This window comes from Mirounga leonina, unplaced genomic scaffold, assembly GCF_011800145.1.
Source record: "Mirounga leonina isolate KUSES-001 unplaced genomic scaffold, KU_Mleo_1.0 Mir_152, whole genome shotgun sequence".
NCBI lineage: Eukaryota > Metazoa > Chordata > Mammalia > Carnivora > Phocidae > Mirounga > Mirounga leonina.
This window is the reverse complement of record NW_023270380.1, coordinates 6,103,725-6,175,603: the sequence shown is the minus strand read 5'-3', so window position 1 is coordinate 6,175,603 and position 71,879 is coordinate 6,103,725. Positions and strand designations below refer to the sequence as shown.

At 45.5% G+C, this 71,879-nt stretch overlaps 1 protein-coding gene and 1 pseudogene across 2 annotated transcripts; one reads left to right on the top strand and one right to left on the bottom strand.

The window, feature by feature from the left end:
* Positions 1 to 17,460: 17,460 nt before the first annotated feature.
* Positions 17,461 to 17,715, bottom strand: LOC118012830 (annotated as a pseudogene).
* A 9,627-nt stretch (positions 17,716 to 27,342) lies between these two features.
* On the top strand, positions 27,343 to 56,825 carry GNG4 (G protein subunit gamma 4). 2 transcript variants are annotated; one of them, XM_035008506.1, is made up of 3 exons: positions 27,343 to 28,378; positions 33,358 to 33,466; positions 55,731 to 56,825. In XM_035008506.1, the coding sequence occupies exons 2-3, from the start codon at positions 33,368 to 33,370 to the stop codon at positions 55,857 to 55,859; spliced, it is 228 nt and encodes a 75-aa protein (XP_034864397.1). In that variant the 5' UTR covers positions 27,343 to 28,378; positions 33,358 to 33,367; the 3' UTR covers positions 55,860 to 56,825. The 2 variants fall into 2 exon arrangements, with proteins under 2 accessions (XP_034864397.1, XP_034864398.1); XM_035008507.1 differs by lacking the exon at positions 27,343 to 28,378 and having other exon boundaries at positions 32,822 to 33,466.
* The last annotated feature ends 15,054 nt before the right edge of the window (positions 56,826 to 71,879 follow it).

Genomic DNA, 71,879 nt, shown 5'->3' with positions numbered 1-71,879 from the left:
TCCTGGCCGGCCTCCTCCTTGGACCTCTGTTAGCTGTGAAATGTGCCCCTTGGTGGGGTTCTCAGTCTTTTTCCTCACTCCCTGTGTACTGCTGGCTTTTCCCTCTGGGACTCACGTGCTGGGGGACAAGGAGCAGCCAATGGAAGGGGGGACAAATTCCTGCCCTCACAGAATTTACGTTCTAGTAGAGGGAGCAGGCCAGTAAGAATAAGCTGGGAAATCAAAAGCGATTTCAGTAAGGAAATTAATAAATGAGCATCTTAGAATGTGACGAGTGCTTGGGAGAAAAATAAAAGGGGGAAGGAAGGAAGATAACAGAATTCCAGGGAAAGGCTATTGCAGATTTTAAACAAGCTGCTTCTGGAAGGACTCTGTGTAGATCCAAGACGAAGGAAGGAAACAGACTTGTCACATAGGTGCAGAGACAGCGAAAATGGAATGAGATGAAAATGTGCCGGGCCCGCAGATGATTCATGCCCAGCTGCCTTCCTCGACAGCCTCCACCACACCCCAGCATCCGAGGAAGCCACGTCTCCCAAAGGAGCATTTGGTGGTCTGACTCGAGGCAAACGGAGAGACTCGTAGCAAAATAACACCCAGCACCACGATCTCCCTGTTTTGTGGATGCCCCACCAGTCCAGCTGCTAGATCAAGGGGCCGCGTGGCCCCGGAGGCACCAAGGGGAGGCAATAGGGCGGGAGCCCTAATCCAAAGGCATTTGAGTCACCCAGAGCTCTCCAGAGGGCGCCCCTGAGAGGCCAGATCAAAGACCACACGTCTGAAAGATCTGGGGGCTAACTGGAAGAGGGAGCCACCACCCTCAGGCCGCTCCACTGTGGACGCAGATAGGCTGGAAGACGGCTCTGTGAGAACTGCTTCGTGGACTCTTGCTGTGTGGCCTGGCGCATGAACAGTAAGCTTGCTTAATGATGGGCAGCATCGGCTATACCTTCCATTTTTACCCACCTGTGTTAGGAATCCTATCTTAGTAGCACAGACTGTCTGGAAAATTCCAGGCAGGTCCCGTCAGTGGTTCCCAAACCTGGCTGCATAGCAGAATGACTGGGCGTTTTCCAAAATCCCACCTCACTCCTAGACGTTCTGACTCAGTGGTTCTGAGCTGGGGCCAGGGAATCTGTGTTTTTTGAGTTTTGTGAACCACTGAAACAGATGATTTCTGCAGGTCGTCCTTAGGTGTGACTGAAAACCCCAAGCCACCCAAGCGGTCCCAGACTGTTCCCTATGCCAGGCCCCCCGCCCCGAGCTGTGAGACAGTGACTCCCCACAGATACCACGAGGCCAAAGTACCTGCAAGAGCAAGAGCCCCTTTCTGGGCTGAGCTCGGGGCTCTGTCTTCCCCTGCTTTTCCTGACAGCTTCACTGATGGGAAACCAGCTATTCACCCTGAAGATCTGCGTCTGTGCAGAGCATGATGACCCCAAAATACAGACCCCTCCCCACCCCCGCCCCACAGCTCCCCTCCGGCGGGTCACAGCAGCCCTATGGTTCCGGGACCCCGCAGGTGCGTGAACCGACATTCACCCTTGTTTGCCGAGGACCCAGGGAGGACCATTAGTCATTGAGGAGACTTGCGAAAACTAGTGGGCCAGTGGGCAGGAACACAGAGGTGAGTAAAGGGAGGTCCCGGGTCTTGAGGAATTTACGTGCTAGTGAGGGAGACGGATGATTATAACACAACACAGAATTAAGAACCTAGACAGCAGGACACCACACCCAGTCTAGGTCAGGAAAGGCTTCCGGAAGGAAGTCTCGGGACTTGGCCAGATGAAAGGGTTGGGTCACAGCTAATGAACGGTGAAGACTTTGGAGGCTAAGAGTTTTTGTTTCAGCAAATAATGATAATAGCAGCTAACATTTGTTGAGTGCTCACTACAAGCCAGGCTCTAAGTGTCTTATATGGTATGAAGTGTGTATTTCCTTGAGGGGCACCTGGGTGGCTCAGTCACTTAAGCAGCGGCCAACTCTTGGTCTCAGCTCAGGTCTTTTGATCTCAGGGTCGTGAGTTCAAGCCCTGCGTTGGGCTCCACGCTGGGTATGGAGCCTACTTAAAAAACAAATATATTCGGGGCGCCTGGGTGGCTCAGTTGGTTAAGCAACTGCTTTTGGCTCAGGTCATGATCCTGGAGTCCTGGGATCGAGTCCCGCATCGGGCTCCCTGCTCAGTGGAGAGTCTGCTTCTCCCTCCGACCTCTCCCCTCTCATGCCCTCTCTCAATCTCTCAAATAAATAAATAAAATGTCTAAAAATATATATATATTCATACGTATTTATTCCTTGGCAACTATGGTTGTAGGAAACCTAATGGCCCCGACCCCAAAGATGGCCACATTGGAACTGTGATTATGTTACCTTACAGAGCAAAAGGGATTTTGCAGATGTGATTAAGTTAAGACTCTTGAGGGCGCCTGGGTGGCTCAGTCGGTTAAGCGACTGCCTTCGGCTCAGGTCATGATCCTGGAGTCCCGGGATCGAGTCCCGCATCAAGCTCCCTGCTCGGCAGGGAGTCTGCTTCTCCCTCTGACCCTCCCCCCTCTCATGTACTCGCTCTCTCTCATTCTCTCTCTCCAAATAAATAAAATAAAATCTTTAAAAAAAAAAAAAGTTAAGACTCTTGAGATGGGGAAAGTATCCTGGATTATTTAGTGGGCCCGATGTAATCACAAGTGTCCTTATAAAAGGAGGACAGCAGTGTCACAGGGATTGGACGATGTTAGGCTGCTGGCCTGGAAGACGGAGGAGGGGCTGAGAGCGAGGGGTGCATGCCCCACCAGAAGCCGGAAAAGGCAAAGAAACAGATTCCCCCCCAAATCCCCCAGCAGCCCTACAGACGCTGTGTGCTTTCTAACACTGGAACTCTCAAATCACAAATCTGTGTTGTTTAAGCTGTAAGTTTGTTGTGATACCTTGCAGCAAGCCTAGGAAGCTCATATGGACTCTTCCTATTTCACCACTGGAAAAAACAAGGGGCTAAGTAATTTGCCCAAAGGTTGCATTGTGAGCAAGGAGCAGACCCAGCATTCCAAATTCAGCCTTTTGGCTCCAGATCCTGCTGTGGCTCACTCTTGCGTGTGTCTTGCCTGAGGGATGGTCGGGAGACCCGGGAGCATCAGAACATGAACCCAACAAGGCAGGCAGACAGGAGCTGGATCCTAGGGCCTTCTTGGTTGAGGGGAGGGGTGGCCTGCGCTGCTTCTTTGCCTGAGCTCCTTTCCAGAGGTCTGCTCACATCCACGCCGACCGTGGGTGCCCTGCACTCTGGAGGCGAGGCTGGCTCCCCATCCCTGCTCACCCCGTTCCACCTGACGCCAGGTGCAGACCGAGCCGTGAGCTGATGCACACCTCTGCCTTCCTCCATCATCACGTGGTTTTAAAGCGCCTTTCTGGCCCGGTTGTTAGGGAGAGACTCTGGTTAAGCACGGCGTCCTTATGTGTATTGGATTCTCCTATTCCCAAACATCTGTTTCTGTTTCAGGTTTCTTTCATCCGTTCTCATTCTTTAATATAAACAATTCTTTATATTAGGAGTTCTTTAATATAAAGCATACTCATCCCTCAGACTTGGACTGAAATTAAGTGGTGGGAAGAATTTTAAGACCGTGTTTCAAGGTTAAGCACAGTAAACACTACCTGATACTACTACTCCAGCTACGTCTGTCAAATTTCTATTTCAAATATTTCACAGGTACTGCTTAGATTCTCGAAGGAGCAATAGCTAACACTTGATTAGCGTCTTGTGCTTTACCAAAAGCATTCACTGTAACCTGTCCACTTGATCTTTTCAGCAGCCCTGGGAGGCCTGAATTTTTAGCCCCATTCTTGACTGAGAAATGAAGTCTCAAGGATAATTTGGCTGAGGCGCGCAGCAGAGCCAGGATGGGAAGTCGGGGCTTCTACATGTTGTCGATTGCATTCTGTTGCCTCCTAGGGGGAAAAGTGGCCCCAAATGCCCTTACAAGGCATAGGGTTCCAGATGCCAGGTCAGATGTGCCCCTCCCAAGTACAGAAATAAGATGCGAGGGCATCCACGCACCAGCACCACCTGTCCGGGGCCCCACCTGCTGGATGTTAGGGAGCGCGGGAGACCCCCCGGGCCTTGGACATGAGCACGTGCTAGGGCGTAGTTTGGATGAGGCTCACCGGTACCTGCCGAGGACCCACAATGATATGCAAGCCTACTGGCAGGAGGCCCGAGGAGAACACGGCCTCAGCATGGGTGACGTGACCCTGAGTGGCCACGAGGTTCCAGCAAGCCTGGGCTCCCCATGTGATAAAGACAAAGAGAGGACAGGCCTGCTTCCCAGTGCGAACTGCTCTCCTTACACGTGGGTCCCCCAGGCTCCTGGGTTATTCTGTGCTGCTCACCGCGCCTTTCCCAGCACAGGTGTCCAAGGGACAAGTGAATCCTTGGCCTTTCTTTTCTTTCTAGGTGTCTCTGGGGTCCTCCCTTTCTGCAAGCCTTCTTCACATAAATCAAAAGCTCTGGCAATCCAAAACATGTTCCCGAAGAGGGTTTTCAGAACTTGCTTTGAAAGCAAAAAGCAAAACACCTCTTTGTCTTTCTATTCCCGCTTTAATAATCCTAGTTCCCCCTGAGGCAACGTGGATGCCTGGCTGGGGAAGGGCAGGAAACAAAGCACAGACCAGTACATCAGGACGTAGTCTCGCTGCATAGACCCCGGTTGTGACCCAGGAGTCCCCTGGCAGTGTGGGGCTACCAGTTGTCCACCACTAGCTGGCTGGTTAAAGGGGGTTACTTTACCTCCCTTCTTCTAGCCTTTAGTTTCTGCCAGGGGGTACCCAGAACGACTGCAAGAGGTCTCTGAATCCAGGTCCAGCCCAGGAGCCCTGTGGAATATTCATATTCAGCCCAGGACTGAATATGCGATGTCACATGCTTGTCTACCGCTAACCTGCAAGTGTGCTTAGGCATCCTTGGGATCAGGAAGAGAAGATGAATTTAAGTGTATTACTGAATCCTTTATATCACTCTGTATCTTCTGAGTCAATAGATACCAAGTACTGCTACAGGGAGGCTGCATTTTTTTTTTTTTTTAATTTTAGAAGGGACCTTTATGCTTTAAAACCATTAGAGCCCTAGTCTGTGAAATCCTTTCCATTTCGAGTACTCTGTGGTTCATTAACAAATGTTATGGTAGATTTTCTAAATACCATACACTTATTTGCCCTCTCCCTTTTTCCGAGTTGCCTTCCTATATCAGCTGCTGGCTTCAGAGCAGGAAGAATTGCTAAGCAGCCTTGCTCCTTCTGCAGGGACCTGGGTGGAGAATTTCCAGAGGGCGGGTCTTCCCCAGGTAGAGATAGAAGACAATTCTAACACTGGCTGTTGGTCCCTCAACCTCCCTGGCTAAGTGGCGATGAGTTGGTGACCAGTGGGACTGGTAGGACCTCTGCCTCCATCCCCCGATGTTTCATTTTATCTGCATCTCAGATTTGGATACTTATCATTGCATCTCATGGAGGCTTTGTAGGTGAGCTGGACCACGTGTACATTTTTCTTGCTTCTTAAAGCCTTATTATCTTGGTTAGACTTTTCCCTTCTCAGGTGCCTCTGCCCAACAACGAGTTGACTTCTGGTTCAAAAGAGAAATAGCCAGAGCCATCCTCCCTGGCAGACTGCCTTGCTCAGAGATGGCTCAGAGATTTCCCACCCCGGTCCAGCCTGATGGTGTAGGTGCTGCACTTAGGGGTGGGGCATGGCTGGCATTGGTCAGATCAGCTAAACAGATCCTATGGTCCGTGGCTTCCTTGGCTACTGGGAAAGTAGAACTTCTCTCCACTTGCCTCCAGCCTCAGCCCAGCCCCTTGCCACCCCCACCTGTACCACTCAGGGACAGTTCACCCCGGACAACTACTTTGCAGGGGTCATCAGCGGGCTGTCAACACGATAAAGAAAAACTCACATCAGACTCTGTATCTTTTTTCCTGGAAAATACTCAGATCACTTTCAGGCTTATTTAATGTGTCCTTTTTTTTTTACCCCCCTGCTGCTTAAACATTCTCCTCCATGCATAGCTCATTTGAGCAACACAAATCAGTGTGTCTGCAAAGTATGAATAAACACCTTGGAGAGATCCCGTTAATGTCTGTAACATACAATCAACAGTGTTCGTGGGTGATGGCCTGCGAGGTCAGGCTTCCTTCCTCGTTTGAAGACAACTGTCTGAGCAGTCATTTGGTCTAGTTCTCCTGAACTAGAATGAAAACCCTATTACTAATTTTCTTTGGTTTATTTTTGTTTTCATCATGATCAAGCCATTAGGCTGTTATCTGATCTCAGAAAGTCAAGTGACAGTGTCTCAGCTTTTATGAATCTGCTAAGTTGTCTTACTGGTTTTGTTCCCACCTGGGGCATCGTACTTGACTCTGATCTTTTTGGCACAAGACGATGACAGACTGTTACAAAGGGGAACCCCGAAATGCAGAGACGGAAACTTGCCCGCAGTCAGACAAGTCATCAAAAATAGAAATGGGATTAGAAGCAAATCTCCTGGCTTCTCATCCACTCTTCCTATCTGAAAAACAAAACAAAACAAACAAACAAAACCCCCTTTTTCCAAACGTTTCATCTCCCGAACGAGCATCGGAGCATTCTAACTGCTCCTCCTTGACTTGAAGGAGGATTCTTGAATTCAGTTCTGGTAGCTGGTTTGCAGAGGAGGTGCTCAGTCTTTGCACAATGATGAGAAGTATGAAAACTGAGTCCTGCCCTGTAGGAGGCGTTCTCCAGCTGGGAAACAGCAAACCTCTCTGCACAGCCTGCTGACCCTCTGCTTGTGGTCTACCGCATCCTCTCAGGATGTCCAGGGGTTCTTTAAAACTCATGTGACATAGTCCCGGAGTGAAGTTTTCCAGTCCGTCTGTGCCATCATGTGCTCAGCTGAGGATTAATCCCTGCATCACCACTTTTAGAAGAATTAAAAGAAAGTAATTATGCTGGAGGTGTAGGCAGCGTGAAGTCGGAAGTCTCTTGAGAGTCCTGCGGTGCCTCCCCCGGGGAGGGGGCGCTGTAAGCGTCAGGCTCAGGACTGCTGCGTCCAGGAGGGTTGGTGCCAGAGGCTTCCAGTCCACAGAGCAGTGGACGACTGGCTGTGACAGCAATCAGAGCTCCTTTCCTGTACGACGGGAGGACCAGGCTTCCTAAGGGGTGCTGAGCTGCACCCACACCACTCAGGGTGGCCTTCATGTATGACGGGTGGACCCCCGGGGCCTCGCACTGGCATCTTGGGCCATCAGAATTCCCTGTGCTCTCCCCAGAATTCCCAGGATGAACAAAACACCTGGCTTTGTTGGCTCTGCCTTGATGGGGCCTCTGCTGTGCAGACACCACTCTGCCGGTCTTGACTGACTGCAGCCTCTGCGCTCAACAGCAAAGTCAGGTACTTAGCCTGCTCTGAAGGTGTGTATCTGACCGCCTTCAGGTGCTAGTGATCCAGGGACCATTTTGAAACAGTCTCACAAGAGAATTCTTAAATTTCTTGAATAAAGAGTGGCGGTGTCTTTCATGAGCTTGTGCTTGATTTATGTGAAGTGATGATGAAGGAACGGGGGCCTCAAATATTTTACTGTTGTCGTCCTGTTTGTTTGTTTGTTTATTTATTTATTTATTTATTTTTCAGTTAGACTAACAAACTTTATTTTTATTATGTTATGTTAGTCACCGTACAGTACATCATTAGTTTTTGATGTAGTGTTCCATGATTCATTGTTTGCATATAACACCCAGTTTTCATTATAATATGTGCCCTCCTTAATACCCACCCCCCGGCTACCCCATCCTCCCACCTGCCTCCCCTCAGTTTGTTTCCCGGAGTCCATAGTCTCTCATGGTTTGTCTCCCTCTCTGATTTCCCCCCCCTTCAGTTTTCCCTTCCTTCTCCTAATGTCCTCCATGCTATTCCTTATGTTCCACCTACGAGTGAAACCATATAATTGTCTTTCTCTGCTTGACTTATTTCACTTAGCATAATCTCCTCCAGTCCCATCCATGTTGATGTAAAAGTTGGGTGTTCATCCTTTCTGATGGCTGAGTAGTATTCCATTGTATATATGGACCACATCTTCTTTATCCATTCATCTGTTGAAGGGCATCTCGGCTCTTTCCACAGTTTGGCTATTGCGGACATTGCTGCTGTGAACATTGGGGTGCATATGGCCCTTCTTTTCGCTACATCTGTGTCTTTGGGGTAAATACCCAGGAGTGCAATTGCTGGGTCATAGGGTAGCTCTATTTTTAAATCTTTGAGGAACCTCCACACTGTTTTCCAAAGTGGCTGTACCAACTTGCATTCCCACCAACAGTGTAAGAGGGTTCCCCTTTCTCCACATCTTCTCCAACTCTTTTGTTTCTTGCCTTGTCAATTTTTGCCATTCTCACTGGTGTAAAGTGGTATCTCAGTGTGGTTTTGATTTGAATTTCCCTGATGGCTAATGATGTTGAACATTTTTTCATGTGTCTTTTAGCCATTTGTATGTCTTCTTTGGAGAAGTGTCTGTTCATGTCTTCTGCCCATTTTTTGACTTGATTGTTTTTTGGGTGTTGAATTTGAGAAGTTCTTTATAGATCTTGGATACCAGCCCTTTATCTGCAGTGTCATTTGCAAGTATCTTCTCCCATTCCATGGATTGCCTCTTAGTTTTCTTAACTGTTTCCCTTGCTGTGCAGAAGCTTTTTATCTTGATGAGGTCCCAAAAGTTCATTTTGCTTTTGTTTCCCTTGCCTTTGGAGACGTGTCCTGAAAGAAGTTGCTGTGTCTGAGGTCGAAGAGGTTACTGCCTGTGTTCTCCTCTAGGATTTTGATGGATTCCTGTCTCACATTGAGGCCTTTCATCCCCTTTGAGTTTATCTTTGTGAATGGTGTAAGAGAATGGTTGAGTTTCATTCTTCTGCATGTAGCTGTCCAATTTTCCCAGCACCATTTATTGAAGAGACTGTCTTTTTTCCATTGGATATTTTTTCCTGATTTGTCAAAGATTAGTTGACCATAGAGTTGAGGGTCCATTTCTGGACACTCTATTCTGTTCCATTGGTCTATGTGTCTGTTTTTGTGCCAGTACCATGCTGTCTTGGTGATCACAGCTTTGTAATACAGCATGAAGTCAGGCAACTTGATGCCCCCAGCTTTGTTTTTCTTTTTCAACATTCCCTTGGTGATTCGGGGTCTTTTCTGGTTCCATACAAAGTTTAGGATTGTTTGTTCCAGCACTTTGAAAAATGCCAATGGTATTGTAAGAGGGATGGCATCGAAAGTGTAGATTGCTCTGGGCAGCATAGACATTTTGACAGTGTTTATTCTTCCAGTCCATGAACATGGAATGTTTTTACTGTTGTCATCCTATTTAAAAGAAAGGGAAAGGGTGCCTGGGTGGCTCAGTCGGTGAAGCGTCTGTCTTCAGCTCAGGTCATGATCCTGGGGTCCTAGGATCGAGTCCCGCATCGGGCTCCGTGCTCCGTGGGGAGCCTGCTTCTCCCTCTCCATCTGTCCCTCCCCCTGCTTGTGCTGTCTCTGTCTCTGATTAAATAAATAAAAATCTTTAAAAAAATAAAAGTAAAAATCTTAAAATAAAATAAAAATGAACCTAACATATTTTCTGTTCTCAAAAGAGCCAGCAGTCTAGAAAGGAAGAAAACACACCTTCACTGCTATTTGAATACAAGAGTACAAGGTCTAAGGCAGTGAGGGCAACAAAAAGCCTATAAGCATCACAGTGATGGACCATGGCGCTCAGCTCCAGGGACCACGGGGGCAAGCCAGCACAAGAAAGTTTTGTTTGAGAAGGTGATAGCGTCTGAATGAGACCCTGAAAATGAGCAGAAGCAGCTTTTATCGGGAAGAGTTGGGGTGGCAAATAAACAAAATAGCGAAAGGCACCTAAGAGTCAACTCAGGCAGCCGACTCGAAGCTGGGATTGGAATTATTTCATTTTGAATATTATACGGAGGAAGTTTGGTACCAATTTTTTAAAAGCCTCTCACATATTTGACATTTGAGAAGAATTCATGCACCATTACATTAACTGTGGTTTCAGAAATAAAATAATGGCTTTATCCGACCCTTTGCTTTTTCTTGCCTTATATAAACATCAGTTTTACTCATTAGCTCCTGCATGAAAAATCAAGCAGGTGTTAAACTTCATCTCTTCCAAGTAGAGCAAATGCCAGTTCCGTACAGAGAGGGACTGCACGGCTGTCTCCTGGTCCTGCTCCGTGCTGTGGGGGGCCCAGTGGAGTAATTACCTAGAGAGCCCTCTGGCTGCCGCACGATCAGTCACAAAGATTCCAACGAAACAAGCCTTCAAAGAGGTGGTCTGGTAATAAATGACTAGTGAGCTACAGAGAGCCAGATGAGATGCTGAGACCAGGCACCCTTGACCCGGGACTTACATGGAGGCCGCAGAATCAAAGGAGGCTGAGGACTCGGATCACAAACGTGGAGGCAAGCAGCTGAATGAAGCAGGCAGGGCGGGAAGCTGGGCTTGCTGCTGGCAAGCCGTCATTAACCCGGGCCACCCTCCAGTGCTGGTGTGAATCCCCGTCCACAGACTCAGGTGTGGGGGAGGAAGGCGATTCTTCTAATTTTCCTGTAACTCATCTTTCACTGAAGCATGCATCCCTCTGGCCGGCAGGGGACTTTAGTCTCGGTCTTGACCAGGTGTCCCCCGCCTCCCTGCGATCCCCCAGAACGAATGTAGGTCCAGGGCGTGGGAGAGGTGCCCCCTTGGTCCTCAAGACCCATGAGACCCCATCAGCTGGGTATGGGCCCTTGAGGCTGGTGGCTCTTGGTAGTCTCAGGTCCTGCCTGGGGGCACAACACTCTTCTCCATGACCCCCTCTGCCTCAGAGCAACATTTTCTTATGGGGTCTTGCCACCCGCCCCCCCACCATGCCCCACCCAAGGAGGTTTTGCAGTCCCCCGCCCCCACCCCCAGCCACCCCAGCTATTGCAGAGGGTCACCCTCTGGTCCTGGGGCAACTCCACCCTTCCTCCTGCTCCGGCCAAGGCACTTTTTCCCCTAAACCCTGAATTCTTTCCCACGTGAGGCTTAGGCCTTGGAATCAAAAGCCACAGACTCTTGGGCGTGTCTGCTGCTTAACCTTCCACACCTGTCTCTCCTTGAATGTGAACGAGAACGGGGCAGGTCGCTTGGGACCCGGGACCCCTTTCTTCTTTCTGATCTCTCCCTTTCGGCATGGAAAAGTCTATCGTAGGCCACCACTGTGTTTTGGAAACAGATAACTTGTCTGATTTCACAGGTTCGATGCTGGAGTGGAGTTTTTGCTTCAGGTGTAGGTCAACAGCTATAAGCGCCGTCCCATCACACGTGTTTGAAGGTTTGGATTTGGGGTTTCTTCCAGGCCTCACTCTACTCCAGGCGGCCTAGCTTTCTCCCTTACATGTTTGTTGTTGGTGTTGTTGTCTTTAAGATTCCATCCATTTATTAGAGAGAGAGCTTGAGAGAGTGAGCGAGAGAGAGAGAAAGAACATGAACCGGGCGGGGAGGGGCAGAGGGAGAAGAAGGCTTCCTGCCAAGCAGGGAGCCCGATGCGGGGCTCGATCCCAGGACCCCAGGATCATGACCTGAGCCGAAGGCAGATGCTTCGCCAACTGAGCCCCGCAGGCGCCCCTATCCCTTACATGTTAGCACACCCGGAAGGCTTGCGGTTCCCGGCAAAGTCCTGGGGAGAGCAGACGGTCCATATCACAAGACCCCTGGCACAGCCCGCTCCCGTGTGCCTCCATCGTATTGATAATTGGCACTTACTGCCGGCCCCCACACTGTGCTGGGCAGTTTTCTAGACCCTTCACTCACATTACCTCCTTTAATCTTCAAAACTGTGCCATGAGGCAGGTATAATCATGCCTGCTCCTCAGAGGACTTTTAGGGCAGTGAATCTATTCTGTAGGACACTATAATGATGGCTCGACCTGTCCTTATACATTTGTCCAAACCCACAGAATGCACCGCACCAAGAATGAACTACAACGTAATCTATGGGCTCTGGGTGATAACGGTGCATCAGTGCCTGGTGGGGGGTGCCGATAGCGGGCATGCCTCGCCTGGGGGCGGGAGGAATAGGGGAAATCTATTTCCTGCTCAGTTTTGCTGTGAAACTAAAACTGCTCTGAAAAATAAAGTATTTTTTTTTAAGAGGTTGAGAAGGTTGCAAGAGAAGGTTGGGAAGGTGGGAAAGAGAAGTAATGTCCCGAGCAAGAGAGAAAGGGAAGTGAAGGCTTGTCTGTAGCTTTGTGGAGGTCACAGGATCATCCCGCAGAAGTATCATGCCTCATTCCTTTCGCCAAGATCCCTGGATACCTTTGCCACATGGGGCCCTCACCTGCCTTCTGGTAATTCCTTCCTCAGCAGCCTGGCAGCTCCACCCACGCTGGGTCCTCAGCAGGCTCCGGGGTCCTCCTGGGAGCTACTTTCAAAGTCAGCTCTTGCCCAGGTTCAGGAAAGTCAGCAGTGTGTGACCGATTTTCCAAGAGCTGCAACTTACTAACAATCTTCCTCTGATGTTTAGGAGCTTGTTTGCAAATAGCCATCTTGACCAAGACGAATAACAGGTGGCTGGAGGTGAGAGGGAATCGGGATGGAGCCAAAGAGAGCAGAGAAGGCTTATGTGATCTGTCTTACTACTAAAAACACAGTAGGAAGCAAATTAGATGGGAAAGAAATTCACACATACACACACACACACACAGACGCACACATGATGTAATGTCAAACCATGATTCTTTGGAACAAAATTATGTTATTTCTTAAAAAGATTAATTCTCCAAGAATGTGCAAATGAGTGGCTTGCCGAGGAATGTTTATAGAAAATTCATTATTCTTGAGTAATGCTAGGCACTGAAATATGACAACAGTTATCCTTTTCTCAAAAGTTACATGGAAAATTCAAATGTGTCATTTTGCTTGACAGTCAGATACTTCCCGCTTTGTAAAAACAGCTTTTCTGTTGAAATAATGTTACATCAAAATGGGATTTGACATAGTCTGAAGTACTACACTGTCAAAGGATTCGCTTGGGACCCAGGACCCCTTTCTTCTTTCTGATCTCTCCCTTTTGGCATGAAAAAGTCTATCGTAGGCCACCATTGTGTTTTGGAAAAAGATAACTTGTCTGATTTCACGGGTCACTGCTGGAGTGGAGTTTTTGCCTCAGGATAAATCATACCTCACCTCTCACCCACACTTGGCTTAGATGAGATTTTGGATTTAGAGATGGCGCTGGAATAAGATTAAGACTTGGGGCTGTTGGGATGCGGGTGAATTTACTTTTCATGTAAGAAAGACATGAACTGGGGTGCCTGGGTGGCTCAGTCGTTAAGCGTCTGCCTTAGGCTCAGGTCATGGTCCCAGGGTCCTGGGATCGAGACCCACATCAGGCTCCCTGCTCCGTGGGAAGCCTGCTTCTCCCTCTCCCACTCCCCCTGCTTCTCCCTCTCCTGCTCCCCCTGCTTGTGTTCCCTCTCTCGCTGTGTATCTGTCAAATAAATAAATAAATAAATAAATAAATAAATAAATAAATAAATAAATAAAAGATGGACATGAACTTTGGGGGTCCAGAGGGCTGAGTGTTATGGGCTGAATTATGTCACCCACCAAATCCAGAGTGTCACAGAATGTGACCCTATTTGGAGACTGGGCCTTGAAAGAGGTAATTAATGGGGTCAGGTGGATGAGCCCTAATCCAACAGGACTGATGTCCTTATAAGAAGAGATTAGGACACAGACACACAGAGAGGGAAGACCACGTGAGAACACAGCAGGAAGGCGACCATCTGTAAGCCAAGGAGAGGCACCTCAGAAGAAACCAACCCCCCAACACTTGTTAACCTCCTGGCTCTGTTACCATGCATTGCAGCTGTAACTTAATTACCACAAAATCAGTGGCCTCAAACAACACATTTATTGCATTAGAGTTCTAGAAGTCCGAAATCTGAAAAGGGTCTCACTGGGCTAAAATTAAGGTGTTGGCAGAAGCAAGTTTCTCTCTGTTTTCTTGCCTTTTCCAGCCTCCAGAGGCTCCACATTCCTTGAGACATGGACCTCGTCCATCTTCAAAGCCCACAGTGTAGCATCTTAAAATCTCAGACTCTGACACTGACTCTCCTGCCTCCCTCTTTCTCTTATAAGAACCCTTGTGATTACATTGGGCCCACCCAGATAATCCAGGTTAACCTCCCTATTTTATTTTATTCTTAAAGATCGTATTTATTTATTTGCGGGGGGCGGGGAGCACGAGCAGAGGGAGGAGCAGAGAAGAAGCAGACTCCCTGCTGAGCAGGGAGCCCGACGTGGGGCTTGATTCCAGGACTCGGAGATCATGACCTGCGCCAAAAGCAGACACTTAATGACTGAGCCACCCAGGCACCACTAACCTCCCTATTTTAAAGTCAGCTGATTAGCAACCTTAATTCCATCTGCTATCTTATCTCCTCCTTGTCATGTTACATAACCTATTTACAGGTTCTGGGAATTAGGACATGAGCATCTTTGGGAAGCCAATTTTCTGCCTACCTACGACACCTTGGAAACCAGATAAGACAGTGTAAACTGTATTGTCATGTGACATTGCTTATAGTCAGAATGTCCCCCGATTGGTAAATTACTTATGGACTGCAAGCAGCTATGAATGAACTTCAAATACCTAATGTAGACACTACACTTTGGACTTTCCCGAGTTCTGGTGACTTTTCTAAGTGGCATGTCCCTGTGGGGCCCTCGAAGCTATTTTGAAGAGATACTGCTTCTGTGGGCAGGGGTCTTTTGCACCAAGGTGGACTCCACACTTACCCACGTAGATCTCATCTCCTTGCACCACTTGGGGATAAGATAACTCCTGGACGTTATATAAACCGCAGTAAGAACTTCTGAAGGCCTCTTCATGAGATGTCCTGACACTGTCCTGCTGACCAGCCGGGCCTTCTGTCCTCATCTTTCTGAATAGATGAGTCTGTGTTCTATTGTAGTCGTGCGAGTCTGAGTGTTTGGTCAGTCCGTGGCATTGCACTGAACGAATGTGGTTGGCTTTCCTCTTACAACCAACGAGGAGCTGTATTAGTCTGCTTTGGCTACCAAAACAGAGGACCACAGGGGAGGGCATCTTAAACAACAGAAATTTATTTTCTCACAGTTCTGGAGGCAGACGTCCAAGACCAAAGTGCTGGCAGGGTTGGTTTCCTTTTGCTATAAAGGACATTATTGGTACTTTTTATGAAACTTGAATGGAGTCTGAGGATCAGATGATAGGGATATACACTGTCCTGACTTTAACGGTCGTATTGTGGTTGCATAGGAGAATGTCCTTGTTTTCAGGAGATCCGTGGTATTGAGGAGTAATAGACTCAGGTTGGCAACTCATGCTCAAGTGGTTCAGAGAAAAATCCTTTGTGCTGTACTTGGAACCTTTCTGTGAACTTGAAATTGTTAGAAAATTTTAAGTTTAACGTTAAGGCCATTCTTTATTTTTTAAGATGTTATTTATTTATTTTAGAGAGAGTGAGTGAGCACGAGTGGGAGGGGAGGGGTAGAGAGAGAAAGGGGGAGACAGAGAATCCCAAGCAGACTCCACAATGAGCATGGAGCCCAATGCAGGGCCTGATCTCATGACCCTGAGATCATGACCTGAGGCGAAATCAAGAGGCAGGTGCCCCACATTAAGACCATTCTTGAAAAGTAAATGATGCCAATAAGCACATGAGAAGACTTTCAAAAAGATCAGTAGTCATGAGGCAAATGCAAATGAACACCACAATGAGGTCCCGCTTCATACCTACTGGGACGACGATAATCCCCCCAAATGGAAAATAACAATGTTGGTGAGGATGTGAAAAAATTAGAACCCTCCTACATTGCTGGAGGGAATGTAAAATGGTTCGAAACAAGTGCATGTCAAAGCAGCAGTAATCCCAATAGTCAAAAGGTAGAGATGGCTCAAATGTCCATCAAAAGAAGTATACACAAAAAATTGTGGTATATCCTTACAGTGGAGTATTATTCAGTCATAGAAAGGAATGAAGCACTGATGCATGCTGCAAGGTGGATATAACCCCAAAACATTATGCTAGTGAAATAAGCTAGACACAAAAGAGCAGCTATTGAATTATTCCATTTATACAAAATGTCCAAATAAGCAAATCCATAGAGACAGAGAACAGGTTGGTTGTTGCTAGGGACTCTGGGGAGAACCGCTTACTGAGTACAGAGTTTTATTTTGGAGTGATGGAAATGTACTGAAATTAGATAGAGGTGGTGTTTGCACAACATCGTGAATGTACTAAATGTTCACTTCAAAATAGTTCGTTATGTCAGGTGAATGTCACCTCAACAAATTTATTTAGAAATTCAAGCATTTCATTGTAAATTTGCCTTACAAAATGGTAAGAGATAAAATGCAGTTGCCAGCAGGGGTGTCTTTTGAAACAGGGTTTCCTGAAACTGGTCCCAGAGAATGGAACCATCTTGTCTTCATTGGTTAGCTTGGTCCATTTGTCTGCCAAGACTGTGGTTTCCCAACAGGGCTCAGGCCATGGCATCTGAAGCCCACGTTTAAGTGAGCGACCGGAGTGAGGGGAGAGGGCTGCCCTGGGGGACAGGAGGAACCCTCCTGGAGAGAGACAGTGCATCCAGACTCGTGACAGCCACTGGTTTTACTCTGCTCTCATACTGGAAGCTGCACCTGAATCCGAGCAAGATGGCTGAAAACTGCCGCGGGGTGAAAGGGATCTGGCTGGGAGAGGCAGACAGACAAACTGGCATGAACCGCTTCTCCCCAATCAAAGGACATGACCCACTGAATGTGTGCTGGCATTTTTTGACTACATAGTTTCTGACATACAGTGTCCAGTTGACCCTTGAACTACACAGGTTTGAACTGTGAGGGTCCACTGACGTGGGCATTTTTCCCCATAAATACAGAACAGTACTGTGAATGTATTTTCTCTTCCTTATGATTTCCTCAATCACAGTTTCTTTTCTCCAGCTTAGTTTATTGTAAGGATACAGTATAAAATACCTTTAAGATACAACATGAGGGTTAATCGACTATTTATGTTACTGATAAGACTGCCGGTGGGTAGTAGGTTATGAGTAGTTAAGTTTTGGGGGAGTCAGAAGTTATATGCAGATCTTTGGTTGCATGGAGGGTTGGCACCTCTAACTCCCACGTTGTTCAAGGGTCAACTGTATATAGTTCAGAGTCTGCATGGTTACCTCTGCAGGCAGGTGTCTCCCCGAGAGCAAGCTCCACACCATTGGCAATGGCGATGGCCAACAGCTCAGACATAGTCCTAGCAAGTTTGTGCCATTTGGTCCATAAAGAATAATTTATGTTTTGGAGGGGATTTTTTTCACTTTTCACATTTTATTGGCCTCAGGAGAGGGTCCCTCCTCCCTGTCACCAGAGGTGTTCACTCACAGTTTCTTCAGCCCCTGCAAGCTTGGACTCTGGGGGGGGTCTTCAGGCTGGCTGGGCACACAGGGCATGTTCCCATCATCTTAGGGGCACTGGATATGTGTAGGGGCTGGCCTGGTTGATCGTGGTGGCTTATTTGGTAAAGGGGCTGGGGGGGGCAGAATTATATCAAGACCCCCAGTGGTGAAGGACATGACCAGCACCGCCTCCTTGGCCCAGGCATTCTCGAGGAAGGCAGCATGTCTCCCTGCCATCTTGGTCTCGACCCTAGCCAATAATTTATTGGCTTTATCGGTATTGAATCTTTTACTTCTACAATTCTGAAAATGCAGACTGAAGAGCAAGGAAATGGAGCAGGGATGAGCATGGGGTCTCCTTCCTCTTTCCCTTTCGCTTGGCCCTGCCCTGTGGTTCATGCTCCCTCCTCCTCTGAGCCCTTCCTCGAGTGGACTTCTGGTGCCCCTAAGTCATGAGTTACAATTCTGCCATCTTCAGCTCTAACTCACTTCTAAGCTGCTTCCCTGTCAGTCCGCCTGTCTGCTGGGCATGTTCTCTTCAGTGTCCTAAGGTCACTGTAAGTGCAGCCTGCCCCACATGGACTCATTACACACTCCTGCAAACCCCACTTTCTCTTCTTGAGCCTGGTGAGTGGCACGGCACTGTCTCCCTGACAATGGGCCAGGAGCCTTCCTTCCCCACCTTCCCCAACATTCAGATCCTAACTGTGCTTCCATCCCCATACCAGCTTCCCATCACCCTCCACCTCATCTCCCTGCCAGAGCTCCCATTGCACATAGGGAGTCTCTCATCTAGACTCGTGGAGCTTCTGAACTGGTCTGCTTGCTTATCTCCTTCACCTCTGGTACATTCTGCACACTAGATTGAAGTGATTTCTAAAATGTAGAAGCAATCTTATTACCTCTCTGTTTAGATACCCTTCAATTGATTATAACTGCCTGCCTGATACAAGTCTCACCCCTTCAGAGTGGCATTCGAGACCCTCTGTGATCTGACCTCTGCATTCCCAGGCTCTAGGAACAAAGAAGTATGCAGTTTTTAGAGCATGCCAGGCTTGTGTGCAGTTTGTCTACCTTCACACATGCTGTTTCCTCTGCCTGGTGGGCTCCTAATCACCTTCCAGGCTCAACTTGAGTATGAAGCCCTCCCACTCTTCTCCTTACCACCCTGCCCACCCCAAGAAGAATCCATCCTCTCCTCTTTGGCCCCTCTGCCCTTCACAGACTTCCATGATGGCACCTGGGATCTCTGATTGCATATACTGCTGTGAGACTTGTCTCCCACATGAAATAGAGGGGGACAATCGTGTTTGTGTCACTCCCTCATTTCTTCAGCACTATGCCTGACGCGGTAAGGGTCAAATAAATGAATGATGGGTGATTGATGTGGGGTTCTCGTCGTATTTTCTCCACTAATTAGCTATTTAATTACTTTGGGGGGAGATAACATGCTAGACTTCAGTTATTTCATTTGTAAAGTGGCGAAATTAAGATGGGTATAGGTTATGAATTCTTTTGTGTAGACTGTTTCTCAGCCCATGTTCCCGTCACCCTAAGATGAATTTCTTTCACTCAGCTATGAAACACCATGCCATTCTCAGAGAGGTGTTTTCTTACAGGTCTTACAAAGAGCAAAACATATGTGAGGCTTTGTAGAAACAATCACAGACCTATAGCCACAATCTTGGGTTCATGGTGATATTGGGTTGAATAGTGCCCCCCCATTTCTACCCACCTGGAACTTCACAATGTGATTTTATCTGGAAATAAGGTCTTCGCAAATGTAATTAGTTAAGATGAGGTCATACTGGATTAGGAAAGGCCTCATATCCAGTACATGGTTGGTGCCCTTGTAAGAAAAGAAGGAGACACAGAAACGTGGAGAAGAGGGGGCTGTGTAGATAGGAGTGATGTGTCTACAGGCAAGGAATGCCAAGGATTGCTGGGAGCCCCCAGACCAGGAAAAGGAGAGGAAAGATCCTTTCCCTACCTTCAGAAAGAACATGGTCCTGCATGGTCTTAGTGGTCTTAACTTCAAACTTCTAGCCTCCAGAACTATGAGAATACATAATACCAGGTTTCAAGTCACCAAGTTTGTGGTAATTTGTTATGGTAGTCCTAGGAAGCCAGTAAACAGGCCCAGCCACATCACTTCTCAACTGTCTTTTCTTCCTTGGTGCAGTGACCTATCCACTGAGTGACCTGCCCTGAGAAAAAATGAAAAGTATCTCTTTATACACTATAAGGTACCACACACAGGACATGAGTCTTTCTTCTTCACTGTATTCACCTTGGTCAACGGCATGGTCCAGTTTGCATAATGAACATTTAATCCAGCAGGCAGAAAAAGAATTAACTTCATACTCTGTGAATGCTGATATAAAAACAGCAATCTTTATATGATTATATGATATAAAAAAAAGATTTTTTAATGCTTATTCCTGCCGCATAAAATTTTTGGACTCTTATCTGCAAAGCCAAAGAAATAATTAGAGGATGTCTGGGGGTGGCCATATAGGTGAGAGAGTGGGAAGTGTTAAGGGTCCCACAGAAGATGTACCTGGATTCTCTTTCTCTTGTTTATTCTGCATTAACTTGTCCAGTGCCCTCAAATATAACAGCTGGTCTGCCAACCTTCTCTAATTTTCTTGACCTTAATTGGGGCCAGAAAAGGAGGGTGGTCACCTGGTGACTGGTGACCAGCAGGCTCCAGCTCCGATCAGACCCAGAGCGCTCTCCTAAGAATCCCCTTGTCCCTCAGGTCCATTACAATCCTTGCCACATGGAAAGCTCCTTATCCCTGTGCTGGTTTTGAGCTGTTATCACATCGGGCAGATGCTATCAGGCAATAAAGATGTAAATTGAGTAACGGAGGCTCAGATCGTAAAATGCGTCAAGCTCAACTATTACTGTGTTTACATTGTAAAGTGGTTCAAGCCAGAGCAGGGATGGCCATGGCCTTGTCCTAACCGAGGGGACCATGTTCCCACCGCAGCCTGGTGTGACAGCATCTGATTCTCTGCTCAGGGGTCAGGATATTCAGCTCTACCCTGGCATGACTGTGAGAAAAAAAGCAAGATTCCTCTTGGGAGGCTAAAGTACCACTTTTTGCTTCTACATGTACAGAAAGTCTGTGCCTTTGCTACTACATGGTTATGACTTTTCTGGTGAAATATCCCTCCCCCTTGTTTGGAAGCTCCATTATTGGGGGGCACTCCCAACATGTTGACTCGATGCATAAAATCTTTGTGGCAATTCAAAACCAATGTATCTTAAATAAATGATTGCTATGAATGCTAGGAGAACCTCTCCACAGTTTTTATGCCCAAAGCAGTGCCACTTTGAGGCCCTAGTATCTAACAGGATTTTAGGGTGAAAAGAGCAACATCCTTACATTTCTACTCGTAGCCCCCTTAACCTGTGGGAATTGGACCAAAGAGCAAAGCTGCATGATAGGTACCCTGCGGTATTAGAAATAGTGACTCAAGACCAAGGTATGGTTAATAACTCAGGGCTATGTGTCAGGCTCTGCAGTGCACTTTTTCCTGGGGGCATGTGGGATCTGGCAGGTGTAGCCCACCAGTCTGTGCCCAGAACTATTAAACCCCTAGAAGTGAACATGGCTTCATAAGGTGGAATCCTCGCTATAATTAATGCTTCATATTTGGTTTTCCAAATAGAATTTCTTAAATTACTGCCTTTTTGTCAAGATTTGAAAGTATTTTCAAGCTTTAATCATGAATGGCTATTGAATTTTGTCAAATTCTTTTTCTGCATCTGTTAAGATGATCATATGATTTTTATCCTTCATGTTGGTAATGTGGTGTATCACACTGATTTACAAATATTGAACCATCCTTGCATGCCTGAAATAAATCCCACTTGATCTTGGTGAATGATCTTTTTTTTTTAAAGATTTTATTTATTTATTTGACAGAGAGACACAGCGAGAGAGGGAACACAAGCAGGGGGAGTAGGAGAGGGAGAAGCAGGCTTCCCACAGAGCAGGGAGCCCAATGTGGGGCTCGATCCTAGGACCCTGGGATCATGATCTGAGCCGAAAGCAGACGCTTAATGACTGAGCCACCCAGTCGCCCCTTGGTGAATGATCTTTTTAATGTATTTTTGAATTCAGTTTGCTAATATTTTGTTGAGGAATTTTGCATCTATGTTCATCAGAGATATTGGCTTGTAATTCTCTCTCTCTCTGTTTTTCGGGGTTTTTTTTCGTAGTCTTTGGTTTTGGTATCAGGTTAATGCTGCCCTCATAGAATGAATTTGGAAGTTTTCCTTCCTCTTCTGTTTTTTCGAATACTTTGAGAAGAATAGGTCTTAACTCTTCTTTGAACGTTTGGTAGAATTCACCTGTGAGGCCATCGGGTCCTGGACTTTTGTTTGTTGGGAGTTTTGATTACCAATTCAATTTCATTGCTAGTAATTACAATTACTAGTAATCGGTCAGTTCAGATTTTCTGTTTCTTCCTGATTCAGTCCTGGAAGATTGTATGTTTCTAGGAATTTATCCATTTCTTCTAGGTTTTTGGTGTATAATTTTGTGTAAAAATTAGACACAAAAAATCATAATCCTCTGCATTTCCGTGATGCCAGTTGTAACTTCTCTTTCTGATTTTATTTATTTGAGTCCTCACTTTTCTTCTTGATGGATCTGGCTAAAGGTTTATCAATTGTGGTTATCTTTTCAAAGAACCAGCTCTTAGTTTTGTTGATCTTTTCTATTGGTTTTTGTTTGTTTGTTTTAGTCTCTTTCATTTATTTCTGCTCTGATTTCCATTTCCTTTCTTCTGCTAATGTGAACTTTGGGGTTTTTTTTCTAGTTTTCTGTAGTTCCTTAAGGTATAAGTTAGATTGTTTATTTCAGATTTTTCTTGTTTTTCTATAAACTTCCTCTTAGGACTGCTTTTCTGCATCCCAAAGTTTTTGGAATATTGTGTTCTCATTTTCACTTATCTCAAGGTATTTTTTTTAATTTCCTCCTTGATTTCTTCATTGACCCATTGCTTGTTTCCTAGCATGTTGTTTAGCCTCCATGTGTCTGTGTTTTTCCAGGTTTTTTTTTTCTTGTAATGAAACTTGTCATTTCAGTTTCTTAGCATGGTGGCCAGAAAAGATGCTTGAAATGATTTCAATCTTCTTAAATTCTTTTTGAGACTTGTTTTGTTGCCTAACGTGATCTAACCTGGAGAATGTTCCATGTGCACTTGAAGAGAATGTATATTCTGCTTTTTGGAGATGGAATGTTCTGTATATATCTGTTAAGTTCATATGGTCTAATGTGTCATTCAAAGCCACTGGTTTCTGTATTGATTTTCTGTGTGGACGATCTATCCATTGATGTAAGTGGGTGTTAAAATCCCCTACCATCATTGTATTACTGTCAGTTTCTCCCTTTGTGTCTGTTAGTATTTGCTTTATGTATTTAGGTGCTTCCATGTTGGGTGTGTAGACATTTACAATTGTTATATCCTCTTGTTGGACTGATACCTTTATCATTACCTAATGCCCTTCTTTGTCTCTTGTTACAGTCTTTGTTTTGAAGTCCATTTTGTGTGATATAAGTATTGCTACTCCAGCCTTTTTTTTTTTCATTTCCAGTGCATGAAATATCTTTTTATATTCTCACTTTCAGGCTGCATGTGTCTTTAGGTATGAAGTGAGTCTCTTGTAGGTAGCATATAGATGAGACTTGGGGTTTTTTCATCCATTCATTTGCTCTGTGTCTTTTAATTGGAGCATTTAGTCTATTTACATTTAAAGTAATTATTGATTCTTATGTTCTTATTGCCATTTTGTTCTTTGTTTTCTGGTTGTTTTTGTAGTTCTTCTCTGTTCCTCTCTTTTTCTCTTGCTCTCTTCCCTAGTGATTTGATGACTTTCTTTAGTCTTACGCTCAGATTCCTTTCTCTTCATATTTTGTGTATCTATTATAGGTTTTTGATTTGTAGTTACCATGAGGTTCATATGTTCACCCTATGGAGATATAGCAGTCTGTTTTAAGTTGATGATTGCTTAAGTTCAAACACATTCTAAAAGCACTACATGTTTACTCCCCACTCCATGTCTTATATATTTGATAACATATTTTACATCTTTTTATTTTTCATTTTTTCCTTCATAATTTTTTTACTTCTAGTTATAGCCTTTTCTTTTCTGCTTAAGGAAATCCTTTTTAACATTTCTTATAAGGCCAGTTTAGTGGTGATGAACTCTTTAACTTTTGTTTGTCTGGGACACTCTCTCTCCTTCAGTTCTGAATAATAATCAGAATAATCAGGTAGAGTATTTTTGGTTGCAGGTTTTTTTCCCTTCAGCACTTTGAGGATATCATGCCATTCTCTCTGGCCTGCAACGTTTCTGCTGGAAAATCACCTGATAGCCTTATGAGGTTTCCTTCGTACATACTGTTTTCTTTTCTCATGCTGCCATTTAGGCTGAAGGAGGGCAAGAAATATGCCACCTTCCAGCACATCCATTCCCAGAGAAAGTTCCTACAGATTCCTGTCCCGTTGGCACATGCCCTAAAATTAATAAACAAGTCTCCTTCACATATAACCTAGGCACTTTTCAGAGTCCTGGTTCTCAGAGTGAGAAAGATTTAACGGCAGAGTCTTGGTTTCCTGTAGCACTCCAGCTCCCCCAGCTGAATTTTAAGGCCAGATGTACTGGGGGCTTGTCTTCTTGGAGGTGCAGATTTCCAGGGCAGGGAATGACCAATGTGGGGCTTGAACTCCTCGCTCCTCAGGGAGGACCTCTGCGCCTGTGATATTCCTCCTGCTTGTGGGTTACCAGGCCTGGGGTGTGGTTCTTGATCAGACCCCATCCCTGCCCCTCCTGCCCTTCTCAATACGACTTTTTCTTTATGTCTTTAGCTGTGGAAGATCTGTTCTATCAGTCTTTAGGTCATCCTCAGAGAGAGTTGCTCTATATGTAGTTGCAGCCTTGATGTGTCCATGGGAGGAGGTAACCTCATGATCTTCCTGCTCCGCCATCTTCCCCTCATGATGGGCCATAGTTACGTTATTATGAGAAAAGGAGAGAATGGGTTCAGCCCCACATACACCTATCACACCATGACCATTACTTATTTACCTTCTCCCCCTCAGACACTGAGCTCTGTGAGGGCAGGCAAGTCTCATTCCTCCTCACAGCTTCAGAATCTCTCATAGAAACCAACATAGACCTTCAGGCCAGGTCAGGTTCTTTGGTTAGAGACCCACTAAGAATTGCGTGCCTCCATCATTCATCACACGATTGCTTGAACAATATGTGGCACCCCCCACCAGACTGTAAGCTCTGTGAGAATAGAGACCGTGATTTTGGTTCCTCAAGGCCCAGCACCACACCATCAGCAAATATGAAAGGACTTGAGGGCATTACACTTCACAACTGGAAGCTGAATTAGCTCCATTCAAGAACTGAAATAACAGCAGTCATGGAGAATTAACGCCATTGCTATGAAGCCCCAGTTAGTTCTTTCATGCCTATGTGAGTCACATCTATATGAACATGGACATGGGCCTGTGCTGGGTTGGTCCTGGTGACACAGACATTAGTAAAACCAGCTTCTACCCTTGAGAGCCTCCCAGCCAGCTGGTGGTCCCATGGTGGATCTTTCTAGGCCTTCACAACAGGACCACAGCATTTTGTGTGTAGAGGAGTATTTTTTTTTCTGTTTGGTGGCTTTTGAAAACATCATGGCAGCATATTGGGTGCTATTAAAAAGCAGTGTTTTTTAGCAACAGATCAAGGAGGCCAATCAGAAGCTAAGCTCCTGTCAGGGCCAACAATTTGTCTCACTTTGAGAAATAGTAGTGGTCCTGGGAAGGTGTCTAAAGCTCTTCCTGGGGCCCAAGGCAGGTTGGTGGGTTGATTTCTGAAATATGCCCCAAGCATTGGATGGAAAATGCTATGCAGATGCCAAGTGGACGAGGAGAAATTGAGTCTTTTCCTAATGTATGGTCTCTCCAAGAACTACCAGAAGCAACTAAATCATGTGCAAAAGCTGGGTGGGAGTGTGAATAACATGAGGGTCGGGAGAACAGCGACTCTACCATCCCCCACCTACTGACTCCTGTGTCTTCAATAAAGCCTCTTCACCTTGGGCTCAGAGTCTCCAATAAAGCGGCACTGGGCCCCCCTGCTCCAGCATGGAACCCCTCCAACTCTAATTTACAGATGAATCACTCAGGTTAAAATGCAGATTAAGTTCCAAAGGTCTGGGTGGGACCCGATTATGTATCTGTAACAACCTCCGGGCTGTAGAGGCAGGTGCATCCCAGGCCCACCTGGATCTGTTGAATGAGAGCCTGAGATCCATGTGAATCACATGCACATCTGAGTTTGACAAGCACCAGTGTAGACACAGACTAGAGCTGTGTCTTTTCAGATGTGGCTTGCACACTGACTTCCGTGGTCTGGGGTGTGACCCGCGCGTCTCACCTTTAAATGCCCCAGGTGATTCAGACGCACAGCAGAGTCTCAGACCGACAGACCTGGGCAGTCGTTTGAGAACTTGAGGTGTCAGAGTCCCTGGAGAGCCCAGAACACAGAGGCCCAGGGTCATTGAAGTGGGATAGGGCCAGGCCTCGGTGGTACTGAGCTCCCAGGTGATTCTGATAGCAGCCAGTTCAGGGACCGCTGGTAGAGGGAGACCTGCCCACGATGGGTCTGGGCAGGGGTCTGGAGAATGGTGCACAGGTGCCCTGCTGTCCTCCATCCCATCAGCCCTCTGGGCAGCCAGAGCTGCCGTAGCCACTTGTCTCCGTGGGTCACACACCCCAGTGTGTGATGAAAACGTATGAGATGCATCGTTCCATGAAAAAAACAAAACCTGGGGTGTTCCCGAATCAATCATCTGAGGAGTGGCGGGTTGAGTAAACAGGTTTCTTCATCGAAGGACTCGTCACAAGTCTTCACTGTGCTGGTGTGCGGTGTGGTCCTCCAAAGGAAGGAGCAAAAGAATGACCAACTTCTAGGACCAGGCAACCTTTTCATGGAGCCAGGCAAGAGCATTTGCTGCATGAATCCTCAGACCTCTAAGAGAGGATGTGTCCAGGGACAAAATGCCTAATCTACTTCATAAAGCAAATGTTGACATCCTCTGTGTATTGTTCTGGTTCTCACCTGGCTTTTCTCATCCTGTTTGTAGCATTTCTTATAGGACATTTGCGGGGAACTGTGATGTGACACCCACTCAGAGGAACGTCTGTCTGCCTTCCTTTTAAGGATGAAGACACTGAGAGTAGAGAGCATTCCTCTGGGCACATCTGACTTTAGAACAAAGATTAGAGGGGCGCCTGGGAGACTCAGTCAGTGAATCATCTGCCTTCAGCTTAGGTCATGACCTCAGGATCCTGGGATCGAGCCCCACATCGGGCTCCCTGCTCAGCGGGGAGTCTGCTTCTCCCTCTCCCTCTCCCTCTGCTTGTGCTCTCCCTCTCGCTCGCTCACTCTCTCTCTCAAATAGATAAATAAGTAAAATCTTTAAAAAAGAAAGAAAAGGGGCGCCTGGGTGGCTCAGTTGGTTGGGCGACTGCCTTCGGCTCAGGTCATGATCCTGGAGTCCCGGGATCGAGTCCCGCATCGGGCTCCCTGCTCGGCAGGGAGTCTGCTTCTCCCGCTGACCCTCCCCCCTCTCATGTGCTCTCTCTCATTCTCTCTCTCTCAAATAAATAAATAAAATCTTAAAAAATAAATAAATAAATAATAAAAAAGAAAGAAAAGAATAAAGATTAGATAACCGAAGGAAGCAGAAGTCAGGGAGCGGAGGGGGACTTGGGTTGGTCTGGAGGCTTATTCCCCAGCCCCCCACCCATACCCCCTCCACCAGGGGTCATGTCTGTCCAGAGGATGGGCAGGGAAGACTCCTGGAGCCCGGCTGTAAAGTCATCTGGCTAGGAGGCGGGGTTTAGGCTCTGCCCCTGCAGGACAGTAGGCCTCCTCTTGAGGACTTGTCTGTCTGTCTATCTCACTTTGGAAGATGGTGGGGTTGAGGGAAACTCACAGTGGGGAAGTGCTATATCCTCCACAATGGGCTGGGGAAAATGCACTGAGCACGACTGCTTGCATCCTTCCCCAAAGTCCAGCCCATTCCTGGCCTGCATTTATTTTTGCTGCAAGGTCCCTGGGATCCCCGGGACATGGATGCTATAGGGTGGGGTGTTCACGACACCCCTGGGGGACGCGCCCATTGTCCCAGAGTCAGCCTCTCCAGAGGAGGGAAGCAACAAGCTATTTGTCTGCAGAGAGTTCCTGACTTTAAAGAAGTCTTTAAAGCCACCCGATCGAGTCATCTCTTCTGTGCTAAATGTCCTTCAGTTGGAATCAGCTTATTTCTAATAGGTGTAGGAATAACCGTGGTCATCTCTGGGAAAAGGCATTATGCTCGGTTTTCATTTTCTTTGCTGTCATTTTCTCTCTATTCCCATTTTTCTACAATTGGCCTAGCTTTGTATAATAAGAAAAGACCTCTAAACTGTTTCTGTTTGGCAGAAGTTGGCTGGAAGTGGGATGGCGCAGGGGGCTGGGGGCAGCGTCCAGGCATCCAGGCCGGGAAGGGAGAGACAGGGCAGCCTGTGGCCTCGAGATGCTCCTACTCTGCGGTGTCAGACTGGGGCTCCTCTTTCTGCCTGGAGCTCCCCATCTCCCGTGTGGTCTGCCACGACACTCCGCGGGCTCACCAAGGCGGCCGCAGAGCAGGACGAGAGGCCTCTGGGAGGTGGGCGGTTCAGGGGACACCCAGCTTCTGTTGCACCTGCCGACCCAACTCTGGTTGTGTTTTCAGGTGAGCCTCAAAGCAGGAGCCCCGAATCAGCCTCTCATCTGACAACTGTCAGCTGCTACCGCTTGGCCACCAGCCTGTCACTGCACTGTCTCTCAACAGGTGAGGAAGTGATGTGTCCTGTCCGAAGGTGGGTTATCCATGGAGAGCAGCTCTTTGCCAGCGGTGCGCGTGTGGGCCCGCGGGGAGGCTGGGCTGTCAGGGTCCTTGATGTGGGGCCGGGTGCTCACACTATCACTTTCTTCTAGCAGTTGTCCCCATCCTGTCCCCCTCTGCTCCTTCCACAGTGGATGCAGGGCCCTTATGAAGGCTGTCTTACAAATTGCCCACCACCTCACATCATCCCCCGTGTGAGTGGATGTTCCCCACCCCCCATTGGGGGACACGGGGGAGGGGAATCGAACCATCTCCATGGGCTGCTGGACCTCGAGTGGGAAACCAAGCTGTGTGAGCCTTACAATGCCCACCCCCTCCCACCTGACTCTGAGTTACGCACTGCAGGACGCAGCCCGAAAGTCTCTCCCTGTGAAACCTGTCTGAGGGTGAGAGGGTTCCTGTGCACCCAGGAAGAAAGGACTGCCTGACCAGGGCAGTGACAGAGCCCGTTCTCCGAACAGTTGGCTCATTTTCCCATCTGCCTCGTCTTCTCAAAAGCCGAGAGTCGAGTTAGTGGTCCTCCAACAGCCAGCGTGCACCATTAGCTTTGTTCCATATCCACTTTGTCTCTACTCCCGTTTTTCTTTTTGGGTCGAGGTGGGGTGCGCATACACACTTAGGCATGTGGAGAGACATCCATTGGTTCACATGCAAGAACAGTGCCTGGATAGACTTGAAAGGGCAGAGATGTTATTCTGATGGAACCTAAGAGCTACCTGGCCAGTGGGGGAGGGAGGGCCTCACGAACCTTCCTGTGGGTCGTCTTTAAGAGACTCAGTTGCTATTAGCTCCAGTTGGCAAAAGCACCAGCTGGTCTCCTTGGGTTGTGTTGCCTCCCACAGGGGAAGCCCCCTGCCATCTCAGTCCCAAATTAGGCAAAGTTCAAGTTCACTTGAGTGGTGAGTCTGTCCTGGGAGAGCAGGATAGACCAGGTGGCGGGGGGGACCCTAATTCTGTCCCAAATGACTTACGAGGTCCAGGAGGGGCGACAGGCTGGGAGCCACACTAGGGAAAAGCTTCCTTCCACTTCCATGAAGGAGCTCAACAAAATCAAGTTATTTAACCTCCCTGAATATGTTTCCTCATGTGAAAAGTAGGGGGATTGGACCTGGACCTCTAAGTTCCCTTTCAATATTAACATTCAGTGATTCATTCAGAGCCTCACTACTCAATGTGTGGTCCTCAGACCAGCAGCAACTGGGAGCTGGGTAGAAATGCACACTCTTGGACCAAACCCCAAACTGCCCCATCAAAATCTGTTTTATCAAGATCCCCAGGGATTCATACCCCCATTAAATGTTTTAAAGGATTGATTTAGGTCCTGAAGATGCTTAGAACTCCTCTCACTCCTCTGGTGAACACAAAGGAACAATGGAGTACAAGTGATTTATAGCCAGCCACGGTTCTCCACCTGTGGTCCATGCCAGAATCACCTCAGGAGGTTGTGAACTTCAGACATCCAGGTCTGGGGGCTCACAGTCTAGGTCCTGGGTACATGTGTGATGAGTAACCTTACCAGCCACTTGGAGGGAGAGCATGAACATACAGACATGAAACCATACGGGTCATGGATGATAAGACGAGTAACATCCTGTAAGAGGGTCTGACAGGACCGAGGGGCAGCAGAGCAGACAGAAGAGGTGGAGTGGAGCAGGCTTGTCATCCTGTGTCCCAGGAAGAGTGCCCTCTGTCCTTATATTTTGCATCTCCACCACGAGTTATGTAGGGGGTCCTTCTAAGGGCATCTGTAGTTATCCCTTCTTTCTTTCTTTTTCTTTTTTTAAAGATTTTATTTATTTGACAGAGAGAGACACAGCGAGAGAGGGAACCCAAGCAGGGGGGAGTGGGAGAGGGAGAAGCAGACTCGCCGCTGAGCAGGGAGCCCAATGCAGGGCTCAATCCCAGGACCCCGGGACCATGACCTGAGCCAAAGGCAGATGCTTAACAACTGAGCCACCCAGGCGCCTTTATCCCTTCTTTCTTAAGTAAGAGTGGAAACTAGAGGGAGCGTGGCTTTTCTGTTGTATTGTTGTCTATGTGTTTGAAGATGATGAAAAAGACATAAATATATTTGTATATGCTGAGGAGAGGGCACCCAGGGACACCAACATTACAGGAGAAAGAGAGCTGAGTGATAGGGCAGAGCCTGAGGGGGGACAGGTCCACCACACGTGAAGTATCAGCCTTGGATGAAGAGGTGCTTCCAGCCATAAGTGCCAGAGGCCCCAACAGATGTGGCCCAAACCATGAAGAATAGGTTCTCTCAGTGTCAAGGATCAGAGGTGGACTGTCCAGGGTACATCCGGCTTGGGGCTCTGGGTGGGTTGCCCCATGCATCTCCTGACTTTGCCCTGGGTCAGTCCCCAGTGGCCAGTATGGCAAGACCCAGTCAGTGAAGCCAAAGATGGGGTTTCTCCTCTTGTGCCCTGACAAGGAAGGAAAACAAGGGGGTGACTGGGGCTGGGGGTGGGATGGCAGGCAGCCTTGAGGACCCACAAAGGCTGCCTGTGCATCATGGCACCAGTGGCAGGAAAGACACAGGTCTTGGGAGGGAGTGACCATGGGGTTGTCTGCTAGGCAACTGTGACACTAGGTGACACTAGGGATGTGGCACTTTGCGGCTGAGGAGGAGTAAGGGGGTGAGTGAGGAGGGCTCAGAGGTGACACTGGAGATGTGGACAGTGGTCCCCATCTGGAGGGGACACAGAGAGGACAAGGCAGGGGTAAAAGTCCATGCATCTCAGGGGCTGGAGCCCCCAACCTGCCGGCTTATTCTATCTCTGGGACACAAGAAGCCAAACACAGCTCAGTGGGATCTTTTCCAGATATTAAGCCATCAGCCAGAGTTCTGTGCTGCAGAGTGGAGTATGTTGAAAATGTGTGCCTCTCTACAAACAGGGGAAGAATGAGAAACTAGTTGAGTGGGATCGAGGTGCTCTCAGTGCAGCCGGTCAGGGGCTGGAGGGAGGGAGAAGGCCGCTTCTGGTCTGCCAAGGCTCTTCCGCTGGTAACACTTCCTGTGCAGATGCACCTACTCCCACTTACCCCCTCCTCACCCCCACACCCACACATTCACGGTGCAGAGCCCTGCCCCCAGGCCCTTCCCCTATGTCTTCCTTCTTCACTCCTGCTGACGTTGGCCTCAGCTACCTTCTCCTCAGCCATCCCTGTGCCCCTCCTTCAGTGACCTCCCCAACTCCTAAAAGCCCAAAGTCAGTGATGAGGAAAGAGGATAAGCTCAGGAATGGGAAGGGAGGATCAGGATCTGAGGGAAATGATTTTTGGGTCCTTTTTGACTTGCATCAGCCTGGGGAGGGTTGGAAACCCTGTGTGTGTCTGTGTGTGTCTCCTCCTTCCTTTTGTGGGGATACACAGGCACGTGGATACACATAAACACACACATCCATAGGGGAACATCCACTCACGCACGGACGGGCACGGGGCAGGCACCTCAGGCATGTGGACACACACGGGGACACACATGGACCTGAACACACGTGCAGAAATGCAAGCACGTCTCTACGTGGCTGGGTGTAGGTGTCTGTTCCCCTGGGGTTTCTAAACCCCAACTATTCCTGATTCTCCTTCTCTTCTGGTTGAGTAGAAGTTCCCAACCAAGACAGGAACACACACCTGTCAAACTGTGTTTTAGGCGGCTGATCTGTATCTTACGAGAGACTTTTATTTTTTGAAAAGTTGCCTGTGGACAAATGAAGCTGCTGGCACACCTCACCTGGACCACAGAACATGTGTGTGAAAAACTCAGAGAGTGGCCTGTGTGCCAACATCTGGCCAAGCCTCCTCATTCCTCCCTGTGTGCCCTTGGAAGCCATCGCTCCCTATGTGGCCCACCTTCAGCTCTCAGGCTGAATGATTAGGCCCATTCCAAGTAGTTTGTCATTAGCTGGGGCAACTGAAACCTACAGCATCTATGTGGAAATCTATGCTTGCTTGTGGAAGAGTTAGCATTATAGTGGTTTCTTCCTAGTCCTGTGGCAGCATTCCATGTCAGATCAGGGAGAATTTCTTCCTTCTTCTAGAAAAAAAAAATCAATGCTTGGGATAGGGTGTATATGTGTGTGTGTGTTATTGTTTAAAAACCAACTGCCAGGGCGCCTGGGTGGCTCAGTCGTTAAGCGTCTACCTTAGGCTCAGGTCATGGTCCCAGGGTGCTGGGATCGAGCCCCGCCTCGGCCTCCCTGCTCAGCGGGAAGCCTCCTTCTCCCTCTGCCACTCGCCCTGCTTGTGTTCCCTCTCTCGCTGTGTCTCTCTCTGTCAAATAAATAAAATCTTTAAATAAAATAAAAATAAAAACAAACTGCCAGCACAGAGTCTGTAAGATTTTTGGAATGAGAGCAAATTAAAATTAATAATAAAACAGTTGTTTCCAGGGGAGATGTGTACTTAAAGCAGTAGATTGCCAGAGGGCCACGTGAAAACATGGAAAGAACCCTTCACTAGGCTTCAAAGCTTTGAGTTTGGATTCTGGATCCACAAAGTTTGGCTGTGAGACCTTTAGCTGTTGGCTTAATTTCTGAGTTTTATACTTTCTTTACTTACTAAACAGAACTTAATATGTTTTGCCAAACTTCAGGGCTGCTAGAAGAATGAATGAACAAATGTGTAGGAAAATGATTTATTACTAACAAAGTGCTACACAAAAGTCAAGGCATTACTATGGTCATGGGGGTAGTAAAGTAATGCTGGCTGGGACCATCTGGTATACCCATGGCTGAGAAGGTCTTGCCGAACAAAAGCAGAAGGTCTCGCTCCCATCACTCTAGTGAAGCATTTCCTTCTCTTGTCCCAGGAGGGTTTACTCACAAATGCTCCCTGGCTCGGACAGAGAAGCTGTAGGTGGCAGGAGAGGGGAGAACGGTGAGGAGGGTAAGCCTTTTCCAACCCTTCAACTTCGCTTGTTTCAGGGACAGCAGAATGAAAGAAGTCATGTCCAACAACAGCACCACTAGCATCTCGCAAGCCAGGAAGGCTGTAGAGCAGCTGAAGATGGAAGCCTGTATGGACAGGGTCAAGGTAAGCACACACCAGCCAAAACCCAGCTCCAAGCATTCCCCCTATTTCCTTGTGAGAGTTAACACGTCACCCAGCGGAGCTGCCAGCCAACCTTGGCAGCTGTAACATTTACAAATGAGTGTTTGCCTCCGAGTTCCAAGTGTGCTCAAGGATTCAAATGATGCAAAATACACAGTGTGCATGAATTCCGTAAGGAGCTGCCAAAAATAGACTCGTATTCATCTCACCTCTATTTTGCTCTGTTGTCATGCCAATAAGGGAGAGGGTTTAACAGTGAGATCCATCATCGTTTTCCTGCCTGATGCAGTGACTTTGAGGTTAGACCACATTGGGTATTTTGACAGGGGTGCTGTTGGGAGGGAAGCATTGAACCGTGCACCGTGTTTTCAAATGTTCCTTTGGGGAATGTGAAGAGAGGCACCAGTCACCTCCCACCATGTTCATTCCTCTGATGATGTAGCTCTCTTCACGCTGGGAGGGCTGAGGCAGGATGAAGCCACCTCATCTCCAGATGCTCTCAGATGCCAGCAGGGGGCCAGGCAAAGTATGGGGCTCTCCGATACCATTTGGGTTCATCAGCTGTCATAGAGCTGGAACGCTGTCAGGAGTCTGACACCAGGAAACTCAAGTCCAGTGGCCTTTGGGCACACAGAACCAGGGGTCTCACCCAGGCATCTGGGATTCAAAAAGGACGGATTGCAGGGGGTAATGGGTGAACCCTAAAGCCTTCTGCTGGCAGAGCGGACAGTCTCTCCCCGAGGTTCCCAGCACCGAGCCCTCCCCTCCTGCTGGAGTTACTGCCAGAGAGCAGCAGCTCCTGCCTCCATCGGGACAGTTGTGGGAACACTGGGGCTTTGGGGTTTGAGCTATCCAAGGAGGCAGTAAACGAGCACAGAAAGTGACATAATGATATATGAAGCAAGGAGGGAATACAGCGTGATAGAAATTGCCATAAGTGCACCAGTATTATTCAGGTGTCTCTATCTTGCAAGTACTGATACCAGCTACAAATTAGACATCACTCCTTGATCTCTAGGCTAGAGCAAAGAGCAAGGAACTAAACAATTCTAAAGGAGGGAGAGGGGCACCTGGGTGGCCAGTCAGTTAAGCATCCGTCTGCCTTCAGCTCAGGTCAGGATCCCGGAGTTCCAGGATTGAGCCCCTATTCAGCAGGGAGTGTGCTTCTCCCCCTCTCTCGGCCCCTCCCCACACTCGTGCACGTGTGCATGCTCTCTCTCTCTCTCTCAAATGAATAAATGAAATCTTTAAAAAAAAGATAAAGGAGGGAGATCCCCAACAGTATAGGCATGGATCTCAGAATGAGATCCAGAGGACAGACATTTGCTGAGAGGATGAGGATGGTGGGGAGACTCGCTCTTTTGATAAACACGCCTGTGGACCTGCTCTGTACTAGTGGTGCTGGGATGCAAACATGCGTGGGCTGCCCCATCGTCTTGCTCAGAGAAGGCTTAGTGGAGCTGGGAGCTGGTAGTGGTTCTGAGGTGGTATCGGAGGGTAGGGAAGGCTACGCGAGCTGAGCATGGCTCATTTGGAGCAGGTGGGCTTGACAGAAGAGCTGCGGGTTTGCCAGGAAGTCCACTTTGGGCAGCCTGGGGGTGCCGGGTACACAGGCGCAGAGCATCCAGATGACGAAGTGTGAAGCCAGGACTGTGAGACGCACTGACCTGCCGGCAAGAGTGAAGTTGTCAGAGGCCAGGAGGCAGCCAAAGCCGCAGAGACAGGCGTAGAGAGAAGCAGAGCCCGGAGCTGGGATCAGAGAGGCAGACACACCAAGACATGGGTGCAGACTCAGAGAGTCTGTGTGGGAGACACTAGGGAGAAAGATTTAGAGCCCAGCTCTCCAGCTCCGTGGCCAGAGACTGGAAAGACAGTGGGCACCAGCCTTGGCGGTGGGACAGACGCTGTGCCAGGAGTCTAACAAGGAAGATAAATTCTGTAATTTATTTAAATTATACCCGCGACAGTCACCACCACCCTCACCCATGACAGTCACCACCACCCTGCACCCGTAACAGTCACCACCACCACCCACAACAGTCACCACCACCCCTCACCCATGACAGTCACCACCACCCTCACCCACAACAGCCACCACCACCCTCACCTGCGACATTCACCACCACCCTCACCCACGACAGTCACCACCACCCCTCACCCGTGACAGTCACCAGATGTCCCCACAATGAAGGACTCTTCAAGAGTCACTAAAGTCCCATGCAATGTCTCTAGAAGAACAAGGAGAAATCATAAACCAACTCAAAGTCAAGTTCGTTAGATGGTATTCAGAAGGGTAGTTCGTCCTGTTCCTGCAGCGACCGGGTGATGGAAATGCAGCTCCTGGACCCCAGGAGAGGGCTTCCTACAGGCATCTTCAGACTCTGTGGTGATTCCGGGGAGGAGGCCGCTGGCGGCCACATCAGGTGTGGTTCAGAGTAGGCAGAGTTTGGTCCTTGAAGAGGTGACCCAGGTCCTGAGGAGAGAGGTGGCCCCAAGGGACCACATCCCCGCTGGAGCTGTGCAATCACATGTGGGGTTTTTCCCCCTTGCTCCCAAAACCTTGAACATTTCTTAATTTTTTTTAAAAAATGTGCTAAGATACACATAACATGCAGTTTGCCATTGTAACCATTTTTAAGCGTACAGTAGCATGAGGTTCATTCACAGTATTGTGCAGTCATCGTCCCCACCACCCATCTCTGGAACTTGTCCTGATCGCCAACAGACATACAACCCCCCCATTCCTAGCTCCCCCAGCTCCCTGGCAACCTCTAGTCTACTTTCTGTTGCTATGCATGTGACTATTCTGGGAACCTCATTCCAACAAGAGGAATCGTGCAGTGTTTGTCCTTTCGCATGTGACTTAGTTCACTTGGTGCACATCTTCCCCAAGATTTGTCCACACTGTAGCGTATGTCAGCACTCCCTTCCTTTTTATGGTTGAAGAATATTCCATCAAATGTACCACCTCTTACCTACCCATTCACATGGTGATAGTGTTCATCATCTTGGGCTGCTTCCGCCTTTGGGCTCTTGTGAACAGTCCTGCTATGAACATGGGTGTGCGAGTGTTTGGAGTCCCCAGTTTCAGTTCTCTTGGGTATATACCCAGACTTGGGATTGGTGGATCATATGGCAATTTTATGCTCAACTTTTTGAGGAACCACCACGTTTCCATAGCAGCCATACCATTTTACATATCCCCCAACAAGACACAAAGTTTCCATTTTCTCCACATCCTCACCAACACTTATTTTTTTGTATAATAGCCATCCTCCTGGTTGCGAAGCTCACGTGTGCGTTTAAGCGCTCGACACCTCTTGCTTTGGGCACAGCAGGGCTTTGGGGAAGAAAATCTATTTGATGCAGCTTTTGGCAAAATGAGGTGTGTATTGTTATCATTTAGCCAGACAATAAAAACAGAAGCTGGAGAGAGAGAGAAACCATCAAGAACACTCCAAACTGACCTTAATAAGGACCTTGAGGAGGGAGGAAAGAGGAAGAGAGTCACCAGGGAGAAGTGGCCTTTCTAGAATGGGTGAGAGGTCACTGCAGGAGAGGAGGAGGGAAAAGAGGAGCCTGGAGGGTCAATGACAGAGGGCAGGCACATGGAAGGAGGTGAGGAGCAGTTCCTAGAATTCACTGAACTCAAACGAAAAGTGATGGGAATGAGGGGGAAAAGGACAGGCTGTTGCATGGGAAAGATGAGTGCGTCCTGCCTTTCCCTGGGCCCTGGAGAGACGGGGGAGCATGCTTTGGGGGAAACATCTGGAGGCTCTGTGGAAGAAATAAGTGCAAGTACGAGTCCCACAGAGCTGGCTCCCAGGTGGGAGCACAGCAGGCGGGGGCTGGAGGACGGCACTGGCAGGACAGGTGTCGGGCACGGAACCAGAAGGGACTGTGGTTGGCAAGGTACGTAGCCAGCTGCAGAGCCCACCTCTAGGCTTCACAGTTTACCATGACTAGAAGAGTGTCCAACATGGAAAGAGGGAAGGGAAGGATGCAGCTTGCAGTTCATGAGAATAAAGGGGATGACTCTTAAGGGGATGAGAAGAGGAAAAAAAGGAACTGCATGAAGCAGTTGTTCAGGTTGCCAAGGTAGGAAAAAGGAATAGGGTCAACTCAGAGAGGTCTGGACAGTTCATGGAGGGAAGCTGGAGCCAAAATGTCCACTATGGTCTTGAAGTCCTGTTTGTCCCCCCAGAACATCATCTGCACACAACTACCAGCGCCAACATCGGCTTTGTCCCAGATTTTGCAAGGGACGTAGGAGGGAGGCTTTATACATAGCCCACAGCCAGGCCTCAGGCCCACACACAGTTGGGTTTCTGAGACCCTCTCCCCACCACCTCAGCATCCTCCCTATATGCATTTAATGTTTGTTGGGTACCTCCCCCAGCTCACACCTGCTTCCCAACATCCATGGGATTCTTCTCTGTCCGGCCTAGAAGCTTCTCAGGATATTTCCCAGCCAAGATGGGGGCTCTCTTTGAGAACCTAGATCAGCTGCTAAAAAAAAAAAAAAAAAAAAAAAGTAAATATTTGCCATGTATCATAAGAACAAAGAAGATTCCACATAGAACCCATATGGCCTCCCAAAAAGCAAAAAGCTGGGAAAATAATACTCAGGATCCTAAAAAAGAAACAAAGAACACATAGAGATGACTATTGTGGAAACTATTTTGGTGCACAGGAAAAGAATACCCAGTGCCTTATTCTTTTTCTCACCCATGAGAGGCTTGAGCTATATAAAATTCTACTGGGAAAGTACATAAATGACATTGATCACCGAACAGGGAAAATTTGTCAAACAGTTACGGCAGATATGAGCTGAGCAAAGCATAAGAGGTTTAAGTGGAGAAAATGGTCTGCGGAGCTGGCTTGTCCCCACCCGCCTTCACCAACCCCCCCCCCCCGCCCCAGAGGAGAACAGCTGTGGAGAAGGTGTTGTCCCGTGGCGAAGGTACAGATGTCCCGAGTGGGCCAGGTCACAGGCTCCCAGGAAGGCTTATGGAACCTACCTCTACCTCTATTGGGCACTGCTGAGTGTGCTTTGATTCTCCTGCCCCAGGGAAAGAGGAATTGTTGACGTTGGGCCAGTCCCAGGGGCTGTGACTTGGTGGGCTCTGCAGGGGGACCACGCCTTTTAGCAAACCTAACTCTCAGCTGGGACCAGGAAACCGCTGACAGACTTGCCAAGCGACTATGCTCAGTCTCTCTCTCTCTCTGTCTCTCTCTCTCTCTCTCATTTGCTCTAAGGCCTGTGGCAGATGACTCAAACAGCTGTGGGATGTGCTAACAATCCCTAATAGGGCTGTCATTCGGCTGAGACTAATTTTGTCAACACGGGCTTGATATGCTGATTGCTGACAGATAGATCAACCCAGTTTTATATCAACTTGCATTCGATAGACTACTAAAAAATGAGGGCAGAAAGAACAATGTCAGTTGATGAATGCTCTAAAAGCTAAAGCCCAAGAGACAGCAGCAGAAGTAGGCTAGTGTGGGAAGTTATTGACGTAGAAGAAAAGAAATCATATCATAACAAATAATGACAGTCACTCGCAATCCTTCTCCATAACAGTTAAGAACAATTTGGAGAAAAGGGTTTTAAAAGGGACAGAATAGCCTTAGAAAAAAAAGGAATTACTCCCATTTTCTCTTGGACATTGAGGTTTTGTGATTTGGTGTTTAAAAGAAAAGAGAATACATGATCAGGGCCACCTGGGTGGCTCAGTCAGTTGAGCTTCTGACTCCTGATTTTGGCTCCGGTTGTGGGATCGAGCCCTGAATCAGGCTCTGCGCTCAGCACGGAGTCTGCTTGTCCCTCTCCCTCTGTTCCTCCCCCCTCCTCAAATAAATAAATAAAATATTTTAATAAATAATAAAAGAAAAGGGAATACGTGATCAAGAAATATTGTATAGACAACGCAAGGACACAAGAGTTGAATTTGCAAGTGTTGAAGATATATTTTACGTATACTTTGTTTATTCTGTTTCGAATTTTTTTCAAGCCATAAAGATACGAGAGTAAGTTGGATTTATCTACAAGCATGTAGTGTGAGTAAGGCTTGTAAAGAGAGAGAGAGAACATCCAGAAGCTTCGAGTGAGACTAAGAAAGTAGGTACCCTATTCTGAGGGCTTTAATTCCTGTTTTAAAAATAACATTATTTCTCTGTTCATAAAAATGGTACTCACTTACTTTAGAGAATGTTGGAAAATAAAAGTATAAGGAAGAAAATTTAAATAATTTATAACTACTACATTTCCATGTTTTGGTTTTTTTTTTAAGATTTTATTTTTATTTATTTGACAGAGAGATAGAGAGAGAGAACAAGTAGAGGCAGGCAGAGGGAGAGGGAGAAGCAGGCTCCCCGCTGAGCAGGGAGCCCGATGCGGGGCTCGATCCCAGGACCCTGGGATCATGACCCGAGCCGAAGGCAGCCGCTTAACTGACTGAGCCACCCAGGCGCCCCTACATTTCCATGTTTTTTCCATCTAGCTATTTGCCTATTTTTCTTTTTATAAAATTGTGGTGATTATGTTTTGCAACCTGACTTATCACCAAATAATATATTGTGATGACATATCCAGATCAGTAAATACTCTCCTGAAATGTCATTTTTACTATCTTTTTGCTCCATCACCTGATGTACAATAATTTATTTAACTATCTCCTATCCTTGGGGCATTTCCCTTATTTCCAATTTTGCAGTATTACTTTTTAAAAGCAGTACAGCAGGGACACCTGGGTGGGTCAGTCGGTTAGGCATCCGACTCTTGATTTCGGTTCGGGTCATGATCTCAGGGTCATGAGATCAAGCCCCACATCAAGCTCTGTACTTAGCATGAGTCTGCTTGGGATTCTCTCTCCCCCTCTCTCTGCCCCTTCCCCTGCTTTCTCGAAATCTCTTGCTCTCTCTCTCTCTCAAATAAATAAGTAAATCCTTTAAACAAAACCAAACCAAAGAGTGCATACATATTTTCAAATTAGTGTTTCTGTTTCCTTTGGGTAAACAGTAGTGAAATTACTGGATCATATAGTAATTCTATTTTTAATTTTTTGAGGAAACTTCATACTGTTTTCCACAGTGGCTGCACCAGTTTGCATTCCCACCAACAGTGCACAACGGTTCCCTTTTTCTCCATATCCTCGCCAACACCTGTTGTTTCTTGTCTTTTTGATTCTAGCCATTCTGACAGGTGTGAGGTGATACCTCATTGTGGTTTTAATTTGCATTTCCCTGATGATGAGTGATGTTGAGCATCTTTTCATGTGTCTGTTGGCCATTGGTATGTCTTCTTTGGGAAAATGCCTATTTAGGTCCTCTGCCCATTTTTTAATTGGATTATTGGGGGGTTTTTTGTGTTGAGTTGTATAAGTTCTTTATATATTTTGGATACTAACCCCTTATCAGATATATCATTTGCAAATATCTTCTTCCACTCAGTAGGTTGCCTTTTAGTTTTATTGATTGTTTCCTTCGCTGTGCAAAAGGTTTTTATTTTGGTGTAGTTCCAACAGCTTATTTTTGCTTTTTGCTTCCCTTGCTTCAGGAGACATATCTAGAACAATGTTTCTATGGCTGATGCCAAAGAAATTACTGCCTATGTTTTCTTCTAATAGTTTAATGGTTAGGAGTCTCACAGTTAGGTCTTTAATCCATTTTGAGTTTATTTTTGTGTATGGTGTAAGAAAGTGGTCCAGTTTCATTCTTTTGCATGTAACTGTCCAGTTTTCCCAGCGCTGTTTGATGAAGAGACTGTGTTTTCTCCATTGTATAATCTTGCCTCCTTTATCACAGATTAATTAATAATTTAAGTGTGGGTTAATTTCTGGGCTCTCTATTCCGTTCCATTGTTCTCTGTGTCTATTTTTGTGCCCATACCATACTGTTTTGATCACCAAAGCTTTGTAGTATTGAAAGTATCTTGAAATCTAGGATTGTGATGCCTCCAGCTTTGTTCTTCTTTCTCAAGATTGCTGTGGCTATTCGGGGTCTTTTGTGGTTCCATACAAATTTTATGGACCTATGTAAACATACTGCCAAAAAAAATCAAGAATCGGACTATAGCATATAAAAGACCAATAAGCCAAAAAGCTTAGAAAAAAGGGAATTAGAATAGTTTATCCATTCATCTGCCAATGGACACATAAGTTTATCCATTCATCTGCCGATGGACACATTCATTTAGGAAAAAATTGTCTTCCAGAAAATCAAAGAAAAGCATTCATTTAGGAAAAAGTTGTCTTCCAGAAAACCAAAGAAAACTTTAGGTAACTGCTTTAGAGTCTCCAGAAATGTAAAGCAAACAGAATCTATGAAACACTAGCTCAAAGAGGAGATAAAACAATGAGTTACAAAGGGAGGTGGAAAACTAAGGAAAGAAGTTGAGGGAGGATGGGGAATATCATTAGAAGGAGCAAAGAGTGTAACATATGCTCTAGAAAACCAAATTAATGACATGGGGCACAGGCTTCAGAAACTCATACATAATGCAAAAGAAAAGATGAACAGTCAGATCAAAGCAGTTAGAGAGAGGGTGATAGAAATAAAGACTGGCAGCAACATTCCAACATTTGGATGCTGATGTTCCTGGCAGAGAGAACAAATGGAATAAAAAATACTCTTAAGGGGAGAATATAAAAAAGGTTTCATTAAATAAAGGAAGACTTAAATCTGCAGATCCAAAGAGCTCATCATGTTCCAGGAAGGACTATAATAGAAAATAATAAGCCCTGAGACACATATACCTGCTGAGGTTCCTTACTCTCAAAAGTAAAGGAAAAGCCCATTAAATATGCAGGCAGAGAAAGTAATCATTTGGGACACATGCCCCTAACAATATGTGTTAAGTGCTTGAATCCTCACCCCAGCCCTAAGATATTGGTGCTGCTCATACCACAATTCACAGACAAGGAAACTTAGGCCCACATGTGGGCCTAAGCAATCTTGAGAAAGATAGCCACAGCAATCTTGAGAAAGAAGAACAAAATATGTGATTAAGTGGGGATACCAACCCCGAACCTCGAGTCTAATCATTAAACCACAGTGCCCTACCTACAAAGGGCAGAAATATCAGTCTGGACAACAATGCATCACACAGTTCAGAAGTGGCCAGCCTAAGATTATGTAAAAATTCTAAAGTTCTGCAAAGAATTCTCTACTAGCCAGGGGGTCATTTCTGTGCTAGGCAACAGAAATACTACTCCCAATTATGCAGAAAGTCAAATATAATGTAAAATGTGTGCTTCTTTAGCAATATTATTTCATTTCCAATAATTGGATTTCAGTAAAGGAGATACAAATCAATATCATAGAAACAGGGTCATGTGAGGCAGACCATGCATCACAGGCCTTGTTCCTCCTAAAAGGGCATAGGAAACCTACAGCTATAAACACTGGCTCATACATCACAAATAAGCAACACCTGCAGGAGCACCTTTTTTGATCAGGGCTATGAAACAAAGGCCCTGCTTTTTGGCGGATGTCCAAACTCTTGCCTTGTGAGGTCCCTAACTTTGTACTGAGCTGCTAGGGCCACTTCAGTGGACTTCATCCAGCTGTCTCTTTGGGCTCTCTCTTGCGTTCTAAGGGTCCCAGCAGTAGCAACGAGCTCTACCACAGAAGAGAGGGGACTAGAATAACAACATTTAGTGTTAAAAACCGTTTTCATTACCTCCCATCCATCAGGATAGCTACTATCAAAACAAAACAGAACAGAAAATAACAAGTGTTGGTGAAGATGTGAAGAAATTGGAACTATTGTGCACTGTTGGTGGGAATGTAAAATGGTGCAGCCGTGATAGAAAGCTATAGTATAGTAGTTCCTCAAAAAATTAAAAATACAATTACCATATGATCCAGCAATTCTACTTCTGGGTATATATCCCAAAGAACTGAAATCGGGGTCTCTAAGAGATTTGTACATTCAGTTCATAGCATTACTTAGAATAGCCAACAGGTAGAAGCAACTTATGTGTCCATCGGCAGATGAATGGATAAACAAATTGTGGTATATCCATACAATAAAATATTTTTCAGCCTTAAAAAGGAAGGACATTCTGACACAGGGCTACAACACGGATGAACCATGAGGGCATTATGTTAAGTGAATTAAGCCAGTCACAAAAGAACAAAAACTGTATGATTCCACTTATATGAAATACCCAGAATAGTCAAATTCATAGGGACAGAAAGTGGAGTGGTGGTTGCCAGGGGCTGGGGGAGAGGGAATGGGGAGTTGTTTTTTAATGGGTACAGAGTTTCTGTTTTGCAAGATGAAAGAGTTCTGTTGTGTAGGCTGCACAACAATGTGAATATACTTAATACCAAACTGTACACTTAAAAGTGGTTAGGATGGTAAATTTTATGTGTTTTACCAAAATTTAAATATTTTTTAACAAATTTTTTTTCAATACAAAGTTTGCTTCCAATCCAGCTTCAATCACCATAGAATCTTCAGAGCCAACAAGCTTTAGTACAGTTGAGTCTGCTATGCTAGAGGAGTTCATATCCATCAGGAATAAATATTGGCATGCCCTCTAATATCTGCACAAGATTGGACTTGATGCATTCTTCGTAGGCACTGTCAAAGCACCACTCACCCCCAGATCTTCAACATTACTAGGATAGTGCCATTTGCCCAGTCTCTCTTTCCCATCTTTTAGAAACTAGTGAGAGCCAGGCACTTCACTCACCACAGAAAGTCTCTCTGAGCCATCACTCCAAAGGTCATCTGCCTCAGGAAGCTATCACTGGTATCCAAAGTCTTTACCAGGTTATGGTTTCTAGATCAATTCAGTCTTGGAATTCTTCTGGATTCTTTATCTGTTAGTACAATAGGGTCGTCAGTCTTTTCAATTTTTACTCTTTATAGACTTCAGATTTGGGCATCAGACATTTTTACTCCATTAGGTACCAAATGGTTAAAGAGATCTCTGCCCATCTGTGTCCATTTATGGAATGTATAAACATCAACAGCTGCAGCAAAAAGAATATTAGGTGTCTTGTAGAGTGAATGTCACCAGTGAGGCAGAGGGTGAACTCTTCCATAGGAATGATCTGAGAGTCTACTTCCTTCAACATGACCTTTTATTCCAAAAGTTAGACCCTAACATGGGTTGAATATAAGCAAGCATAATCTGACAAAGAATTTACACCAGCCCATTGTGGTGTTCTTTTCTCTACTCCCAAAGTTTGGGGTTATTCTAGCCATTGCTGTGTATTTTTCATTAGATTGGTGCTTTGGGCATTCTAGTGTTTAAGAAAAACTTAATCTTAGTTTGATCATACAATTCTACCTAGAAAGAAAACCATCTTCTCAAGTGCAGGTTACCAATGGGCTTTGGTTTGCAAGATTGTATTATATTAATATCACTTGGGACAAGTGTTATTTGAGACTAAGCTGCTTCAACTGAATAGTCCACTTTCCTGGCCCAAATTTCTCCAGAGCTACTATGCTGTGCGTTAACTTGCAACTATCACAGGTCCAACTCTAACAGAAATAGGACCCACCCTCTTTCCTGTATCATAAGCCACATTGATCACAACTTTTCTCCCCATCAAATTCAACACAGTTGATTTCAGGGTCTACAACTATTGCTTCAGATTCAATCCACTCACCTTCACCATTTCCTATCAATTGTTTTTTAACCACTGGGTACAATATGTACAAGATCTATATGAGAAAAAATACAAAACTCATGAAAGAGATCAAAGAAAATCTAAATAAAGACATTCCATGTTCATGGATAGGAGGACTCAATATTCTTAAGATGTCAGTTCTTCCCAACTTGATCTACAGATTCAGGACACTACCAATAAAAAAGCTTGTTGATACTGACAAACTGATTCTGAAGTTTATATGGAGAAGGGAAAAAAAGAAAAAAAAAAAGGAATAGCCAACACAATATTGAAGAAGAAGAAGTTGGAAGACTGACACTACCCAACTTCAAGACTTACTATAAAGCTACACTGATGAAGACAATGTGATATTGACAAAAGAATAGACAAAGAGATCAGTAAAACAGAATAGAGAGCTCAGACATAGACCCACATAAATATAGTCAACTGACCTTTGACAAAAAAGCAAAGGCAATACAATGGAGAAAAGATAGTCTCTTCAACAGATGTTGTGAGAACAACTAGATGGCCACATGCAAAACAATAAACCTAGACACAGACCTTATACTTTTCACAAAAAAGAGCTCAAAATGGATCACATAAAAGGCAGAACTATAAAACTTCTAGAGGAAAGCCACAGGAGAAAATCTAGGTGACCTTGGGGTTTGGCAATTAGTTTTTAGCTATAACACCAAAAGCACAATCCACAAAAGAAAAACTGATGAGCTGGACTTCATTCAAATTAAGAACTTTTCTGTGAAAGACACTGTTAAGAGGATGAGAAGACAAGCCAGAGACTGGGAGAAAGCCTTTGCAAAACACATATCTGATAAAGGACTGGTATCCAAAATATGCAAAGAACTCTTAAAACTCAACAATGTGAAAACAAACCACCCCATTAAAAAAAATAGACCAAAGGGGATGCCTGGGTGGCTCAGTTGGTTGAGCGTCTGCCTTCGGCTCAGGTCATGATCCCAGGATTCTGGGATTGAGTACCGTGTGGGGCTCCTTGCTCAGCAGGGAGCCTGCTTCGCCCTCTGCCTTTGCTCCCCCTGCTTGTGTGCTCTCTCTCTCTCTGATAAATAAATAAAATCTTAAAAAAATAAATAAACCAAAGGTCTGAACAGACATCTCACCAAAGAAGATATACAGATGGCAAAGAAGCATATGAAAAGATGCTCCACATCATATTCCCCTAGAGCATTACAAATTAAAAGAACTATGAGATATCACTACACAACTATTAGAATGACTAAAATCCAAAAAACTGACAAAAGTAAATGCTGACAAGGATGTGGAGGGATAGGAACTCTCATTTGTTGCTGGTGGAAATGCAAAATAGTACGGCCATTTTGGAAGGCAGATTCTTATAAAGCTAAACATAGTCTTACCATTCAATTTAATTGTAACAAAAATAGACAAAGAAAAATCTCACAAAATGTCAAGATGGACAAGTTGTGTAAGAGTATAGCATGTCTTTCCTAGTCTTCGGTGGATCAACTAGATAAAAGAGAGGTAAGCATATACTAATAATAAAATTAATTAGGTTGATCTGATTGATTGATTGATAGGTAGATGGATGATGGGACATATATCTTTTTCCAGAAAATAATAAGAACACTTTTCTGTAAGTACCAATCAGGGAACATTTTAATATATTCTAAAAAGTAGAAATGGTTCATACCACATTCCTTGACTATAGTGCAGTAAAATGGTGGTAATAGTATGAGTAAATGTCAGCCTCAGTATCCTTTTTAAACCATCTCTTAAACAATGAAATTGACTTTGAGAATGCCATATGTAAATGTGCAAGACGTGTATTTTTTAACAAACACTCAAAACCTAAAAGGGCATAAAAGACTTGAAAGAAGGAAGGTGGAGACAATTTGGATAAAGGAAAGTGGACACCTTCTTCTTGAATAGGCAGAGTCAATATTATAAAAATGTCTATTCTCTGTAAATTAATATATAAATTCAACACAGATCTAATCAAAATTCTATTTCTGTTTTTGGAGAAAGCAAACTTCAAACTATTCTAAAGTTCAATTGGATGAATAAATGTGTGAGCATATCCAGGAATTTTTTTAAATATCTGTGTTCAAAGAAGAAGATGTGTAGAAATTTCCTGCGAGGTATTAAAGTTTATTATAAAATCAGAGTATTTAAAGCTTTATAATTAGATCAATAGAACAGAATAGGAAGTCCTAAATAGATCCAAATGTACTGGGAATTTGGAATATGATCCAGATGGTATCTCAAATCAGTGGAGAACACATTATTTATAAATGTGGCTGGAAATTGCTAGCCCTTTGGAAAATAAATAAAGCTGCATACATCACTAATTTTATACAGAGAACTTCAGATGGATTGTATGTGTCTGCTTGGGCTACCATAACAACACAGACTCTGTGGCTTAAACAACAGAAATTTAATTTCTCACAGTTCTTGAGCCTGGAAGTCCAAGATCAAGGTGTTAGTCGGGTTGATGTCTGGTGAGGCCTCTGTCTTTCTCACCATGTCTTCACATGGCCTTCCCTCTGTGCTCAGGGGAAGAGAGAGCTTTCTGGTGTTTGTTCTTCTTTTAAACATACCCAATTCTATCAGATTAGGGAATCCCACCCCCCCCCTTTTTTTTTTACCTCATTTAACCTTAATTATTACCTCCCTGAAGGCCATATCTCCAAATAGTCACATTAGGGTTTATGGCTTCAACATACGAGTTTGGGGGACATGGTTCAGTCCCTAACTTTGATCAAAGATTTATTTTTTTAAAAGATTTTATTTATTTATTTATTTGGAGGGGAGGGGTGGAGTGAGAGGGAGAATCAGGCTCCCAGCTGAGCACGGAGCCCAACGCAGGACTCCATCTCAGGACCCCGAGATCATGACCTGAGCTAAAGGCAGACATTTAACAGACTGAGTCACCCAGGCGCCCCTGATCGAAGATTTAAATATAACAAATAAAACCATAAAAGTACTAGGAAAATAGGAACAACTGTTTTTATAAATATTCAGGAAGGCCAAATATACCACAAAATCCACAGTACATAACATAAAAGTTTTGACTGTATTTTAAAAAATTCAATATGGTGAAAATTTCCAATCAACAAAATAAATACATTTGCGCTTGTGTAACAAAGGGTTAATTTCTCTAAACCTCTCTGAAATTTCTCTGAAAAGTCAATAAGAAAAGATCCTCTTTTTTTTAACTGTACAAATGACTAGGCAGTTTAAAATGGAGAAATATAAATGGTTAAATATATGAAGGGACATTTACCTCCATAAATAATAAAAGAATTATGCTCAACATTATGATCTGCTTAAAAACACACACACACACACATCGAGACCCATACAGTTGTTTTTGTCTTAGTATAGTTGACACACAATGTGACATTAGTTTCAGGTGTACAACATAGTGATTCAACTTCTCTATATGTAATGTTGTGCTCACCACAAGTGTAGCTACCATCTGTCACCATACAAGACTATTACAGTACCATTAACTATGTTTCCTATGCTCTGCCGTTTATTCCCTTGACTTATTCAATCCATAACTGGAAGCCTGAATCTCCCACTCCCCTTCATCCATTTTGCCCAATCCCCTCTGGTAACCATCAGTTTGTTCTCATTGACTCTGCTGCTTTTTGTTATTCCACATATGAGTGAAATCATGTGGTATTTGTCTTTTTCAGTCTGACTTATTTCATTTAGCATAATACCCTCTAGGTCCAAACACCTTGTCACAAATGGCATGATCCCCATCCTTTTATTTGGCTGAGGAATATGCCATTGTGTAGGTATATATATATATATATATATATATATACCACATCTTCCTTATCCATTCATCTATTGATGGACACTCAGATCGCTTCCATATCTTGGCTACTGTAAGACTGTTGATGTTTTTAATCTTTGATGAAATCCACTGTCATTCATCGGCCATGAAGTGAGAGGTTTTTGATGGTTGGAGTGGACACTGATATAGTCTTCCAGAAGGATAGTTTGGGGTATGTATCAAAATGTTTATTGTGCATACTCTTGACCCCAGTATTCTCACTTCTAGAAATTTATCCAGAGACTATCTCACAAATAATGAAGGGAAGTAAGAATTTCATCAGAGCCCTATTATAATGTCGACAAATTGTAATTTTCGACTGTCCATCAATAGGTATTGGTTAAGTAAGTTAGGTAGAGACAGTGTTACACTTCATTATCATCCTAAACAATGACATACAGCTGTGGGTACTGAGTTAACAAAAAAGCATGTTACAGAACAGTATATGAAATTGTATGTAGAAAGATGAATAGTAAGATATCGGAAAAGATGTTCACCAAAGCACTGTCTCCAAGTGGCAGTTGATTTTTGCTTCCAGCTTTGAACTTCTTTGGCAATTTTACAAATAAATAAGGATTATTATTGTAAAGACAATAAAGCTGTTTCAAAATTAAAGTTCTTCATTGGAATCACCTCTTCCACAGAGATGCCACCATCCCCTGAGGACCCAATTACTCACTCCCTCCTCTGATTTTATTATCATTTATATGGTATGATGATATGTGAAGGGGGAAGAGGGTGCCATGCGAGGTGACCATGTGGTATAGTAAGCAGAAAAAGAGACCCTTTCTGTCCTTCCCACATAGGATCTCACCCCCACATTATCTGCATGTACACTGTCCATTTTGTATACAATCTATATCTTCCTCCTCATTCCCTTAGGGACCAGTAGCCAAACGCAAAATATGACCATATTTTCATGGAAACACACTGCATAAAAATCATAAATTATATTCCAAATTTAAGTGTAAATGAGGTCAGGTTTATCTTCTCTACTGGTTCTGCCCATCAGCATGGATAACACAGAGCTGTTGAGTGGAACCGAATAGTAAGTGTGCAGAAGTTTGCTGGGACAGACCTTTGGGTGTCAGCCTTTTGGCTCTTGCTTCACATTTATATTTGAACCAGTTTTCCTCATATTCTTCTCACAGATAAGTCTTTCACGTGTCTTACCCTTATTTTTTTTCTAGCCCTTCTAAGAGTCATGACAGTGCTGCCAGTTTGTGAGTTCTTTTAAAAGAACAACATGTGTTCTTTATGGTTTCATTTCTCTACAAGATAAAACACGCTGTGTTTTCCGAAGCCAAATGAGAAGATTCTAAAGTGAAAGCTACTTGTTGTTAAAACAGAAGATGAGTGAGGCTCAAATACCATGGTGTTTCCTGTGGAAAATTGAAAAAGAACAAAATCAGGGAGTCCATCGTGTTCTGATAGGTCACTCACAGCCAATTAAAAGCGTCCGGAGAAGTCCAGGGAAGGGATATAATCAAGATGATAAATGATGTGAAGGTTGAAAGAATGACATGTCTAAAAGAAAATAAATATAAATGACATCCTGTGACCCAGCCCAAGGTCAAGGCAGTGCGAACAGATTTTGCCTTTCCGACGTGTCCAGTCTGAACTCTAGGTCCCACCCCTTCGTTGCTCCTTCTGCTACTTTAGCAATTTAAACCTTCTCTTTGGTTTCTCATCCTCTCCCAGAAACGTTCATAGCTCTCACCCAGACCGATTCAGATGGTAACTGTCTACAGTCAGATTTAGAAATAAATTCAAAGACGGGGCTAGGAATGAGCGATTCTAGAATAGCTGTCAGATCAAAGGAGAAAAATCTTTGAATTAAATCAAAGAAGAGAACATAAGCAGGAAAACAAGAAGACAAAAGGTGTGTTTGAAAAAGGTGAGGGACACTTCCAATTCATGAGGATTTGGGTTCGGGGCACTGTGGGCATCCAGTTGCCCTAATAATTTCTGAGAAACTTCCTCATGTCTGTTTCTCAACGCCCTCCCAGAAAGGAGCCAAATGAATAATGAAATAATAATATGCCGTATATATAATAGCATCCATTATGTCACTTCATCACAGACCAGCAGCTACTGCTATTCCCGTTGACAGGACTGATGCTCAGTGCCCGAGTGTTTGTCTTGCCCAGAATGACACAGCTCATTAGAGCTGAGTGCAGCTCGATCAGAGACATTGTTTCCTGACTCACAGTCCAACGCTTCCTCTCTTAAGAGATGCCGCTGGCTTTCTAGAATCCCTGGAGCCTAGAACCTTCTTGTTACATCCATCTTTCACCTTTAAGTAAACCCCAGAAACCTCTTGAGTGACTCACTACTTCTTGTCACCAAATAAATTACTCTTTTCAGTAAACTTGCAAAATGATTGAATTAGGGGTTCCTTTGTGGAAAATTGGGATATGTCAAAACTAAGAGGTGGTCAGAATCATATAGGACATGTACCTACCTGTTGAAAGGGTTTGGTTAGGTTGAGGTCCACGGTGGATCTGGTTAATCATTCTAATCAAGCTCAGTGAGGGCTTAGCTCTTCCGGCAGTGAAGGCCATGTAATATCAGCTCTTAGTTAGGTTAACTGGAGATACTAAACTCTCTTGCAAGTATCTTGGATTTACCACTCATTGTGCAATCAACTTCTCATGTGGGGGGAAAAAAAAAAAAAACCTTATGCAATGATAGCTAATCCACCATTATGAACATTTGACTTTAGAATTCAGAGAGGGACTCTCTGTTATATTATTCGTGTATTCCCATGTATCTTCCAGCCCCCTCCCACCTTGTATCCTCCAGGGATAACCTTCCCCACTCCCAACTAGCTGCTATATCTGTGGCCTAGGACCCAATGATTGAAAATTGCCTATATTGATCTGTATCAATACAGAGTAGTTGCTGGGATCCACTAGAAGCCAAATGTTTACTTAGCTAGCTCATACTGCTATAACAGAGTGCCACAGAGCTGTGGCTTAAACAACAGAAATTGATTTCTCACAGCTCTGCAAGCTGGGAAGTCCAAGATCACGGTGCCGGTGTGGTCAGGTTCTGGTGGGAGTTTTCTTCTTGGTTTACAGGTGGCCACCTCCTTGCTGTGACCTTACATAGCAGGTGGAGAGAGATCTCTCCCATCTTACATGGCAGGTGGAGAGAGATCTCTCGCATGTCTCTTCTTAGAAGGGCACTAATCCCATTCATAAGGGTTCAACCCTCATGACCTGATTACCTGCCAAAGACCCCACCTCCAAATACATTGAGATTTAGGCTTCCCTGTTTGGATTAGGGTGGGGGAGGACACAAACATTTGGTTCATGGCATCATAATAAGCAAGTATCTTGAGCGTGTGCTTAGGAACTGGTGTTTTGATCTCGAATACTTCCTGACATTAGAAGAAAGAAAAAATGCACAAGGATTCACCCTGTGACGTCTGCTCAGACTTTAGAGGTGAGGTATAATTCCTGTAATGTCCTGAGGGTTCCACTGGGGAAAACCAGCATATGACTTCCGCTGGGAGCGTGCACCGAGTTTGACCTTGTAAAAGATACTGTTGTTGCACCACGGGGGCTGCAACCTGGCTGTGCTCTCGACAATAATCCTGCTTTGTTTTCTTGGGGTGGAGGGAGGAACAGGCAGAACCATCCAACATGCTTGAAATTGATTCTGAGTAGTATGGTTAAATAGACCAGGATTGCTGGGAAATAGGTGTGAGTTGCTCTACTTTAGATGCAAAGGATAAATGCAGTGGGTGTCACAGCCAGAATAGTAATTATGTCATCTGTCTTGTCGGAAGAGTTTGACTATAGTAATTGCAACATTTTCTCCCATCATTGAAGCTTGTAATTATAGTGTAACTAACAGGATTATGTGCTAACTTGGGCTGTTTTAATCACCTCTTTTACTCTGAAATGCAATGGTAAAATTCCACAGTTGCTCCCAGGCTGCCAATTCTTTTCAACATCTGTTGTCTTCTAACAGTTCAATACTAAGGAGCAGAGGCAGAGAGGCTCTGGGCATTTCATAACAGAGGTCTTTAGGTAAAGCAGACTTTAGGCTTGATGAGAAAGCGTAAACAGTAAGGGAGTTTTAAATTTCCAACCCAAATAAAATTTTCTCTTTGAAAGCAAATCATATGTTTTTTGTTTCAAAGATGGCAGATGTTTTCTGCAATTTGTCAAAGCCTGCAGCCCATATTTTATATGCGTGGAAGGAAACTTTCAACTACAAAAATCAATCTAGGACTGATTAAGAAAAACCTCCCATGCAACCTAACAAGCAGGTTTGGGTTAAGTAATGCCTGGATCTTAAGTTGTGTGTCAGGATGTCACCTTTCATGTGTAAGACTCATTAAGATGTTCATTACTTATATTTATCCTTACAGATCACATAACAACAAACTTTGGGGGTTATCCAAATACTCTGTTTATGCAGGAAATAAAGGAACATCGCACGCTCTGTGAAATAAGGGGGCTGACGGCTGAGCTGGAAACCTCCCTTGATTCTTTGATTGTAGGATGACTTACGCGCTCTTCGAGTGTTGTTTCAACAAAACGAGGGCATCTAGGATATAAATATTGCATGGAACCAACCCAGATCTGCCCGTTTGGTCTTAAATTGGGCTCTTATTACCTGGCACCAAGACAGTCCCCATTAGGTATTCATTCCTGTTGTACAGGTGACCAGACAGGACTCCACCGTCCAGAGGACTGTCATTCTAACTCAGCAAGCACATCTGCGATCCTAAAACCAGCAGCAAAAGGAGGCAATCGAAGAACAGCCTGTTTTCCTGAAAGAAAAATTGTGGAACCAAGTGCAGTATCACCTTTAGAGGTGATAGAAAATTCCCTAGATTAGATCTGCTGAAAACTAGCAAAGGCCAGACACAAACAGCTCAGTTGTTTGGGTGCTGTAGACTCAGAGCTGTGTGGGCAGCAGAGACAGGGATGGGAGGCCGGGACAGCCCAGCCCCATCTCTCCTTCGCCCAGCCGTCCTACAAAGCCTCATTGTTGTTTTAAATTGAACTATAGCGGACATACAGTGTTATATTAGTTTCAGGTGTGAAACAGTGATTCCACAATTCTGTACATTACAAAATACAGTAAGTGTAGTTACCATCTGTCACTATACAGTGTTGTTAAAATACTATTTGACTATATTCCCTACGCTTTGCTTACTTTTCATCCCTGTGACTGTCTTGTAACTGGAGGTTGGCACCTCCAGAGCTACATTTTTGGGGCCCCTTCTTCCAGTGCCTTGGTCTGACATCCTGGTCACCGTGCAGCAGCCCCCAGTGGGGCGCCCCCTTGTGGTCGCTCTCAGGAAATGGAACTATTCAAATCCACCCACGAAGGATGTTAAGCATCTGAACAAGTGTGGCCAGCGGGAAGGGTCACACTGCAATTACAATTTAGCAAGCTAGCTTTGGGCCAGCTGGATCATGTCAAAAGGTAAACCGAGGTGTATTAAAGTTTTTCTTTTTTTTTTTTTTTTAAGATTTATTTATTTATTTGAGAGGGAAAAGGAGAAGCAGGCTCCCGATTGAGCAGAAAGCCCAACTCGGGGCTTGATCCCAGGACCCTGAGATCTTGACCTGAGCTGAAGGCAAACGCTTAACGGACTGGGCCACCCAGGCGCTCCGAGCTTGCCTCATCTGTTCAACCTCTAGTTTTATTGGGGGTGGGGAGGATGTCTTATACATCTCTACCAGAATTATTTGTAGGATTCCAGCCACTGCTAAATCAGATAGGTCTGGGCTGGAAATCAGAATTTCTGGGAAACTTTGGAAGATAGGTCAGTCTTTAAAACCTGGAGGGAATGTGTGTGACTTGTATACACTGGAGGCTCAAAGACATTTTTTCATTCATTTGTGGAATGTTTCTAACATTCTAGGGAAGATTTAGACTTTGAATGTAGCGAAAGGATCTCATTTGACTGCTGTATACTTACCCCTGCCTGTAGCCTCTAATAAGCCCTTGCAGACAGAACAACCTAATTGGCAGGATGCATTAATGCACAGGCCATTCATTTGCCGAGCACATGACCCAGACCCCGGGTGAAAGGAGCGAGCTGGTAACTTCATTTTCCTATTAGGGAAGGCGTCTCGGCCCTCTGCCGGCTCCCACCCAGCTCCTCCTCTAGAACCCCTGGGCTTGAACGAGGAGGATAGTTCAGGGCACCACCACCATGTATCCTCAGGCTTCAGGTAAGACTGGAAGGAAAATGGAGGGGAAGGAGATTTCTGGTCAGCAGCAACTCCCTGCACAGGGGAATGGCCATTGTGAGTTAAGACACGTGCTGAGAGTACATAGCTCATGTATGTAATCTATATAATATGCTAATAATATGTGTTCTCTTGGGGAGAATGAAGTGTCTCTCTGTGCTGGTCATGAGAGAGGATTGCAGTCAAACAATTAATAACAATAATAAACACAATCACTGGTTTGGCCGGGCCCAGTTCTCAGCTTTATTCATCTAGACATGGTTTAGCAGGGTAATTGTGAAGCTACTGGCCTGGAGCCTCCACTCATCACTCAACTGAGAGTAGAGCAAGGATGTCTGGACCTTCTTATTCCTCTCTGGAGGTTGATCTAGCACCCGCAGGCCAGACCTCTTTCCACCCAGGCATGTTTCAAACCCTGTCTCCTTGGGTTTGCACAGACCCTGTCTCCAGGCTGGGAATGGCCTTATCCTTGGCCGTGTCCACACGGACACCTCTGTGCTGGACCCACCGTGAACTGGCTTTTAACCCAGTACCCGTGCTGTGTCCCCTGCAGGTCTCCCAGGCAGCCGCGGATCTCCTGGCCTACTGTGAAGCTCACGTGCGCGAAGACCCTCTCATCATACCAGTGCCTGCGTCAGAAAACCCCTTCCGAGAGAAGAAGTTCTTTTGTACCATCCTCTGACTCCGTTGGTGATGACGTGGCTCTTTTTCTGTCCATAATTCCCTGGCAGAGACCGCATGCTCTTAGCCATAGGGAGTCCCAGCCACCCGCCCCGCTCCCCAACCGGGATGGCCAGGGCCACCTTCCTCCGCTGCTTTTCTTAGTTGCGTTCCATGTCATGCCTTCTTTTCATTCTCATGGCATTTCCATCACTGGCAAATAGACATTTTCGTAGCCAAATAACACGTGCCAAGTAAAAATAAGTATGGGGTTAAGGGTTTAATTTTTTAAAGCATCAATTCTCTCTTCAGGACATCGAGCTCATACATTTCAGTGGCTAATTTATGGAAAAGAAAAACTACGTCCCTCCCTCCCCCCATTCCCAATAATTCAGTAGCAAATTAGAGCATTTGGACCCACTGAGATATGTGGATCACGTTTTCGTCTGGAAGTTCTCTATCTCCTGCTCTTCCGTCATCCTGTTAGAAAGGAAATCATCCACAGCATCAGACGGCTTTCCCAATGTGTGTCTTTTCTGCAAGGTCACAGGTCCCTGTTTCCCACTGATTACCCTCGACCACTTTGGAGAGGGTCCTTCTACAAATGTCGATGTTGGGGGAATATTGTAGCAAGCTGCACTGTCCGTGCACACCATGGGAGCTGTCTGTGCGCTCCGGCCGCACCAGCCAAGGGCACTGTCCCCCCTCCACATGTCCCGTCTTCCTGCTTCTCCTTCTCTGACTCCTCCATAGTTCTGTCCTGGGTGCACTAGTAGGGACCTGTTTGGGTGCAGCACGTCGCCCCGTGGGGTGTCACCAGAGTGGTTCCTGCCCCAGAGGAGCGAGCCACAGGGCAGCAAATCTCTCTGCACCACCCATGATCTGAGCATTGACCGTATTCACTTATTTAATGCCCCAGCAATTAATAACTATCACGAGAGTAGGTCTGTCTGTTTTAAAGAGAGGAAAACTGAGGGGCGCCTGGGTGGCTCAGTGGGTGAAGCACCGACTCCTGATTTCGGTTCAGGTCGTGATCTCAGGGTCCTGGGATCCAGCCCCATGTCGGACTCCGTGCTCGGCGGGGAGGCTGCTTGAGAGTCTCCCTCTCCCTCTCCCGCTTGCTCATTCTATCTCTCTCTAGTATAAATAAGTGCAGCACACTTCTCTCCTCATCTTTGCCAGGAGAAGGCACGTTGGGCCTAAATAGCTTGTGGAAAACGATAAGACAGATACGTGGATGCCCCAGTGAAAGACTAGACAGCCCTTGGGTTTTCTGAGACCAATTTGCACGCCCTGCCTAAAACAAAAATGATGAAAGAGAGTAAACCACGGGGGCAGAGAGCTCCCTGTCCAAGTTTGTGCCCTTCCATTGGTGTCCTCCCTGGCTCTCACAGCAGCCAGCTGCATGATATGGGACAAGCCATCGTGGGCCTGGAATGTTCTAACCTGCTAACTGGGGATAATGGTAATTACTCCTCCCACCTTTCTCTCTGGGAGGCCACAGAGAGGTGTACATAGATGGAAGCTCTGATTATCATTTAAAACAAATTGCTAAAAGCTCCAATATAACACTGGCAGGAATGCATGACTTCAAAGACACCGTGGTTGGAGGACTCATGTAGAATTGCCCACAAGGAGCCAAATATAATTTCAGATCAATTAATAACTTGCCACCTTGCAAATGGTTTTAGTGCATTTTTATTCTCTGCCTCTTTTGTTGGAAGTGATTCTTCACTTCATTAAAGCTCACAGGTATCACCAGTGAGGTTAGGAAGCTGTATGCTCTAATGAGAGCAGAATTGTGTGGCTGTGTGTGATCATCAGACTTCAAACCCTTCCCCGTCTCAGTTGATGACCAGGAGCTCTTTCTTCTGTGGTCCATGTCAACATCATTAACCTGATTAAGCAAAGCACAATTCATAAAAGCACATCAGAGAACACGAGAAAGTGGGACAAGCACGGAAGCTGGCTAAATCAGATCAGGAAGAAACAGTGCTTCTCGCCTTCCTCCAGACTTTCTCTCCTTGGTTTTCACTTTTCTTGTCCCTCCCCTCTGTCTCTCGCTTTTTCCTTTTCCTCTTCTCTCCCTTACCTTCCTCTGTGAGATGCTTTTTCGTCTTTTTGGTTTGTCCCTTCTAAAGTGTCCCTGAACTCACTGCCCTCTTCCTAAAGGCAAGTTCATGCACTTGGGCTCCAAGATACCCAAACAGATAGATGAGCCCCTCGCCCTGCTAGCCACTCACTAGGAAGTGAACCAAAGTGGGTGCACCCGCTGTGGACTGTTGTCACTTTGTGTTCGCAGTTTGGCTGTCCAGCATCTGACCCCCCCTTCCTACGGGGAGGGAATCATCCCTTACATGTACATTTAGTGGGATGCAATAGTACTCCCTTTCACTGTGGATGCTGAAAGGGGGAGGTCTTCCCTGTCTCTCAGGAGTACCCCCTTTCCAGCACCAGGCCGGCCAAGGAGGGGCCAGTGGCCTGATGTGAACTGCCTGGACTCCTTGGCCTGGACCTATGAGCTTGGAGCAAGTGGCCGAGAAATGAGAAGATGCTGAGACTGGTTTTATGGGAGCTGCGGTGATCCAGGGGCTGCACTGGCCCAGAAGGGGAGGCATCTAAGCCTGGCCGGCTGCAGGGATTCTGTGCCCATGGCTAACAGTGACCCGGGACGGCAGAGTGCTGAGTAGACCATTCCCGGTCCATTCCTCGGCCCCACTAGCTATCTTGCCCCACCCCCCACATCCTCCTAGGTCTCTTTCTTTCTAGCTTTCTGTCAATTCTTTGAGCCTCCAAGCTCCATCCAGTAAATTTCTTATTCCATGAAATAGCCTGGGTTGGATGTACATATCATATGATCTTAAAACCCCATTTCTGGGTGCGTACTTTACAGAAATGTGTATATGTGTTCACCAAGAGAAAAGTACTAGATTGTTCATAGAAGCGCTATTCGGAATAACCCAAAGCCGGAAAGCACTCCAGTGCCCACGTTGAATGGATAAACAAATTCTGGTGTATTCACACAGTGAAATCCTGGGCAGCAGTGGGAATAACGATCCTGTAGCTCGACCCCACAGCATGGTGTGAGGCTCACGACATAGGGCAAGTTCATACTACGTGATTCCATTTATGTCAAGGGCCAAACTCAGCAAAGCTAACCCATGCTGTCGCAAGTAGGGAATATTAGTTACTCTTTGGAGGATGGGAACCAGAAGGGCACAAGGGGAGCTTCTAGAATGTTCTGTGTGTTGATCTGGTTGCTGGTTACGTGGGTGTGTCCAGTTTGTGAAAATTCTTTGTACACTTTGGATTGTGTACTTTTCTGTATGTATGTTATACTTCAATAAAAGTTGGTTTGTGTGGCTAGCAATCAAGAATCCTACTGGGTTTTCTTCTGGGGGATGCTTAGCTCAATTTTTTACTCCTCTTTAGGTAGAACATCATTAATGGAGCAACTAAGAGTGTATTTGACAACATTTTGAAATTTGAAATACTTCTAATCCACAGCTATCTGAACAGAGAATCGGCTTTCAGCAGAATGCAGGCAGATCCCTGGGAACAGGATATGGGAGTGCCATGCTGTGGGATCTGTGTCTTTTGGGAAAACAGCAATCCTGCTGGGATTTCCCAGTTGGATCAGCCTCTCTGTAAACGAGGCAGGTGACCTCCTCTTAGCCCCTCCTGCCCCCTGGCCAGGAGGGAGCGGAGGGGGTGGCCAGCCACAAAACCCTATAATCACAGACCACCTTTGAAGGAAGAAACCAGAGCAAAAGCACCAGCTGGCTCCATGCTGGTGCATCTTCTGAATGCAGCCCTGGTCTCTTGGCCACCCAGCCCACGGACACCTGGAGGTGGACATGACTTCTTCAACTACACTCCCACTCCCAGGGGCTCGAGGCCCCCTTCCAAGCCTCTGATCCTTCCTGAGGGTCCTGCAGTGCTGTCTCCTTTGCTCTCAGCTATCACGTGGCCACTCTCCTTGCAGAGAGTGAATATGGAATCCCAGGTTGATCACAGAGTAGCTTCACGCTGGGACTCCTGCTACATGAGTCAAAAGGTCTTACGTTTGATTCTGAGCTCCAGCCCCCATGAAACGCCACAGTGAGTCTGTGAATTGTCAGCAGCCTCCCTCCGAGGGAACCACAGGAGGGGAGCAAGCCACAGGTTGAAGGAATTTTGTTCTGATGACTGTACAAATTTGAGATGAAAATAATAATAATAACAAGTAATATTTTGACCTGGAAAGAATATGAACTGTGGAGATAGTTTAGACTCTCTATTTACACTTCCATTTCATTCAGCTCGTCAGGGTGGAGAAAAGACCCCAGATCACAGGTGGCCTTTATGGAGGACCAGAATGATGCTCCCTAACCTGTCCCCAGGAGCTTCGTCTCCTGAGCGGCATACCACTCTGCCCTCCCCAGGAGGCACAGCCAAGAGCAGCAGTGGGGGACAATAAGCTGGGCATCTGCCCAGTCTCAATGTTTCTGGAGATAAGTGTGCATGAGCCAGTGTCGACTACCACTGGTCAGAACCGGCCATCCCATCCGGTTTCTGATAAAACCCTTACACTTGATTCTGTGTTAGCTATAAGTCATTTGCTAACTTGTAAAATTTTCAAGCCCACGTATGGTAATTAACCATATACCGCTGTTATTCTAACCACTTACTTTCAAAGATTCACCATTGACAGAGTGGCCTCCCAGGCCCTGCCTGCTCTGGCCCCCACATATTCCCTAGACTTGCCTTCACACCTCACTCCCCCTCAAAGCCCTGTGTTCATCCACCCTGGCCATTATTCAAGCCTACCTTACTCGCCCTGTTCCCTGCTGCCACAGGACCTTTGCACCTGCTGCTTCCTCTGCCTAGCACACTCTTCACTCCTCTCTTTGCCACGTCTGCTTACTTTTTAGATCTCAATTCGAACATCACTGAGGGTTCACGCCTTCCCTGACCTCTCTGACCAAGTCAAATGTGTTTATAGATTCTTCCTGCACAGTGAAGCTCTCCTTACAACGCTTGTCGTTGTTGGAATTTTACATTTGTATATGTGATCACTCAGTTCCCCATCTGTTCCCCCAACTACGCTGTAAACTCCATGAAGGCGAGGCATGCTCATACTCATACTCAGTATGTATTATCCAAATAAATACGTGAAAGTCGTTGCTGGTCATTTCTCGACATCAAGCGCTTCTCTGTTGGGGTTCTCTGTAAGCTACTAACCCCTGAAGGAACCCTCAGAAGGCCCTGTGAAGGGAAGGAGGGAGGGAAACTATTATTTGTGGAGCGTTTACCTCTGCTAGGCACCAAGCAAAGGAGCTCGCCTTTTAATCCTCGCAACAATGGTGGTGTAAGATTTAAGACCCTCATTCTGTAGATATGTACTTCTTGTATGTGTAGGAGAAAGCTAAATCAAATTAAGGAACTTGCCCAAAGCCAGACAAGATCTATGTGCCTGAATGTGATCCCAATCGGTGCTCTTGACTTTCCATTATACTACCGCCTGGAGTCAAACCAAGAGCCTCTGAGACAAGTCTCTCCTCTCCTCCACCCCACATTAAAAAAATAAAAGCCACTAGGAAAAGATGATGCGAACTCTTGACTTTACGACAGGGTCACACTTTGTGGCTGTTTAAAAACCATGCAGCACCTGCGTGCTGTAAAATCGCCTTCACCCTGCGTATCTGAACACAGCTTTCGTTGCGGTTATTAAGGTCAGGGTAGGGCTGTGGCTGGGTAAGCAAGGGAAGAACAGCTTGAAAAGGAAGGAAACATTATCCCATGAACCATTAAGGTCACATTAGTCAGCCTACTCCACTCCCAATGCCCATTGTTGGGAGTAGGGGGTATTCAAGTGTTTCTGTGAGAAAAGCAACCTATTATTACCATGGCCAGGTGTGTGCACAAGTGTTAATTGCCTGACTTTTCTCTCCAAATTATTTGGCAAAATTTGTATCATTTACTTGGAGCTTTTACATTTTTTATTATACTTTCTTTTCTCTCCCGCTTTTAAGTTAGATTAAACTTCGTCCAACTCAATTCAAGAATAAGCCTATCCCTAGGGCAGAATAAAGGAAACCATTATCCCCAATAAAGTCAGTGCTTTGTAGCTGATGCTGCTCTTATCAGACCTGCTTTCTGATCAAGGAACTTCATTCAGCTTAGCCCTTGCTGGTCCCTGACACTGGAAGTACAGATCCACACCGGCACATCTTGCTTTAGCTAAAATTATGTAGGAACAAGACAATGGAAGAGGAGAGGTGGGACTCCACTTGGTAGACAAATAAGGATCAAGCCTGGAGTTCTGTTAGATTAAAAAAAAAAAAAAAAAAAACAAAGCAAAGCAAAACCAGAGGGCTAAGGAACATGACTTTGGAGTCAGAGGGATTCAGGTTCATATCCAGGCTCTGTCACTTACTAGCTCTGCACTGCGCTGAATTCTCATTCCCTCTAGTAAAATGAGGGTAACAGCACCTGTTTCACAGGGGGCTCTAGAGGATTCGGTGAAATAATGTAGTTATTTAACATTGACTGGGGTATATAACACGTGCTTGATAAATAGGGACTAAACTGTATTTACCCTGTTCACAATCAGTGCGGAAACAAGACCAGACAGAGACTCAGAATTTAAAATAAGATTGTCATTTACCAAAATGCGTTGAAAGAAAGAGAAGGTAAAACTTATCAGCCAGTAACTGGGCGTCCGTTACATTCCCAAACCTTAACACATCAAAATTATACACAAAGACAACCAAGGACCCACACATTCCAAGAACCACCTCATGGAGCAGAGGATCTCATGATATGCAGGGAAGAAGGCCCTCAGGATAATCAAGAATGGGGCAGGTGGTCAAGTCTGTTGTTGTAAGTTTGCAGACTTCCAAAACTTACAATTGTTCTCTGATGGGGTGATGATAACATTCATTTGGAGGAGGTCAAAGTATTTGTCTGGTAAAACAGAGTCTCTGAAGGGATCACAGTATTCACCCAAGGAAGTGAACCATTAAGGGCTCTCTGCCTGGAACATGACTTTCAACTACTCCTAAGTGGTGCTATCTTTTTGTGGTAGGCTGGTTTTTCTCCATCTGTTCTCTTCCTCGGACAGTTTGGAATGAATGCGCGCTAGACCAAGATGCCAAAGGCTGGACCCATATGATGCCAGGTCATCAGGGAGCTGCAGAATGAATGTTGCAGCTCAGGCTGGGTTAGTCCCGAGCGTCTGCCTGCCGTCCCCACCGTCAGGCTGTTACACAAATTACTTCCTTGTTGGTATAGGCTGAACGGTGCCCCCTGGAAATTCATATGCTGAAGCCCTAACCCCCAGGACCTCAGAATGTGACTGTATTTGGATTTAGGGTCTTTATGGAGGTAAGTAACTTAAAATGAGGTCTGCAGAAAGGGACCTACTCCAATATGAGTGGTGTCCTTATAGAAGAGATTAGGACACAGACACACGCAGAGGCAAGACTCTGGGAAGACACCGGGAGAAGGTGGCCATCTGCAAGCCGACGAAAATGGCCTTGGAAGGAACCAACCCTGCAGACACCTTGATCTCGGATTTCTATCCTACAGAAGTATGAGAAAATGTCTGCTGTTTGGGTGCTGCAGTGTGTGGTGCTTTGTTCTAATCCACCTTCTAAACACTTTGCAAGTATGACTTTTACAGATCCTCTGGACAACCTGTGAATCAGAGTAAACCCATTTTAAAGATGGCAGAATGAGGCATAAAGATATCAAGTGACTTGCCAAAGTCTCATGAGTGGGAACAGGCAAGGTTGGCACCCGGAGGTTCTAATACCAGAAGGCATGCTCTCAACCACTTTGCTTGGAATAGGTGGGAAATAGTCGGGGTTGAACTCAGGGTTCAAGCGAGCGTTAGTGGGCAGCGTAACAGGGCACCAGAGGTGTGTTGGGGCATTTGGCAGGTGGTGCTGAAGAATCCCAACAGGTGGTTAGTCATCATGGGAGACAGGAGGCATGGCGATGGGTAACCTGCCAACCTTCGTTGCTGCCACAAAGCCACAGGACAGGGTCATGGGGCCAAGCCCCAGCCACGATGGGCCTGGCCAGGGCAAGATCCAAATTCATGGACTGTTTAGAGAACTAGAATTTGCCAGCAAAGAACTTGGGGCAGAGACAATGTAGAACCCTACCCCTGCAAACCAGGTTAAGCTGTAGAACTCATGCCTGGAGACTCCAGGGCAGAAGCCTCAGGAGCAGAACAGGTGGTGGGCAGTGGTCAGAACATTCCAGAGTTTCAGCCCGTTATGGGTACCACTTGAGCATAGATTGCAATTGGTGGTATGGGACTCAGGAAACCCACTCGGAGAAGGCTGGGAGGAAACTCCATGGGGCAGCCCAGCATCCTCTGGGAATGTCCTTTCCTGCCTGATGAGGGGGCAACACCAGTTGATATTAATTTTCCTGACACTTGTTGCTGAGACTGGACTCAACCCCAGTAATGGAGAAAGGCTTGGAAAAGGTTCATTGCTGCAAGGGGGAGAATTCCCAGAGGCCAAGAATTTGTTGACATCAGAGCCTCTTGAAGGAGAAGGAGCGTCGATGGCACAGAGTTCAACCTCAATCCAAGCAACAACGCCCTTGTCTTCTCACATGTTGACGTCTGCCATTTTATAAACATCATTCAGGCAGGCAATTTTTTTTCCCCCGAAGAGGGCAGTCACTTGAAGCAATGAACTTTGGGGTTTTTTAAAGAGCTATTTATTTATTTTAGAGAAAGAGAGCATGAGTGGAAGGGGCAGAGGGAGAGGGAGATAGAATCTCAAGCAGACTCCGTGCTGAGTGTGGAGCCCGATGCGGGGCTCAAACTCATTACCCCGAGATCATGACCTGAGCCGAAATCAGGAGTCCAGCGCTTAACCGACTGTGCCACCCAGGAGCCCTGGGATGAACTTCTAAGCATCATGGTTGAAGAGTTCTCCAGTACAAAGTATCCTGGGCATGGAATCTGTCATGATTTTGTTATGATCAACTATGCATTAATAACACTTTTCTTCCTAGAGTTGTAAATGCTGATAAAGTTAGATTAAGATATACATACACATATTCTATTAACCATGCAGACTAGTGGAAAATAAGGCCCCCCAAACCTACTGGGGATAAGTGAGGGACTCATTTAAGAAAATATTGAGTTTGGGGCACCTGGGTGGCTCAGTCGTTAAGCGACTGCCTTCAGCTCAGGTCATGATCCCAGGGTCCTGGGATCGAGCCCCACATCGGGCTCCCTGCTCCGCAGGAAGCCTGCTTCTCACTCTCCCACTCCCCCTGCTTGTGTTCCCTCTCTCACTGTCTCTCTCTGTCAAATAAATAAATAAAATCTTAAAAAAAAAAAGAAAACATTGAGTTTAAGCTTTACTGGCATATACTTATATTTATACATAAGCGGTTAATTCATTAGTAATCAAAGTGAGTCAGATACGTATATATATTATTTTTATATATTTTTTAAGTATCCAGCAAGTTTTTTGACAATTGATAGAATGTATTTTTAAATAAAAAAGAAAACCTCTCCATTAAATATTATTATTTGTGCCTGAAATATATTTAATTTGTCACATTGTTCCACTTAATTATATTATATAGCTAAAATCCATTTTATACAATATAGGTTTTTTTAAAGAAATTAATATAAAAGTACGAGTGATTATTCGATGTGACAGTTGTATCTTAACTGGTGAGTATTTGAGTACAATTTTCTACTTAAATATTTTTTTTAATCCCAGCATAGGGGTGCCTGGGTAGCTCAGTCAGTCAAGTGTCTGCCTTTGGCTCAGGTCATGATCACAGGGTCTTGGGATTGAGTCCCACATCAGGCTCCCTGCTCGGCGGGGAGTCTGCTTCTCCCTCTCCCACTCCCCCTGCTTGTGTTCCCTCCTCTCTCTCTCTCTGACAAATAAATAAAATGTTAAATAAAAAAAATATTTTTAAAAAATCCCAGTATAGTTAACAGAGTGTTATATTAGTTTCAGGCATATAAAATTCTATACATTATTCAGTGTTCATCATGATAAGTGTAATCTTAATCCCCATCGCCTGTTTCACCCATCCCCCCACACACACACCTCTCTCTGGTAACCATCTGTTTGTTCTCTAGAGTTTAGAGTCTGGTTTTTTTGGTTTGTCTCTTTTTGTTGTTGTCGTTCATTTGTTTTATTCCTTAAACTCCATGAAATCATATGGTGTTTGTCTTTCTCTGACTTATTTCACTTAGCATTATACTCTCTAGATCCATCCATGTTGTTTCAAATGACAAGATTTCATTCTTTACATGGTTAACATTCCATTGTATATAGACCACATCTTCTTCATCCATTCATCTATCAGTGGACACCTTGGGCTACTTCCATAGTTTGACTATTGTAAATAGTGCTGCAATAAACATAGGGTTGCATATATCTTTCAAATTAGTGTTTTGTGTTCTTTGGGTAAATAGCCGGTAGTGAAGCCTAATATGTAATCTATTCTGGAGAATGTTCCATGTGCACTTGAAAAGAATGTGCATTCTGCTGTTTTAGGATGGAATATTCTGAATGTATCTGTTAGATCCATCTGGTCCAATGTGTCACTCAAAGCCACTGTTTCCTTGTTGATTTTCTGTTTAGATCATCTGTCCACTGATGTAACTGGGATGTTAAAGTCTCCTATTGTTATTGGATTAGTATTTATTAATTTCTTTATGTTTGTTATTGGCTGCTTTATGTATCTGGGCGCTCTCATGTTGGGTGCATAAATATTTACACTTGTTAGATCTTGTTGGATTGTTCCCTTTATGATTATATGGTGTCCCTCTTTGTCTCTTGTTATGGTCTTTGTTTTAAAGTCGATTTTGTCCAATGTTAAGTATTGCTACCCCGGCTTTCTTTTCACTTCCATTTGCATGAGAAATGCTTTTCCATCCCTTCACTTTCAATCTGCATGTATCTTTAGGTCTGAAATGAGTCTCATACAGGTCTTTTGATTGGAGTGTTTAGTTCATTACATTCAAAGTAATTATTGGTAGGTATGTACTTATTGCCATTTTGGTTGTTTTATGGCTCTTTTGCAGTTTTTTTTTTTTTAAGATTTTTATTTATTTATTTGAGAGAGAGAGAGAGCACAGACGGAGGCAGAGGGAGAAGCAGATTCCCCACTGAGCAGAGAGTCCAGTGCTGGGCTTGATTCCAGGACTCTGAGATCATGACCTGAGCAGAAGGCAGATGCTTAACTGACTGAGCCACCCAGGCGCCCCTTTTTTGCAGTTCTTTTCTGTTCCTTTCTTCTCCCAACTTTCATCTCTCATGGTTTGCTGGCTTTCTTTAGTGATATACTTGGATTCCTTTCTCTTTATTTTTCACATATCCCGTATTGGTTTTTGATTTGTGGTTACCATTAGGTTTATATGTAACATCTTCTGCATATAGCTGTCTATGTTAAGTTGATGGTCACTTAAGTCTGAACCCATTCCTTACTCCTATCCCCCCATGTTTTAGGTCTATGGAGTCATACTTTACATACACTGATGTGGGTGTTATCTAGTTGTATCTGTGAGGCAAGGTGGCCTAAGGGTCTTCCTAACTCTGCCATCTTCCTCCAAAGTCTCTCTATATTGTATTTTTAGCACTCAGATAATAGCAATATATTGCCAAGAGTTTATTTGCTCACCAAGTCTATTTATTTTTTTTAAGATTTTATTTTTAAGTAATCTCAACACCCAACATGAGGCTCAAACTCATAACCCCGAGATCGAGAGTAACATGCTTCACTGACTGAGCCAGCCAGGTGCCCCTCACCAAAGTCTTTATTAACCTGTGTATCATTCGTGTGAATTTTCAGCATATTTTACTTCAACACAGCTATTTAAATTTTTTAGAACATGTTTGCTTACTGAATTACCAAATGCCGTAATAAACTATCTTCACGGTCTTTGCCTAAAACTGGGAGACAAAGAATAGACATTCCAGAAAAGAAATTCTTTCTAACATCTAGCCAAATGAAATGTGTATAGCAAAAGTAATCAGGGCTACCAAAGATACAAATGTAGGGATCCGAAGGGGTACGTGCACCCCGATATTTATAGCAGCAATGTCCACAATAGCCAAACTGTGGAAAGAGCCAAGATGTCCATCAACAGATGAATGGATAAAGAAGGTGTGGTACATATATACAATGGAATATTATGCAGCCATCAAAAGGAATGAGATCTTGCCATTGGCAATGACGTGGATAGAACTGGAGGGTGTTATGCTGAGCGAAATAAGTCAATCAGAGAAAGACATGTATCATATGACCTCACTGATATGAGGAATTCTTAATCTCAGGAAACAAACTGAGGGTTGCTGGAGTGGGAGGTGGGGTGGGAGGGATAGAGTGGCTGGGTGATAGACACTGGGGAGGGTATGTGCTGTGAATTGTGCAAGACTGTTGAATCACAGATCTGTACCTCTGAAACAAATAATGCAATATACGTTAAGAAAAAAAAAAAAAGAAGGTAGCGGGAGGGGAAGAATGAAGCGGGGGAAATCGGAGGGGTAGACGAACCATGAGAGACGATGGACTCTGAAAAACAAACAGGGTTCTAGAGGGGAGGGGGTGGGAGAATGGGTTAGCCTGGTGATGGGTATTAAAGAGGGCACGTTCTGCATGGAGCACTGGGTGTTATGCCCAAACAATGAATCATGGAACACTGCATCAAAAACTAATGATGTATGGTGATTAACATAACAATAAAAAATTTTTAAAAAGTAATCAGGGCTAAATTTAGAAGAATTCTAATTTTATAATATGTGTGTCATCCCATCACCATCTGCCTCATAAACAACATCAGACCACACATTTCCTATCAATTACAAGCTAGTTGTTTTAAGGCCCTAATTAGTCTAAGTGATTTTTAAAATTTTTATTACCAATGTATGTGCTGGATCTGGCTGATCCAATGTTATGGCAGAAAGGAACACATGAAGCAGAAAGACTTTGGACCATGCGAAATGGGAGAAACACCCAGAGTAGCTCACAAGTGCTGAGTACTCAGCATGCACAAGTAAGCATATTTAACATAACCCCCTCCCAAATTTTCCATGAGCTATGCACTATTATTACTCCTATAGATAAGGAAGACACAGTGCTGGTTCATGGCAACAACTAGGTTAGGGAAGGGGGCAGGGACCCTTCTGCAACATTTGCCAGTTTCCGTGGCGTAGATACTCCTCTTAAGGCCAATTTCAAGTTCTTCGACAGGTGTGCAGAGTTCCTGAAAGTTCAACGACTGGTCGTTAATAGTCCTTTAAGTCACCGGCTCAAGTTCACAGAACACAACCCGTGAATAGAAGAGCTGCGATTTGAACTCAGGAAAACCAACTTTAGAGCCTGTTCTCAACCACTATGTCACCCAAGAATCCACGAGGGCAGAGAGGGCACAGAAAGGGGACCTGCCCTCCCTGGGCTGCACCTGGGCAAGAGTCATGGTCAGGAGTAGACAAGTGTCCAATGGCTCTAACCTGAGATTTCAGTAAGAAAAGGGAAGAAAAGTAAATTGTATAATATAATGAACTCTCAGAGGAAGAAAAATGGACACATTGGACAGCTCTTAAGTTTGAAGAGATGCTGTATCTTTTGTTTCTGTTTGTTTTTTAATAAAAATGTCCTGTTTCAGAGAGATCCTTAGATGGTAGGGCAGACAATAAAGCTGCGTTTATTTGGTGAAGTTGCCACAAATTCTGTCAAGCTCCAAGAAGTGGGACAGAATCAGGAAGACACAGGGCCAGGGCAGTGTTTTGAACATCCTTCTTGGATTGTGCTCACTCCTTCATTCATGTCAGAGGTTTTATGAATACCTTGAGAAACATAAAAAACATTGTTTCCCCAAATCAATGTATGCAGTGCATCAAATATTCACATTTTTATTTACTACCTACTATGCACTTTGAATCTCGGCACCCGAGGGACAAAGATAAAATACCTTTTCTCTTTGAGTTTCAGGGCAGAGACTGTTGAGTCCATAGGCCCACATGGGAGCATAGTCAGGGCTATCGCGGGGGTGTTGGGCGGGCAGCACATGTGAGATCAAGATCCCCATCTTAAGGAGTTTGGGAGACAGGATTGTCTATGCTGAGATTCAGAAGTAGATTCAGATTTTGTGAGGTCTAAGGCTTATACAACTTGGGGCCCTATTTAAGAAGAGGAACCCCAGGTTACAAAATTAGGTATGAAGGCTTGGCACAGACCCAGAAGCTTAAGCTTTGTTAGCTTCATGGTAAATGCTCCATTTCTGCTAAGACTTAAAAAGTAAGTAGGAATTAGCCAGCCCAAAGAACTATAGGAATGGAGAGCAGGACTTGACAAAGGCAGGAAAAAAAACTCAGGAGAGAGGGTCTGGGAGCTGCACGCTGTTCTGGAAGCCTGGACAAGGAGTCGGAAGTGGAGGAGTGGTAAAGGGCAAGCGGGTCTTGGTAAACTGAGGTAGAGAGTTTGAACTTTTTGTCAAGGGCAATAGAGAGCCATAGAGGGTTTGGGGAAGGGGTGTGACACAGTCTGATTTGCATTCAGTCCACAGCAGTCCTGCTGGCTGTCTCCTCGCTCCTATCTGTACAAAAGAGCGCTCCCCCTCGACCAAACATTGAGGAGGTTGATTGCAGAGTCTATGATCTGTTGAGCTTTGAAACCCACGTGAGCACTATTAAGGAAAGAAAATAGTCAGGGCGCCTGGGTGGCTCAGTTGGTTAAGCGTCTGCCTTCAGCTCAGGTCCTGATCCCAGGGTCCTGGGATCGAGCCCAGCATTGGGCTCCCTGCTCAGCGGGGAGCCTGCTTCTCCCTCTCCCACTCCCCCTGCTTGTGTTCCCTCTCGCGCTGTGTCTCTCTCTGTCAAATAAATAAATCAAATCTTTAAAAAAAAAAAAAAAAGGAAAGAAAATAGTCATGGCACTTGTTGAAGAGGTTAGGCAGATTTTATTCAAGGGAGGGGGGGCTCGTAGGGACCACCGCAATGGGATCTTTCAGTGGGGCAGACAGATTGGGCTCTACTCCCAATACAGCATGGGCAAGTGGGGATTCATAGCCGAGGAGCAGGGTCGGGGGCAGTGGATGGAAATCACTGAGAGGAAACATCAGGGGTAGGAAGATTCTTGTTGAGGGCAGCCAGGGCGATCAGACCTCATCTGGGGATGGGGAGGAGGATCAGTGTCAGAAGGTGATCAGATATTGAGGGTGGGGGGTCCTGGATAAACGGACTGAGGAGGATTCTTGCTAAAACTGGACCATGCGGAGACAAGAGGAAGGCCAAAAGTCAGGCATAGTTGAAAAACAGTTCAGGGAAGCTGGAGTAGAGTTTGATCACTGAGAGCATCTTGTCAGTGCAAACACTGAGCAACCTCTGAGCAAGGAAGGACCCTGGCTGGCACACGCGGCCATTTTGGTGGCCCGAGGAGCCTCCTCGCAGAAGACAGCCGGTGGGTAGAAAGTGGAGAGAGAAAGAAGGAACGTGCCCAGAAGCCCCTTCCAGGGCTTCCGTCATCGGGTAGGCGCAGTGAGGTGGGTGGCATGCGCGCATGCGCAGGGCTCTGCGCTCCTGCTCTCACCCGCCTAGGGGAGGGGCAGCCTGCTCCCACCTGGGAGCCCCGCAGGCTCCAAGTGGAGCCCAGTTCCACAAGTCAGACGCAGCCCCCTGAGCAAGGTGGGCTCAGCCAAAGAGGGTTGCCTAAAGGGGCTCAGCAGAGATGCCAAAACAAGATCAGCAAGGCATTAAACGCAAGGAAGCAGGAAGAACGGAAGGTAGGAGCTAGTACCCAACCCTGGGAACGTTTGAGCCAGGACTCCTCTGTGTGTGTGTGTGTGTGTGTGTGTTAGAACATGACCTGTGTGTGTGTGTGTGTGTTAGAACATGACCTGTGTCTGTGTGTGTTAGAAAACATGACCTGTGTGTTTGTGTGTGTTAGAAAACATGACCTGAATTTACCCAGTTAACAATTTTTAAGTATACAACAGTATTGTTAATTACATGCACATTGTTGTACAACGCATCTCTAGAACTTTCTCATCCTACGTGACTAA

What these genes read in the sequence shown, in the direction of transcription:
- GNG4 (XM_035008506.1), top strand. Translation starts at nt 33,368, where the DNA reads ATGAAAGAAGTCATGTCCAACAACAGCACCACTAGCATCTCGCAAGCC. An exon ending in CCTGTATGGACAGGGTCAAG is followed by an intron (nt 33,467 to 55,730) that starts GTAAGCACACAC and finishes TGTCCCCTGCAG; the next exon opens with GTCTCCCAGGCAGCCGCGGA.